This window comes from Mesocricetus auratus, unplaced genomic scaffold, assembly GCF_017639785.1.
Source record: "Mesocricetus auratus isolate SY011 unplaced genomic scaffold, BCM_Maur_2.0 Super-Scaffold_100004, whole genome shotgun sequence".
Taxonomy (NCBI): Eukaryota; Metazoa; Chordata; class Mammalia; order Rodentia; family Cricetidae; genus Mesocricetus; species Mesocricetus auratus.
The window spans coordinates 117,246,384-117,316,128 of record NW_024429189.1 but is presented as its reverse complement, the minus strand read 5'-3'; the positions used below and the strand labels follow the sequence as shown (position 1 = coordinate 117,316,128).

Below are 69,745 nucleotides of genomic sequence, written 5' to 3'. Positions count from 1 at the left end.
ATGCATAGTGAATTCAAGACCAACCTGACATTTGGGACAGAGAGATAGGCATATTTCTGTGAGTTTGGGGCCAGTCTGGTCTATATAGTGAGTTCCAGGCCAGCCAGAGCTACATAGTGAGATCCCGTCTTAGGAAACCAGTAATAGTGACATATATAGCACAGACTGGGCTAAGCTCTGTCCTCAGTAGACTACAGATTTTTGTCCTTCTGTACATCTGAAGGAGATCTCCATGTTCACAGACCATGGAACATAAGACTGAACAGCTGGCAGGCTTGGAACTTGAATGACAACAATGCAAGTCCAGAGTGCCCCATGCCTCTGGCACCTCTGGTACAGAAGCTAGGCAACCTGCAGGGGGGGCATTCTCTCAAACAGCACCCCTGCTCAGGACCGCAGACAGACACAGCATGCTTGTCTGTTTAGATGAACAGCATCCCCAGCCCTGACACATGCTCACAGATCCTGAGGGTCACCACGGAATGGTATGCATTGTTGGAGGTGAACTCCCAGACACGCAAGTTCTGATGTAAATCAAGCATGCATTCAGTGAGCGTGCCACATCCCAGGATGCTTCTTGATGCACACTCACCCGCAACCCAAGTGCGAGGTGAGGTCTGAGACTCACTGACATACTCAATGCACATTTAGTCTTTGCTACCACGGTTTTTTTTTTTTTCTAGCAGCTAAATGCATTGAGCACTTACTGTGTGCAGTGGAGTGACTTGGCTGACGCCACCCCATCTGCAAACGGTGGTGACTGGAGCGCTGGTCCCATCAGCCGTGGTGTCCCCACTGCCTCACAGGTGTACCTGAGTGCACGGTTCCCATGCTGACATCCCCTGTGACCTTGAGTGTGTCACATCCTCCTGTGAGCCTGTGTTCACAGGTGCGCTCCACGGTCACGAGTGGTGATAGGACCAGTAGCTGCTTCCTTCCGTGTCTCAGGCAGGGTTGTTGTCACCAGGGTTGGCAGCTTCCTATCCCAGCCTCACCAAAGCCAAGCTCTGGGCACCAGGCCATCAGGGACCTGGTGAGGGAAGAACTCAGAGGATTTCATAAGCATCCAATCTGGGACATGTGCTTAGGGCAGAGAGAAAAACAGGATGTCCTTGGGGTGTACACCTGGGCAGGGGCCAGACCTGAGCTGGTTTGGCAGGGGAGGAGCTGCCAGACTTGGCATCTGGTTGTGCACACTAAGCAGGTGTGTGAGTTTGAGTGGAGGGAGGGCGTACAGGGAGGGAGCACTTCACTGGTCCCAGGAGGCCAGCTAGTGAAGGAGAGCCAGTGGGAGGGGCAGAGGAAAGGACAGGGGGAAGCATGAATTCTTTTTTCACACTTTTGTTGTTGTAAGAGCTGAGGTTTCCTTATGTCGCCCAGGCTGCCCTGGAGCTCTTGGCGATCATTCTGCCTCGTCTTCTCAAATGCTGGGATTATAGGTACAAGAGTAGCCACACTAGGTAACATTTCAGAAATTGTAAGTGACCAAGTATGATGACTCACACCTTTAATCCCAGCATTCCAGAAGTGGAGTCAGGCAGAACTCTATGAGTTCAAATCCAGTCTGGTCTACACAGTGAGTTCCAGGCCAGAGGTGGGGGTAGCTATTTTAGGTGGCTCAGAATGGGCTCTGTGGGTACTACTTGACCTGACCCTGCCACAGCCTGGGAACTAAGAGGCCTCCGGGAATATGGAATGACCCAATCCCTGTGAACATGAGTGTGACTTATGTGAAAGGTCAGGAGGTGGGTATGTGTGTGCTCACATGCCGTGTGCGTGCACAGCCAGCTGTATGCCACAGCATGTATCCCAAGAGCATAGCCTGGGCATCTCCCTCCCAGGCCTCCATCTCTGCTCCTGTCCTGCACCTATTGGGTCTGCCCCAAATTAGGTCTAGCACCTATGCAAAGCTTCTTCCAACTACAGGACAAAGGCCTCCTCAGCATACAGTCTTGGTGGGGGAAACAGTTTGGAGAAAACCACCCAGCTCAGACATCGATGACTGTGTCAATATGGATTTCTTCACCAGGAGACTCAGACACAGGAGAAACACAGGAAGCCAAGCTACGGCTCTGGCCTGTGTACATGGATTGTTCCTAGGTGCATCCCCCAAATTCTAAGCACTGACAAAGTCTTCAGTGCTCAGATGTGCAAATGCAGATCAGTCATTCAGTCCACAGACACTGTGCTAGGTGCTTTCACTTGTTTGCACAGACTCTAATGTAACCCAGGCTGGCCTCACTGTGTAACCAAGGATAACCTTAAACTCCTCACCCTCCTGCCTCTACCTCCCAAGTCCTGGGATCACAGGCTCATGATGTCACTCCTTGATGTGGGTTGGTAGTTTTGGAAGCACAATGACCAACATGATAGTCTTAGGTTTGTCACTCTCTGAGCCCCAGTTTCTAATCTAAGATTCTTATCTTTACTTATGTGTATTTCCTTTATGGATATGCTTGAGCATGTGGTTACCCACGAAGGCTAGAAGAGAACATTGGATCCCCCAGAGCTGGCGTTATAAGCAGCTGGGCTATCTGATGATATGGATGCTGGGATCCAAGCTCTGGAAGAACAACAGATGTTTATTATCACCAAACCATCTCTCCTGTCCCCAGCTCCCCAAAAGTTGAAGCGTAACACCCACTTCCAGGCCTAAGATCATGTTAGTGGTATTTGAAGGTGGGATCTTTGTGTTATGAGGATTCTGCCCTCCTGAATAAATCCATCCTTCCATACACTGGGCGGAGGTTGGGCTTACAGCAGAGTGGCTTTGTTTAAAAGGTATCTCACTATCTCACGTTGCTGTGGATGCCCTCTCCATGTTGGAACAAAAAAAGTTATGTTCCTATCCCAAAGCCACACAGCACAGTGCAATGCCATGCCCTGGGACTTCACAGGCTCCAAGCCTAAACCACACAATGATCTACTCATTACAAACCACTGTCTGTATTGTTCAGTTATAGCCGCAGAAAACAGCCTGAGCCCTCTTTCTGGCTATTGTGCCTGCTGCGGCAGCCTGCTACACTTATACCCGCTGCTTCTCCAACATCCCCGGGAGCCACACCATATCCATACTTCTCCGAGTTGCCAGGTGAGGTTGTTCCCTCCAGACAGATAGCAGTGACAGCCACTGGAGCTTACAGGGTGACAAGCAACAATTCGGAGTTACAGGAGAAGACTCAGGATCCACCAGGCACTCCATCCAACTCCATCTTCTAAACCTTCAGGTCCTGGACCTGTGCGAGGCATAAGCGGGTCTTAGAGATTAGTAGGATGGGCAGGCAACACTCAACACCTAAAAAGAGCAGGTCAAACCATGAGAAATCTCTCTGAGTGAGAAACGGGGAGGGTGGGGAAGGCGTATACTTTGAATGTGAGTCCTGGAAGAGGTATAGAAAGATAGGACCACAAGGCAAAGGCTCTAAGGCCCGGAGAGCTTGGCAGGTTCAAGGGTGAGAACAAATGATGTGAAGTCAGAGTCCAGAGAGGAGGGTAGGTGTGGAAGGTGACTCAGCAAGGGTCAGCCCCTTTATCAGAGTCCCAGCTGCATAGGCAGGAGTCCTGACACTTGCAGTTGCCATGGAGTTATCCATTCCTGCCAGACAAACCAATATCCACATATTGGTTCTGCTCATTGAAAGGTTCAGGCATTCCTCTGGCCTGCCCTGTTACCTGGCAGGATGCACTCAGGCAACACTCTGGCCAGCCCAGAGTTCCGTGAGAACCAGGCAGGTGCAAAGGACCCCTTTAAAGGACTGACCCCTGCCCGTTTACGCTCTCTTGCTCTTACTCTCTCTCTTGCTCTTACTCTCTTTCCCTCTTACACTCTTACTCTCATCTTACTCTGTCTCTCTCTGTCTCATATCCTATCTCTCTCTCTGCTCTGCACTAACCCCACTGCCCCTCCCTGTCCACCAATAAACTCCACGTGGGATCGTTGAGTCGCGGTTTGTGTCTCCTTACTGGATAAACCTAAACATTTTAACAACACTCATTGCTCCACAACTAAGGGTAGGACGGACTGCCTCAGAGTCTTTTATCTTCTAACGGAAGGACTGGGTATCTCCCTAGCCCAGACTTCTGGAATTCCAGGGCCAAAGAAATGTTAAATGACAGGAAGAGGGAGTGGCTTCCTATGGAGGGGAAGGAGCTTTGTTCGCCTTGTGTGACAATGTGGAGGAAGATGGAGGCTGTGCAGAGGAAGCAGCAGGGTCTCTCTGCAGAGGAAGCGGCAGGGTCTCTCTGCTGGCCACAGCCCCTTCCTAGCGATGCCTCCTTCCAACAAGTGTGCTCCAGTCACCAACACGGGTCCCGGCACGTCTGCCCTCAGTAGAATACAGAGAGATTCCCCACCCACCACAAGCAGAGAAAGCTCTAGGAAACCTTCACCTGGACACCTACTTCTGTTTTTTCCAAGTTGGCAAAAATGGGAAGTTTGTAGAACTGCCTGTGCTGTGGAAATTGTGAGGGAACAGGTAGAGGTGGCCGGGGACAAGCTCTATAGGATTATTGTGAAAGTACAAATACACTTTTGACTTAGAGATTCTGAGTGTAAGTAATTGGCTCCAAGAGTTTTTTGCATAGCACCTGGTGAACACCCGCCTTGCCTATAAGGCAGAAGCTTGGAAATCCTGAATGGCTGTCACAGAGGGGAGGGCAAATGTCTGCATCCCTGCTGTGGGGCTGTAACTTGCAAGGAGTCACAGGAAGGGCCTTCTGGACAGAGAACCAATCCTCTTCGAGACATCTGGTTAAACCAGAAGGAACGGGGGGCCTGGTGCAGCACACCTAGCAGCTGAGAGGCTGTTCAAGGATGGCATTGGCTACACCCTGAATTCAAGACCAGCCTGGGCAACATGTGACACTGTCTCAAAAACCCTAAAAAAGAAGCTGAAGAGATGGCTCACTGGTTAAGAAGACCCAGGTTCAATTCACAGCACACATATGGCAACCCACTGTAGATGGAATTTTCTGTCCCGCCCGGTCCCGCATAAACACACAGAGGCTTATATTAATTATAAACTGTTTGGCCAGTGGCTCAGACTTCTTATTGTCTAGCGCTCTCTTAATTATTTGCCCATTTCTATTAATCTATGTATTTCCACCTGGTCTTGGCTTACAGAGAATGACTGGGTATCCTATCTTCCTCGGCAGCTACATGGCATCTCCCTGACCCTGCCTACTACCTTTTTCTATCCCTGTTTGGATTTCCCACCTGACTAAACCCTGCCTGTCCATAGACTGAAACAGCTTTATTCATCCACCAATAAGAGAAACATAAATACACAGCATACAAAAGGACATCCCCATCATCTCACAATTATATATAACTCCAGTTCCAGGGGATGGGATGTTCTCGTCCTTTTCTGGCCTCCCTGGGCCCCAGGCATGCAAGCAGCCAGCAGAGAGAACTTGGTGCTTACTCTGCACAGAATTCTTCCTCAACACAAATCCATGGACTCTCACATCTCTATGTTGTCACCCATTCCCCATACATGGCTCCTTCCCCTCCATAGGAAGCCTCTCCCTCTGACATACATGTAGGCAAAGTAACACATAACACACACATACTCTCTCTCTCTCTCTCTCTCTCTCTCTCTCTCTCTCTCTCTCTCCCCCCCGAAAAAGAGAAAGAAGGAAAGAAAGAAGTCATGTAAAGGACAGTAGCATGTGCCCATATGTGTAAAAATATAAAACAAACAGAATTTATGCCAGGGTGGTAGTGCATGGCTTTAATGCCAGCTCTCAGGTGACAGAAGCAGGTGGAGCTCTGTGAGTTTAAGGCCAGTCTGGTCTGTATAGTGAGACCCTGCCTAAGATAACTGATACAAAGAAAAACAGAACAGAATTTATGTCATGAAAGAAACAGAAAGATGGTTTGCCTCCAGAAAAAGAAGTAGTAGAGCTAGGGACAGGAATGAGAGGGAGATCTTACAAGTCTTAATCTTAGAATCTTAACCAAATGACAAAATTAAAATAATAATTAATATAATACTAATACTACTATAATAAACGCTTTTGAAATCTGTACTCTTGAAAGTGTCATGAAAGTGTCTTGAAAGAAACCCCACTGGTTTCTTGCCCCAACTAAACTGTGTTCCCACAGGCAGAACATCCTGGAAAAGAAAAACCGAGGTCAGCCGGACATTGGTGGCACACGCCTTTAATCCCAGCACTCAGTGGATCTCTGTGAGTTCAAGGCCAGCCTGGTCTACAGAGTGAGTTCCAGGACAGCCTCCAAAACAATACAGAGAAACCCTGCCTCAAAAAAACAAAAAACAAAAAAAGAAAGAAAGAAAAACCAAGATTCGAGTTCAGATGTAGTCAAGTCCAGATGTAGGTCCTGACTCGATCGCTGACCTACAGTGATACCTCCAGATAACTCCCTCACTCATATGCTAGGACAGCCTCTCCTTCAGGATCTCTCAACTCTACTAAGCTTCCAGAAGGTGGGGACCTGTCTTCTTGCCTCTCCCAATCTTTTTTTTTTTCCGAGACAGGGTTTCTCTGTATTGTTTAGGAGGCTGTACTGGAACTCACTCTGTAGACCAGGCTGGCCTCTAACTCACAGAGATCTGCCTGCCTCTGCCTCCCAAGTGCTGGGACTAAAGGCGTTCACCACCAACACCTGTCTGCCCCTCCCAATCTTAAATACATATGTATCTATAAGAGTTCGTGTGTGTGTGTGTGTGTGTGTGTGTGCATGAGTGTGTGAGTGCACGTGTGTGAGTTCATGAGTGTGTGAGTGCAGGTGTGGTTGGACATACTTACACATGAATGTGGAGACCAGAGGACAACTTTGAAGTGTTTATTTAAATTGTTCTACTATTAATAAAAACCTGAAAGTCCAATATCAGGGTAAAAACCTGATAGATTAAGGAAGTGGCAGAGAGTCTGGGTGGTGGTACCTCACACCTTTAATCCAGCACTCGGGAGGCAGAGGCAGGCGGATCTCTGTGAGTTCTAGGTCAGCCTGATCTACAAAGCAAGTTCCAGGACAGCCTCCAAAGCTACAGAGAAGCCTTGTCTCAAAAAAAAAAAAAAAAAAAAAAAAAGAAAGAAAGAAAAGCAGTGAAGGAATGACCAGCTGACCCTCTCTCCCTACTTCCCAGATCAAAGAGTGAATGTGAATTCCAAGTCCCTCCCTTCTCTTTCCGCAAGCACATGCCATCACATCCATCATTTTTATGTGCATTCTGGGGCTTGAACTCAGCTCCTCATGCTCATGAGGCAAGAAACTTACCAACTAAGCCATCTTCCAGCTCTCTTCTTGGCCTTAAAAAAAAGTTATTTTTCTAAGTCCTGTGTATGTGTGTCTATGTGTGGGCTTCACACGTGAGTATGGGTGCCTACAGATTCCTGGGGCATCAAATCTCCTGGAGCTGGGGCTTTAGGCAATTATAAAATGCCCAACATGGGTTCTAGAAACTCCTCTGCAAGAGTATGGAACATTCTTGACTTCTGGCTGAATCATCTCTCCAGCCCTCTTCTTGCCCTTTAATTCACTCACTGTAATTAGACTGAGCACTTACTGATTCCCAGACTTGGTTCCTCTACTTCATGCTCCCACATCAGCTCCTGCCTCCCATGTGCTGGGATTAAAGGACTGGTTTAAAGACTATAATCTTAAAAATTACCCATCTACAATTCACCTGCAAATCTATTTAGACACCTCCCCACTATTCACTTGTCCACCTACTGTTCATTGTGTACCTGTCTAGCCATCTTTTCCTCCTCTGCAAGCCAAGAAGTCTGTCATAAGCTCCAGTAGCACTAACTCCTATGCCAGGCACTGGAATAGGATACGGACAGCAAGATAGTAATTGGTACCAGAAGTGGGGTTGCTGCTATGATAAATCTGACCATATGGTTCTTGGGTCTTTGACGTCAAATGCTCTACCCCAGAGCTATGCCCCCACCTGGTTCTTGGGTCTTTGAAACTGGTTTGTGGAAGGACTGTTGAAGAGTTAGGTACTTCATCACAAGCCCCAGGTGCCAGTCATGGAGTTTCAGGATTTGGTGGTTTCCCTGCTGTTTTGGTCTGATTATTCCTTGCTATGCCGTGATCTTCATTTCAGGGTAAGAAAGTTTACCTTGTGGTATTGTATTGTGGAAATGTCTAACTTGTTTTTTATGTTTTAGGAACTCACAGGTGAGAAACTTTGGACTTTGAAAGTAGTAAAATTATTAAAGACTTCAGGAACTTTTAAAGTTGAATTGAAGGCATTTTGTATTATAATAAGGCTGTGAACCTATAAGGAGAAAGGAAGGAAAGTTACAGCTTTAAAGAGATGCTTTTGGGTGTCAAGTTGACAAGACGTGAACTTGTGATAGTTAATCTTGATTGTAATTTGGCCATATCTGAAATCAAGCAATATATAAGTCACTCGGCACATCTGTGAAAGGACTTTCGTGATCAGGTTATTTGAAGCAAGGAGGTTTATCCTAAATTTGATGAGTAACTTCTTGTAAGAACCACATAAAAGCCGGGCGTTGGTGGCGCACGCCTTTAATCCCAGCACTCGGGAGGCAGAGGCAGGCGGATCTCTGTGAGTTCGAGGCCAGCCTGGTCTACAAAGTGAGTTCCAGGACAGCCTCCAAAACAATGCAGAGAAACCCTGTCTCGAAAAACCAAAAAAAAAAAAAAAAAAAAAAAAAAAAAAGAACCACAAAAAAAGAGGCTCTAAGGGGAAAAAAAAAAACCCTGCTTTTTGTTTCACTGCCTTCATGTCTTGCTGATGAGTTCATCTACTCTGTTGTGCTATTACTGCTGCCACCACTTGCTGACACATTCTTTCACTAATATCACAACCCAGCCTTTTCCGGCTTCCAGTGTAGACTGAATACCAAAGACTGCCCAGGAGTTCTCTGGGTATTTGGCTACAGATTAGGATCACTGAAACATCAAGACTCATGGACCGAGCTGCTCCAGGGTTCTCAACCTCTCCATTGTAAGAACAGCCATTCTTGGACTGCCCAGACCATATTTGTAAGCCAATCTAACACATCTGCTTTTAAATATATATTCATCCTGCCAGTGTTCTTCTTCTAGAGATCCTAACTAATCAACTGCTTTTGACATAGCTACCACCCCTGTTCTTTTTCTCTCTTCTCTGGCGGCCATGCTCCTCACTCTCTTGGTTCCCTCCTTCCCAGCTCACTCTGCTTCTCTTCGGTCCTTCCAGGCAAGGCAAGAAGTCCCATAGCCCAAATCTCACCAGGTCTCACAGCTGTGACTTTCACCCCGGACCTCCAGCAAAGACATCCTGAACTCCAGGCCATTCATTGATCCAACCAGACAGCGCTGGCTTCCCCCAAACAGCTTGCTCCAGCTCATCAAATGGCAGAGCTCTTGTCTTTGTCCAGGCCAGGAAACTGGGAGGTCTCCTTGGCACCTCCTTTTCTCTCTCACCCCAGGTTTAAAACAGCAGCAGGACCTGTAATCAATCCCACTGCTCAGAGGCTCCTTGGCAGAGCACACACTTGCCATGCACAAGACACTGCAGTCAGTCTCGAAGCACAATAAATAAATAAACAAACAAATAAATAAATAAAATGAAAATAAAGTTGCCGCCCTCTTGGCTCCAGCTTTCAACACAGCAGACCTTCACACCCAGTGCTTGGGAACGAACCAAAGGCAGAAAGCTCTCTGCGAGTTCCAGATCAGGCAGGCCTCCATAGTGAGCATTGCATAATGAAACCCTGTCTCAAAAAAACAAAGGAACAAAACATATGACCCCTAACTTATGATGATTTGACTTGCACAGTGGACAAGAAAAGGACACATATTGAAAGGGACATGAATTCAGCGGAAACTATACTCAGAATTTGGAATTTTAATTTTTTCCCCTGAGGTAGTAAAATGTTGGTCAGCAGCAAAAAACACAAACAAACAAACAACAACAACAAAAAACCAACAACAACAACAAAAAAAGCACAGCTCCAGTAAACCTCATGATTATGATAGCAAACCAGCCACACAACTCGTGGGGGGTGGGGAGGGAGGGAGCAAGCTAGCATGTTCCTTAGTCATGTTGAGGGAAGTTAAATTTTATTTATGTATTTGTGTGTGTGTGTGTGTGTGTGTGTGTGTGTGTGATGTGTCTGTGGGGTGCATGTTCCATGGTGCGTGTGGAGGTCAGAGAACGGCTTTGAGGTGTTAGCCCTCTCTTCCCCCTTTACATGGGTCCGGGGGGTTAGCCTCAGGTCATCAGGCTTGCTTTGTTGGGTGCAAGCACTTTCATCCTGAGCCATCTCACAGAGCCTATTAATGATCTTTTGGAGAAGTAACCCCATCTAAATGGAGTGTCCCTGTGTCCCCAGAGTCCAATCTTACCTCAGTACACACACCTTTGGTTATCACAGACTGCTTCCTCTGTTGTTGCCCTTACTTTCCTGTGGTCTGTTCCAAGCACCGCTCATTCCAGGAGTCCACTTTATTTATTTAGCTTAAATTGTTTTAAACATTTATTCCGTTTTATCTTATGCATAGGGGTGTTTTTTGCCTGCATCTGTGGATGTGCACCCCATGTAAGCTGGTGCCCTCAGAGACCAGAAGAGGCTGTGAGACGCCCTGGAGCTGGAGTTACTGATGGCTATGATCAAACACCGGTCCTCTGTGAGAGAAACAAGTGCTCTTGGGCCATCTCTCTCGTCTCCAGGAGCCCACTTTAAAAGTCAGACCACTTTCTTTCCTTACTTAAACCCTTCCAAGACTCCCAAAAATTCCCCAGAGTCCTCCTTGCCCCGTGCCAACAGCCCAAGGTGTCTTTGCCGCAGCTGTCCCAGCCTGCGTGGCTGCCTTCCAGGAGGTCTCCTGGTGTCCAGTCCCTACCCTCTCTTCACTACGTCTTCTATTCCCTTTCCCTCCAGCACCTGTCATGACAAGAAGCACACAGTTTTTATCTGTTATTCTCTTTGCAACCTCCCAAGCCTTTAGAACAGAGCCTAGCAACTGGCGGTGTTCAACAAATGTTTGTCTAACGAATGAATAAATGTTTATAAACTGGCCAGTTTATAAAAATTGTTATTATGGACTGGAGAGATGGTTCAGAGGTTAAGAGCGCTGACTGCTCTTCTAGAGGTCCTGAGTTCAATTCCCAGAACCACATGGTGGCTCTCAACCATCTGTAATGAGATCTGGTGTCCTCTTCTGGCCTGTGGACATACATGCAGACAGAACACTGTATACATGTATACATAATAAATAAATCTTGAAAAAAATTGTCATTACATCTTGGAATTTGCAGGCTAATGGACAGAACTAGAAAAAATAATCCTGAGTGAGGTAACACAAACCCAGAAAGACAAATATAGTATGTGCTCACTCAAAAGTGTATACCACACACAAAGCAAAAGATACCCAGCCTAAAATCCACAACGCTAGAGAAGCTAGACCCCTTTTCCAACAACAGATGAAAGCATATGCAGAAATCCACAACAAACCATTGGGCTAAGCTCCTGGAGTACAATCGAAGTGCGGGAGGAGCGATAATATGAACAAAGGAGTCAAGACCATGATGGGGAAACCCATACAATCAGCTGACCCGAGCTAGTGAGAGATCATTGACTCAGGTCTGACAAACGGGGAACCTGCATAAGACAGATCTAGACTTCCTGAATACAGGTGACAATGGTACAGCTGGGGCGGTATATGAGGTCACTGGCAGTGGGTCCGAGATCTAACTCTAATGCACAAACTGACTTTGTGGAATCCGTTCTATATGGAGAGATACCTTGTTCCGCCTAAGGGCGGGGGATAGGATGGGATGGGATGAGACAGGGGGAGGGCCTTGGTTCTGTCTCAACAAGATGATGGGACAGACTTAGTAGACTTCCTAAGGGAGGCGGAGAGAATTGGAGGAGAGGAGGTCTGGGAATGTAAAAAAAAATTAATGAATGAAAATAAACAAATAAATTTTAAAAAGTGTCATTATGGGGCTGGAGAGATGGCTCAGAGGCAAAGAGCATCAGCTGTTCTTCAGAGAACCCAGATTCAATTCTCAGCACCCACATGTCAGTTCACAACTGTCTGTAAGTCCAGTTCCATGGGATCTGGCACCTCACACAGACATACATGCAGGAAAAACACCAATGCATAAAAAATAAATTTTAATTAAAAAAAAGCATCGTTATGCAAAAGACCAGGAGGCTTTGGGGCTCCAGGAGAGGACACAGTGGATGAGTAACAGGAAGTGACTATACATAGGCAGGTACACAGAGGTGAACGGGTCTGCAAGGGAAGGGAATCCTTATTTTTTAAACTTTAGGACAAGTAACTAGCCACAGTGATGCATCTCTGATCCAAGAACTCAGGAGGCAGAGGCAGGAGGATCTCTGTTAGTTCAAGGACATCCCAGTCTACAGAGTGAGCTCCTGACTCAAAACAAACAAACGAAACAATGGCAATAACCACAAACTCACGAAAAACCCTTCCAGTTGGCTGCACTGTGAAGCTTTAGATTAGGACTCGCCACACTCACCCCTAGCCCAGAGCTCCAGATAGCACTTCCTGAACCGACTCAGCACCTGCCCAGTCATCCCATGGTCTCTGCCCGATTCCCTGCCTCACCGTGCCACTTAGGCTTGTTAGTCAGGAGCAGGCCGTGTGTCCAGTGCATGAGCTGGCCTGCACCATGGAGAGAAGACCGGCACATAGCAGGGCAGGGAGCAAGTGCCAACCTCTTGATGCTCATTCCTATGCCCTCTCGTCTGTGAGTCGGGTTTGTTTGGGGTCCAGTCTATGACCAGAGTCAAGGATTAGGGCTCAATCAATGTGCAAGACACTGGCCTCGTTCCCTTTCCCTTGAAAAAGGGTGGAGTGGATTCTGGCTTTCCTGAGGAGTATCTCGCAAGCACCAGGAAGCCCAGGTCACCTTAGCACCTGCCCCAAACCCAGCCATCCATCATTTCTGAAGGCCTAGACCTCCCTTGATTACTCTCTGAAGGGCAACTTGTCTTGGTGTCTACCAAGGGAGTTTACAGTTCTCACTGGGGTCCAAGGGCAGCAGGGTGGGATAGAGAAGGGCTGTGTCTATCCAGGAGTGTTTTGTGCAAGGCTTTCTGATGCAACTGGCTGAACACTAGTTCCCCCTCCCCCAGCTTTTCTCAGAAAGGGAAGGGCTGGGCAGTGGCCAGGACCCAGCACACAGAATCCCTTTGCTTTTCTGGCCTCCCATAGCCTCCAGACAGGAAGATAGGCTGAACAGGGGTCAGATGACTCAGCAGTGTGTTCAGTCCTAGGAGAGGCAAGCGTGCTTGTGGCTGTGGGAATTTGGAGATCCCAATGTGCCCCTTCCTCAAATACACACACACACATACAGAACCATAATTATAAGTAATAGTACCATAATTATAATAGTGTGGCTGGGCCTAGGGAGGGATTGGTAGTAGCTCCAGGTCACCCAAAGCCAGACAAAATCAGTCAGGACCAGCTCTTCCCTGCAGTCTTCTAGGTCCTTCTCCAGGAAGAAGAGCAAAGCCCTTCTTCCTTCACTCTTGCTGAGGGACGAGGGCTTCCCCTGGAATCTTGGCTCCGCCTCACTAGGCTCCTGAAATGGAAGGCACTTGTGGTTTTGGGACACACTGTCCTGGATTCAGACTCATCTACTTCTTATGTCCTTCCTGCTCTCTCATACCAGTTTGCTCCCAGGACGACGGGGTGGTGGTGAGGGTAACATAAGGAAGTAGAGGAAGGGACCAGAGAGGCGTGCCCATGCCCCCCTCATCACTCCATGTGGTCATTGGGTCACTCACTGTTGGTCTGGTCCTTGTCCTCTCCTGGATACAGCCTGTCCAGGCTGTGAGTGATGGGAGATCTGTGGGAAAGACACAGGAGACTCCCGAGAAAGGGAGAAGATCTACTAAAATGAGCAAGGCAACCAGGAGCTGGTGGCGCACGCCTTTAATCCCAGCACTCGGGAGGCAGAGGCAGGAGGATCTCTGGGAGTTCGAGGCCAGCCTGGTCTACAAAACGAGTTCCAGGACAGCCTCCAAAACAATACAGAGAAACCCTGTCTCAAAAAAACAAAACAAAAAACAAACAAACAAATGAGCAAGGCATGGTGGCACACGCCTTTAATCCCACACCCTGGAGGCAGAGGCTGGGGATCTTTCTGAGTTCAAGGTCAGCCTGGTCTACAGATCAAGTTCCAGGATGGCCAACACTATGTAGAGAATCTGTCTCAAAAGACCTAAACAACAACAACAACAACAACAATAATAATAATAGTAAATGTCCATTTTAAGCTAGGCTTGGTACACATGTCTATAACCCTAACTACTCCAGAAGCTGATGCAGAAGAATAGCACATTCAAGGTTGACTTTGTCTATACAGTTGAGCTAGAGGCCAGCGTATGACAATTCAGTGAGGTGGTAGCTCGTATTTTTTTTTTAATATAGGAAAAGGCATGAAGTTCACTGGCAGGATCTTGCCTAGATGCAGCCTCCTGTGGTTAGGGAAGAGCCCTTGTGTGGGGCTCAGTGATTGACCCCCTGTCTAACATGCAAAAGGCCTCAGCTTGACCTCCAGCACTACAGAAAACAAAACAAACAAAACCCCCAATACTGATGGAGAAAGAGGTCACCATAAAATTAAACACCAGCAGAACAAAACAAGATTATGCAATCCTAGTTCAATCCAGCTCTGACTGAAGCCTCAGAGTCACCAAGTTTGCTCTCCAGTTCTTCAGAGAGAAGTGTGAAACATAGAGAAACTCTGAAGTAAGACTTCCTCCCCAAGGCGCTTGGGGAGAGTCTCACATGGGAGGAGATACCATGCCTCTACAGTGAGTCAGTTTTCCCACACTGTGGTGCTGTGCCAGCACGCGACGGAGAATACACTGACCTATTCCAACCTTCTCTTCCAATTTTTATTTTTTCAGTAAACTCATTAATTTTCTTGTATGTTATATGTTTATAGATGTCTTCTCTGTGCGTATATGTGTGTGGGGATTTGCTACAGTTTGCTGAGGAAGTCCAATGACAGTTTTCTTTTTTCTTCATGTGCGTTTTGAGGATCCGACTCACATTGTCAGCCTTGGTGACAGGCACCTTTTTACGCGCTAAGCTATCTTGTCAGCCCACATTTGTTTTGTTTGTCGAGATAAGGACTCACTTGATAACCTAGGCAGAATTTATGTCAATCCTCCTGTCTCAGTTTCCTAAGGCCTGGGATTACAGGTAGGGGCCACCATACCTGGCTGAATCCTTTGGATTCAAAAGAACTGTAAAACACACACTGGAGAGCTGGGGGTGGTGCCATATGCTTGTAATCTCAGCTCCGGAGAGTTAGACACCAGCCTGGTTATACAATGAGACCTTTGAATCAGGCCAGATGTGGTGGCATGCACCTGCGATCTCAGCATGTAAGAATACGCAGGAGGAGCAATGGTGGCATGCACCTGTGCTCTCAGCATGTAAGAATACACAGGAGGAGCAATGGTGGCATGCGCCTGTGCTCTCAGCATGTAAGAATATGCAGGAAGAGCAAGAGGTCCAGGCCAGTTCTGGCAGCACTGTGAATCTGAAGCCTGCATAGGCTACATAAGATCCCGTCTCAAAAAATGGAAAAAAGAACAATGGAAGCTGGCTTAGTGCTTACTTAGCATGCCTGGTCCCTAGCACCACAGCGAGTTGACATATGACACTTGTCATCAGAGCATTGGAGGCAGAGGCAGGAGGATCAGAAATCCAAGGTCAACTTCTGCTATATAACTCTGGTTCAACGAAACAACAACAAAACCCAAACCATACAAAATATAAAACAAAAGCAAAAGACAGATTCTGAGAGAGTTTAATGCTACTGCCAATTTTGTTGATTATTTGCTGACATAACATGTTCAGGCTATACTAAACATGATAGGTGAATAAAGTGAATTTCTTTTTAATCCCAACACTCAGGAGGCAGAGGTAGGCAGATCTCTAGGAGTTCAAGGCCAGCCTGGTCTACAGAGTGAGTTCCACAACAGGCTCAAAAGCTACACAAAGAAACCCTAACTTGAAAAAAAAAACATACAAAGAAAACAACCCAACAACTAAAGCTAAAAAAAAGTTTAGGCTGGGCGTTGGTGGCACACGCCTTTAATCCCAGCACTTGGGAGGCAGAGGCAGGTGGATCTCTGTGTGTTTGAGACCAGCTTTGTCTACAAGAGCTAGTTCCAGGACAGTCTCCAAAGCCTGTCTCAGAAAAAAAAAGTTTAAAGTTTTTTGAGACAGTGTCTATGTTGCCTCAAACTTGCAATATAGCAGAAGATGACTTTAAACTATTGTTGTACTGCTGGGATTATCCTGGCAATTACCACATGTGTTTTCTTTGTTTGATTTTGTTTTTCTGAGAGAGGGTTTCACTGTGTAGCCTTAACAGTCCTGGAACTCACTCTGTAGACCAGGCTGGCCTTGAACTCAGAGACCCACCTGCCTCTGCCTCCTAAGTGCTGGGACTAAAGGTGTATACCACCATCACCCAGCACTATGATGTACTTTAAATTACTGCGGTTATTATTTTTACTTCTTTTTTTATTTATAAGATCTGTGAGCCCGAGTGGTCAGTGTAGTTACCTTGAGTCCACAGATTTGAACGAGGGCTGGCTACAGCCAGCGTGCAGTGAGCAGCAGCAAGCGTACCTAGCTCAGGCCAGCTGCTGGGTGGGTGCACAGAGAACAACCATACCCCCCCCCATCTCTCACAGCACTGGGGGCTTCCACCTGTCATTTATCCCTCCCCAGCTGCGGGGTGGGCAGAATCGAATTAGATCCCAGAATTCTCTGCCGTCTGTGGATTTGGAAGAGGGGACACAAGAGAGCTATTCCCAGGCTTCCTGGCCCTGCCTCCCTCTAGCTCTTTCTGGAGGAATTTTTTCCTCTTTTTTCTTTTTTTTTTTTTTTATGGGTGAACTCAAGTATAAGTTAGCATAAGTTAGCATGACGGGAGCGCTGGGCCTTTGGGGCTTTGCCAGGGCAGCGGAGTGGGGGCACCATGTCTAGTTTCAGCTGTGGCTGGAATCTTGTTATAAGCATCCACCTTCAGGGTTCAGTGGCAACATCCTATTTACTGAGTGCCTTCGTGTCCACACACTACATTTTGTTTTGCTGTTGTCCATTTTGTAATTTTTTTTTTTTTTGGTTTTTCGAGACAGGGTTTCTCTGTGGCTTTTGGAGGCTGTCCTGGAACTCCCCTTGGTAGTCCAAGCTGGTCTCGAACTCACAGAGATCTGCCTGCCTCTGCCTCCCGAGTGCTGGGATTAAAGGCGTGCGCCACCAACGCCCGGCTTTTTTTTTTTCATTTTGTAATTTTATTTTTATTATTTTGCGTGTTTTGCCTGCATGCATGTCTGTGTGAGGGTGCTGGACCTTCTGGAACTAGAGTTACAGACAGGTGTGAGCTGCCATGTGGGTGCTGGGAATTGAACCCGGAAGAGCAGCCAGTGCTCTTAACCTGTGAGCCATTTCCCCAGCCCCAATTTGTTGTTGTTATTTTTCGTGACAGGGTTTCTCTGTGTAGTCCGGACTGTCCTGGAACTCAGTCTGTAGACCAGGCTGGCCTCCAACTCACAGAGATCTGCCTGCCTCTGTCTCCTGAGTGCTGGGATTAGTACAACAGGCTAACTGCTCTACTTTTTGTTTGTTGTTATAGGGGATTGAACTCACTGTCTAGTGCATGCTAGGCAAATGTTTTGTGGCTGAGCTACAGCCCTCCTCTCTTCCTCCATTTCCGCCCTTACATTTATTTTAGCTTGATAAGGCGGCCTTTAGTCCTAGTACTGGGGACAGAGGCAGGTGCATTTCTGTGAGTTCGAGATCAGCCTGGTCTACAGAGTGAATTCCCCTAGCAAGCTAGAACTACAGCGTTAAACAGACCATCCTCCTGCCTCAGGCTTTCGAGTAACTGAGGTTCTAGGTATGATCTAAGAGTTTTGCATCCACGAACTTACTACTGCTCACAGCAACTGTATGAAATAAGCGCCCTTCCAAATCCTTTTTTTTTTTAAACGGAGAAGGGAACTGACGCTGTGTTTTCTTTGGTTGTTTTTGACTTTGTTACAGAGCAGGGCCTTAAGCGTGTTAAGCAAGTGCTCCCACAGAGTCACACCCCCAGCCAGGGCTTTTCTGAGCTGCAGAGCAGAGCGGGGTGCGCACTTGATAGGGTTTTTTTGGAAGGGAGGTTCCCAGGATTCAGAACGTGGGGCTTCTTGCCCAGGTCAAAGTAGGGGCTTAGCCGGGTGGCGCGCGCGATTTTTAAAGAGCCTCCGTTTGCTCTTTTTTTCAGTAGGATCTCATTTCCATTTCATATATGGGGAAATAGGTGTAAAAAACTACGGCAAGGAGAGTTGGTGGTTCCGGGTACTACTTCAGGGGTCTAAGCGGGGTGGGGTGGGGTGGAGGGGCGAGTGGCCCCGAAGGCACAGGCGGAGCTACAGGGGCGGGTCGTGGATGGTGCAATCCAGTGTCGCAGGGCGTCAGCCGGAGATTAGCTCAGGTTTACATCAGCCAGGCGGGGATGGGAGCCTGGGTCTCCATGCCGCCGCACTTTAGCCGCGGAAGCCGCTACTGCTGAATACGCGGAGGCTGAGGTCTGGCAAAACGTGCCGGACCGGAGACCCCAAAATCATCTGGGTGAAGCGGACTGCGGTGCACGTGCGCAGGCGGCTCTGAGACCCGTGAGGAACGCTAGGACAAGGTACCTGGTGGGGAGCTGCAAATGAGGGGGCTGCTTCCCCGAGTCTGCAAAGGGTATTGGAAGTCCCGACATATTTATGAATAGTGCATAGTCTCTCCTGACTCTCTCTCGTTCTCTCTCTCTCTCTCTGTCTCTCTCTCTCTGTCTCTCTCTCTCTCTCTCTGTTTCTCTCTCGTTCTCTCTTTCTCTCTCGTTCTCTCTCTCGTTCTCTCTCTCTCGTTCTCTCTCGCTCTCTCTCTCTCGCTCTCTCTCTCGCTCTCTCGCTCTCTGACTCCGACGTCTGGGAGCGCCCTGGGACTGAGCTGTTGCAGTCAGTTCATTATGCAGCCCAGGCCGGCCAGCACCTCCTGCCTCTACCTCCCCGATGCTGACAGTCATGGGTGTGTCCGTATGCCCAGCTTTCCTTATTTTATTATTATGAAGCCTTGCATTCATCGCGGGTTCCTTCCTTCTCCAGCTGTCCTTGCATTTAAGAGCGCCATGCCTAGGGAGCTTCGGAAAACCCATTGTGATGTCCAGAGGGTCCTAGCAGGAAAGACAGGGGCTATCAAACAGTCTTTCTTACCTTCTCTCTAGATGCGAGCCACCCCTCTGGCTGCTTCTGCTGGTGTCCCCTGCCGGAAGAAACCGTTGGGGTTCGATGACAGTACTGACGCTGAATGTACAGTCCTAAAACGAGCGAGAGGACCCGAGCCAGGGCTACCCCCCTGCCTGCTGTCCCTGAGTCCACCTCCTGCCTCAGACTTGTCACCTGCTGTGGCCTCTGCAACCCGACTGGGACCCTATGTCCTCATGGAACAAGAGCAAGGCAGCCACACTTACCGTGCCCTGCACTGCCCCACAGGCACAGAGTACACCTGCAAGGTATGGCCTATGGGCTTTCCCCTCTAACATCCCAGGACCCTGCAAAAGGAACGGGACCCAGAGGATCGCAGGGTTCTGGCTTTACAGATTATCACTGGACTCAACTGACAAAACTTCATAGAGCATCATACATGCAGTGCACCCGCTATGGCCAAAAACCAGACCCAAGCAGGGTGTGGTGGCACATGCCTGTAATCCCAGCGCACTGGAGAGGTTGAGACAGGAAGATTGCCTCAAGTTTCAGGCAAACCTGGGGTACATACTGAGAGTGTGTTTCAAAACTGAAACGGGCTTACGCAGTGCTCCTATCAAACTGACATTCTAGAGAGAGGCATGGAGAGATGATAAAAAAGTGATTGTGGGGCTGGGGAGACAGCTCAGTTGGTGAGCCTCCGAATCCACGTGGGGGGGGCTAGAGAGGGAGGAGAGGGAGGGGAGAGAGAGCACCCTTGTAATCCAGCACTGAGAAAGTGAAGACAGGCAGACCTCCAGAGCTCACTGGTCAACCAGCTAGCCTATTCAGTGAGTCAGTTCCGAGGTCAGTGAGAGACTCTATCTCAGGTAGAGAGGAGAGAGAATGAATAAAACGGCTAGAGACATGGTTCTGTGGTTTAGAGTGTTTGTAACTTGCAGAGACCCAAATTCTGTTCCTAGTATCCACTTGAGGCAAGTCATTACCACTACCTACACAACTCCAGGGAAATCCTGGCCTCCTCAGACACCTGCACTCATGTGCACACATACATACACAGACAGATCACACACACACACACACACACACACACACACACACACACACACACACATGATTGAAAATAAATTTCAAGAAAAAGACTGCATGGCACCTGAGGAAGGACAATAGAAGTTTTCCTCTGGCTTCCACAGGCAGAAGAGAACAGGCAATGATGAGCATCATGGGAATAAAGCTGGTGCCGTGGGGAGCAAGAAACTAAGACAGAAGGGGGCGGGCCGGGCGTTGGTGGCGCACGCCTTTAATCCCAGCACTTGGGAGGCAGAGGCAGGCGGATCTCTGTGAGTTCGAGGCCAGCCTGGTCTACAAGATCAAGTTCCAGGACAGCCTCCAAAGCCACAGAGAAACCCTGTCTCGCAAAACCAAAAGAGAGAGGGGGGGGCAGACATGTAGGAATGCAGGGGGACATGAGGGAGTCTATGACAAAGGACAGTGCATGTCAAAGGTTGCAGGAGGCATGGGAGAAGGGCCAACTGTGGTGACACACCTGTAATCACAACACTTGAGAGCAAGAGGCAAGTGTATCTTTTTGAGTTGGAGGCCAGCCTAGTCTACATAGTGAGTTCCAGGACAACCAGGGAGAGAGATGTCTCAAAAAGCTTTCCCCTCCCTAAGAAAATAAAGAGGTACAAAGATAATATTAGGCAGGGCCAGGCTTTGGGAGAGAAAGAAAAAGTAGTACGTGCATTTATTTCCTCCATGTTACCCTAGCTTTTTTAAAAATTATTTTTATTATTTTATGTGTATGGGTATTTTGCTTGTGTGTATGTCTGGATCCCCTGGAACTGGGGTTAAGAGACAGTTGTGAGCCGGGTACTAGTGGCACACTCAGGAGGCAGAGGCAGGCAGACTTCAATGAATTCAAGGCCAGCTTGGACTGTTACACAGAGAAACCCTGTCTCAAAAAAAAAAAAAAGTTGTGAGCCACCATGTGGGTGCTGGGAATCAAACCCGGGTCCTCTAGAAGAGCAATCAGTACTCTTGACTCATCTCTCCAGCTTTTTTTTTTTTTTTTTTTGGTTTTATGAGACAGGGTTTCTCTGTATTGTTTCGGAGGCTATCGGTCCAGCCCGGCCTCGAACTCACAGAGATCCGCCTGCCTCTGCCTCCCGAGTGCTGGGATTAAAGGCATGCGCCACCAACACCCGGTCTCCAGCCTTTTTTTAATGATCACATGCTTTACAATTTTCATAGAATAAATGTATTACAGTCAAAAAGTAACAAAGTGGTATATCAGCTCTGCAATAGCCAGCTTCTCACAGGTTCTACTGTGGCTTCGCACAAGTCACCTCCCTTTCCCTGAACTTCAGTTTCATTCTCCATAATACCGAGCCCACCTTCCAGGTGTGTGCTTAATGTTCACAAACTCTGAGCACACTTCCCAAATGCACTCAACTTGGGAAGTTTTTCCCATGGCTGTATTTGGACTATTCAGGTCCCTTCTCCTGAGTCCTGTGGGGGCCACACTTTGGCCACAATCTCACTGTGTAATTCTGGCTAGCCTGGAACTTTGTAGATCAGGCTGGCCTGAAACTCACAGAGACTTACCTGGTTCTGCCTCCCAAGTGCTGGGATTAAAGGTGTGTGCCACCATGGCAGGCTGGAACTTTCTAAAATAAGTACTCCCTTCCAAAATACTAGCTCATACTTGCCTAGCAAAGATTGGCCCTGGGTTTGATTTCCAAGACTGAGAAATAGAGTGTTCTGGATTCTAGCATCTTCCTTTGGAAGATGTGGTCTATGTCTTCCTTTGGAAGATGTGGTCTATGTCTTTCTTTGGAAGATGTGGTCTATGTCTTTCTTTGGAAGATGTGGTCTATGTCTTCCTTTGGAAGATGTGGTCTATGGGCTTGTTTGTGCTGCACTGGGGACACCACGTGACCAGGGCAGTGCTGAGTCCTATCAGCTGACAGGGGCTGCAGGCAGCTTACTGAGCGGGCTGTGAGGGGGCCTTTGGTGGTGGTCTGCCCCCCCCCCCCCGGAGTGTTTTTCTATTTGGTTTACACCCTAGTTTCAGTTCCCTGAGGCATAAGGTCACACAGAGTGGCAGTTTAGAGCACAGAGATGTGTGCGCCAATTCTAGTCCCAAATGTGCTACTTTCTGGCCTTGGGGCCCCAGTGTGGCCTGCGGAGAGTAGGTTGATGTCAGGCTATGAGTGACTTGCTAATCAAGGCCCCCTGTGTGTGTAGCTCACAGTGTGTGTAATGGCTGCCTGTCCCCCTTTGCTAGGCCAGCCTGGCTTCCCAGGTCCCTTAGCTGTGCTTACCCCTGGTTCTGTCCCCAGGTGTACCCGGCCTGCGAGGCTCAGGAGGTGCTGGCACCCTATGCCCGGCTGCCTGCCCATCAGCACGTGGCCCGTCCTGCAGACGTCCTGCTGGGCTCTCAGTTCCTCTACACCTTCTTCTCCAAGACCCATGGGGACTTGCACAGCCTGGTGCGCAGCCGTCGTGGAATCCCTGAGCCCGAGGCTATTGTGCTTTTCCGGCAGATGGCTGCTATGGTGGCACACTGCCACCAACATGGGCTTGTCTTGCGTGACCTCAAGCTGCGTCGCTTTGTCTTCAGCAACTGTGAGAGGTAAGTGTGGCCCCAGAGGTACATTTGAGAAGTGGGCCATGGCGGGAAGCCGAGGTCCATGAGCACAGAGTAACAGGCAGGAAGAGCTAAGGTGTAGCACAGTGGTAAACACGAGCTTAGCATGTGCAAGGCTCTGGATTCCATCCTAGGCAACAAAAACTAGCCAGGAAAGGAAATCCCCAGCACTGAGTAACAGTGACCTGTGCTGTGGGGTCTGTAACCATAATGCTGGGTGTGAGGAGAGGGGCAGAGACAGAGAGATCCCCAGAGATCTCTGGCCCGCTAGTCTATCCAATTGGTGAGTTCCCAGTTTAATGAAAGACTCTGTCTCAAGTTAAGGAAGGAATAAAGGAATAGCTGGGGGTACTAGCGCACACCTTTAAATCCTGGTAGAGGCAGACACAGGTGGATCTCGGTGAGCTGGAGGCCAGCCTAGCATACATATAGTGAGTTCCAGGCCAGTCATGGCTATGTAGTGAGATCCTGTCCCACATGCACACTCGAACACACACACACACACAGTGTGTATTGGGGGTGGGGCTGGAGGGATGACTCAACAGTTAAAGTGCTTTTGCTCATGCAGAGGACCCAGGTTCAGTTCCCAGCACCCACATGGTCCTAGAAACCATCTGTAATTCCAAGTCCAGGGGATCTGACAACCTCCTCTGGCCATCGTGGGCCCTGCAAGCTCGTGGTCCCAAGCCATACACACACAGGCAAAATACCCACTCGGAATAAAAACAATACTTTTTTATTTAATACTTTAAAAATAATCTTTTTTAAAAAAGAAAGAAGCTGGGCAGTGGTGGTACACACCTTTAATCCCAGAACTTGGGAGTCAGAGGCAGAAGAGTCTGTGAGTTTGAGGCCAGCTTGGTCTGCAGAGTGAATTCCAGGACAGCTAGGACTGTTGCACAGATAAACCCTGTCTCAAATACACACAAACACACAAAATGACCCAGCAAAGCCAAACCAAACAAAAAAAATTACTAAGACATTGTGGCTCAGAATGATGGCCCACTGCTATAAACCCAGCATTCAGGAGGTTGACACAGGATAGTTAGAAGCTAACCAGGACAATGTAGTGAAATCTTAGCTCCAAAAAATACCGTCCCCTCAAAGAAAACCCTGATTAAAAAACCAAGACAGGGACTGGAGAGATGGTTTAGTGCCTGTTATTCCAGAGGACCTGAGTAAGATCTGATCTTTCTGTCTGTGACCCAGGACGAAGCTGGTGCTGGAGAACCTGGAGGATGCCTGTGTGATAACTGGACCAGACGACTCTCTGTGGGACAAGCATGCATGCCCTGCCTACGTGGGACCAGAGATACTTAGCTCCCGGCCATCCTACTCTGGCAAAGCAGCTGATGTCTGGAGCCTGGGCGTGGCGCTGTTCACTATGTTGGCTGGTCACTACCCGTTCCAGGACTCTGAGCCAGCTTTGCTCTTTGGCAAGATCCGTAGAGGGACCTTTGCCCTGCCTGAGGGCCTATCGGCCCCAGCCCGATGCCTGATCCGCTGTCTCCTTCGCAAGGAACCTACACAGCGGCTGGTGGCCCCGGGCATCCTTCTGCATCCCTGGTTGAGGGAGGACCACAGCCTTGTCTCCCTGTCACAGTCTGGCCACTGGGAGACTGACCAGGTGGTCCCAGATGGACCAGGGCTGGAGGAGCCTGAGGAAGGGGAGCTGGGGCTGTATGGCTAGAGCCACCCTACTGGCCCCTTAGCTGCAAGATGTGAATTGAGTACCTGTCTCCAAGCTTTCTCCTGACTCTTTGGGTCAAGCTAACCCTTAAGTGCCTTTCAGGAGGAAGAAACAGTCAAAGTGCCTCATGCATTCCGTGCTCTCTCACAGGCATTGTGGGGTGGTGCTACCTGGGTGCCAAGCCCTGTTCTAGGTACTCAGAACAGCAAAGAGCTGGGCTGGAGTGGGGGATATCTTGCTGACTGAGTTGCCAGTGTCATATACTCCCTGACCAGCATCTGCCCTTGGTACATTTCGTACCAGGGTTGGCCTTCCCTGGACTGGGGCTAGGTTTCTGTTCACAGGACAGTCCTCTTCCTGGTGCCCTGGACGCCTTGTATCTTGCACTTTAAACAAAGAGAGCATGTCTGTGCCAAAGACCAAAGGCCTCGCTCACCTGGTGCCTCAGGACCACAAGTCAGGCCAGGCTGGAATCGAGCGACACCTGTACCCGCCCTCCAGGCAGGAAAATCTGCTTGAAGGCTTGGCCCAAAAGTCAAACCAAAAGGATGAGACTCCATCAAAGAAGCAAGCATCCATCTCAGGGAAATGAGGATCCAGGTCCCTTCACCCTGGTGGCCTCTAACTGGAGCTCCACGGTTGGAGAGGAAAGGACAAGATAGGGATCGTGGTTCTACTGCCATACAGAAAGTCTCAGGCCCTGTTCTGGGGACTCTTAGTACCCAGGCCCATTGTCAGTATACCGACTTTTTTTTTTTTTTTTTTTTTTTTTTTTTTCGAGACAAGGTTTCTCTGTAGCTTTGGAGGCTGTCCTGGAACTCACTCTGTAGACCAGGCTGGCCTCGAACTCACAAAGATCCACCTGCCTCTGCCTCCCGAGTGCTGGGATTAAAGGCGTGCGCCACCAACGCCCGGCTCAGTATACCGACTTTTGTCCAGTTGATAGGTATTTTCACCATGTGCCTAATAAAAGCGAACTGTGAATTAGTTCTGCATGCCAGAGTTCTACCTTCTACCGTCCATTGTGATTTTCCCTGCCTTCAACACTTGTCCCAACACGAAAGCCAGATACATCTCAACCCCAACCAAGTGGTTTGTGATAACATTCCCCCACTGGTCTTCCTGTCCATGCCATTTCTTCTAGAGGCCTCCGGTCTCATGTGGGAGCTTTCCAAGCTGAGGGTGGGTGTGGCTCAGATGTTAGCGAACATCTAGTACACTCAGGGGTGTGGGTTACATCCTCAGTCCAAGGGGAGGAGTCAGCTTAAACAGGAGGTAACATTTTGCATAAAGATGGGTCAGTGAACAGGGCGGTTTTAGGGCAGGTCAACCTGGCTCTCCAAGACGTTGGCAGGATGTCTGCTTTCTTCAGTCCTTTTGTCCTTGGCTGTTTTCCATGGAGGCAGCTGGCACATGTGTCACACAAAGAAAAGTGTCATTGTAGTTAAGAACTCAGGACTTGAGGGCTGGAGAGATGGCTCAGGGGTTAAGAACACTGCCTGTTCTTCCAGAGGTCCTGAGTTCAATTCCCAGAACCACATGGTGGCTCACAACCATCTGTTATGAGATCTGGTACCTTCTTCTGGCATGCAGACATACATGCAGGCAGAACAACTGTATATGTAATAAATAAAATCTTAAAAAAAAAAAAGAACTCAGTACTTGAGAGTCAGGCTTCCCCAAATCCAGAACATACTAGCAGTTGGGTTCTCAACAAATTTCTTAGGCAATGTATACCTCAGGCTCTTCATCTGGGAAGGCAGAGAACAGTGTGTGTGTGTGTGTGTGTGTGTGTGTGTGTGCATGGGTATGCGGGTATGCCTATACATGCAGAGGCTGGCAGTAGATAATTTGAATCATAGTTTTTGTTTGTTTTGCTTTTCAAGATAAGGTTTCTTTATGTAGCTCTGGCCATCCTGGAGTTCTGTCTGTAGACCAGGATGGCCTTGAACTCAGAGATCCACCTGTCTCTGCCTCCCAAGTGTTGCTGGGGTTAAAGGTGTGCACCACCATAGCCTGACTGAGTAGGGTCTCTCAAGTAAACCTTGATCTCCTTGAAATAGCTAGTCTTGTCAGCCAGCTTGCTCTGGGGATCCTGTCTCTATCTTCCAAGGCACTTGTGTGGGTTCTGGGGATCTGCATGAGGGCTGTCACATGTCACATGTGTATAAAATCCTTAAGCTCTGAGTCATCTTCCCAGCACCAATAAAGTATTCAGAACAAGCAGGAACCTGGCATCATCTGTCAAGAAGCATACGCTGTTTACACAGCTCTTTCTTAAGAAGCTTCCAGAAAGTGTGTCTAATTGTTCCCCACACAGACTGATTGGTCCTATGGCTTCTCCCTGGCAATAGCCTGAAGAAAGTATGTGAGCACCAAATGATTCTGCAGCCAACATCTTATACAGGCTCTGAGCATCTTTCACAGGCTCAGCCACCACGTCTTGTGGTGGCCTTGTGGTTCAAAACGTAAGGAAGTCTGATGCCCATGCTGTGCATGTCACATAACTTAGTGTGAACGGCAGAAAAATGGATTTGTTATTGATGGGAGGGGCAAAAATATGTGTGGATAATAATAAAATATATTTATATAAACACACACACATATGTGTGTGTGAGCCACATGTGATATTATATGATTATAATTCCAACAGAGAGAGGCAGGAGGATTGCTATGACTTTGAGGCTAACTGAACTACATAGTGTGTTCCAGGCCAGGTAAGGCTGCATAGTAAAACCCTGTCTTTCTTTAAGATTTACTGTAACATGATTAATGGAAGACCCAGAGACTGATATTGTAGTTCAAGCTTCAAGCTGAAGATCAGAAAAGTAAAGCAACCAGCCACAAGCTCTTGCCTCTAGCTCAGGCTGAAAGGCAATCCTGGCTCCACCAAACCTCGGACTGAAATCCTAGACTGTTATGCAATCCTCAACAGGGCTGGAGAATCCTGAGACTTCAATGCCTTCCTATCTTCAGTATGTTTGGAGAATGAATGCCAGCTCTGAGACCTTGCTTATTTTTATTTGTGTATGTGCTTTTTTATTTTTACGTGTGTGTGTGTGTGTGTGTGTGTGTGTAGGTATGTAGGGACCCATGGAGGCCAGAGAAGGAATAGGATCCCTTGGAATTGGAATCACAAACAATTGTGAGTTGCCTAATGTGGGTGCCTGGAACAGAATTCTTTTTCTATAAGCTCTCTTAACTACTGAGACTCGGTCTTTAAAAAAAATAACATGGGAACTAAAGGAGGAAAAAAGAAAGGAGGAATGGAAGGAAAGACATATATATGTATTAGTTTGGGGATATAGCTTGGCAATAAGTGCTCGCTTACCCAGCATTCACGAGGCTCTGAGTTTGCTTCTGCCTCCCTCTCCTGGGGCACCTGCACTGGGGATAGCCAGCTGCCATTTGATGAAGGCAAGTAATTGGCCCTGTGGAGAGATCTATGTGCACACAGGCTCATGAGGAAGGAGGTTTGCCTGCAAACTAGCCTGTAGCCCCAATCAAATCTCAGCCCAAGATCAAGCCAGAACCACCCAAGAAGTGGTTCTCTGTTCCTGACTCCCAGAATTATTTATTGTGGGGTGTTTGTTTGAGACAGTGTCAAAATAAGTTGCTCAAATTGGCTCTAAGTCTGTGGTCTTCTTGCCTCCACCTCCAGAGTCCTGGGATCACAATTGTGTGCCACCATATTCTGTCTACTATATTTGGTTTTCCAAGACAGGGTTTCTCTGTGTAGCAGCTCTGGCTGTCCTGGAACTTGCTTTGTAGACAAGGCTGTCCTAGAAATTACAGAGATCCACCTGCATCTGCTTCCTGAGTGCTGGGATTAAAGGTGTGTGCCATCACTCAAGGTCTTGTCTACTGTTTTTTTAAGCTAACTTTGGGGTAATATAATGTGACACATATCAGTGACTGGTAATTTATATAGATCCTTACAATAGCTGGAGAGAAGAGAGCTGCCATGACATCAATGTACCGAGACCCAGAGGTAGGGAGTCTCTTGTTTGGGGTTACACAGACATGGAACTGTCTCCCTGATTGGGAATTTGGGTTTCAGTCTACCCACTGACATCATAGGCATCTAAAGTGAATGCCAGCTTTCCCCTTAAGGAGAGAAGTCTAAGCCCCCCCCCCAAAATGAGAATTGCAACTGCCCTTCCCCCAACTAATTTTTGCAGATATCAGGGTTGATGGGGACACCACTATACAAAAATCTACATGGTCTACAGTAGAAAAATAAGGCAACTGGGATTCAGACCCTCAGACACAGATACTCAGAGCTCACCTGTCATTTGGCACGGAAACAAAAAATGTTATTGTATGTAAATGGATACATAGTAAGCTAGGAACTATTGCAAAACTAAAAGGAAATTTCCCTGAGTGGCAATGTTATGAAGATAATCCACAGATATTTTAGAATAAAAACACACAATTAATTTCAAATGCTGCACACTTATAATGGGAGCACTTGGAAGCAGAGGTAGGGGTTACTGCAAGTTTGAGGCCCATCTAGTCTATATGTTAGTTTCAGTCCAACCAAAGCTGTATTCCAAAATTAAAAAGCAAAACAAACAAACAAACAAAAATCAAAGTCCAAATGATGAGTTAAACAGCAGATTAAATGTGACTAAAGAGGGAGTTAGTCCAGGCATTGATGGCACACGCCTTTAATCCCAGCACTTGGGAGGCAGAGGCAGGCGGATCTCTGGGAGTTCGAGGCTGGTCTGTCTACAGCATGAGTTCCAGGGCAGCCTCTAAAACAATACAGAGAAACCCTGTCTTGAAAAACCAAAAAAAAAAAAAAAAAAAAAAAAAAAAAGAGGTAGAAATCAAATATCACAAATTCAAGAATATTTCATAAGTACATCAGAGTCAAATGTAAAAGAAAAAGATTTAAAATATTCTTAAAAGTACTCAGAGGAAAAGAAGCAGAGATTATTAAAAAAAAAAAAGCTGTGGTGGGCTCCTCTATCCCAGCACGGGTAGGCAGAAGTGGGAGGAGTACACAGGTTTTTTCTTTTCTTTTTTCTTCTGTGTTTCGAGATTTTTTTTTTGAGATAGGGTTTCTTGTGTAACAGCCCTAGCTGTCCCGGAACTCGCTCTGTAGACCAGGCTGGTCTCAAACTCACAGAGATCTGCCTGTCTCTGCCTCTAGAGTGCTGGGATTAAAGACATGCGCTACCATGGCCTAGCAATTACACAAGTTTGAGGCCAGCCTGGTCTACAAAGCCTATTCCAAACTGTCCAGGTCTGCACAGGTAAGACCCTATCTCAGAAACAAAGCAATCTGAGTATGATATTTGTGCCTAGAATCTTAGGATTAGGAGAGGTATAAACAAAAAATTTCTGTCAAAACCCAAGAATATTTACTAGAAGGTCCTAGGTGGAAATTCTTTCCTTTCCTCCTTCCTTCCTTCCTCCCTTCCTTCCTTCTTTCTTTCCCCCTTCTCTCCTCCTCTGCTCTCTCTCCAGAGTATTCTGCCTCCTCCTCCCAAGTGCTGAAATTTACAAACTTTCCCTGTTGGGGATGGAAAATTCTAAAACAGAAGCTTTCAAACTTGGCCAACTAATTTATTCCAGGATTCGAGAGCTAGCACTCCGGTGAGCAGTGAGCCAAGCGGAGGGAGACAATGGGAAATCCAGGCAAAAATCCAGGGGCCAATGGAAAAGTGTTCATACATATGTTTTCCGTGTGTGTGTGTGTGTGTGTGTGTGTGTGTGTGTGTGTGTGTGTGTGTGTGTGTGCGCGCGCGCGCACGCGCGCGCGCCCCTGCCCATATTCCTGTGGGGACACCATCCATCTTGTTGAGACAGGGTCTCCACTGGTTAGGCTACCCTAGCTGGCTAGGGAGGGAACCCCAGGGATTTTCCTGTCTGCCTTTTCAGAAGTGGGATTACAAGCTCCCACTACTATGCCCAATTTTTTTTTGTTTGTTTGTTTCTTTTTGTTTTTTCGAGACAGGGTTTCTCTGTGGCTTTGGAGGCTGTCCTGGAACTCACTCTGTAGACCAGGCTGGCCTCGAACTCACAGAGATCTGCCTCCCAAGTGCTGGGATTAAAGGCGTGCGCCACCAACGCTCGGCCTATGCCCAGTTTTTTAGGGGACACCGAGTATTGAACTCAAGTCCTAAGGCTTGCACTTCAAGCAAGCATATAACCCACTGGACTGTCTCCCCTACTCCATTATCTATATTTTAACAGGATCTCCTAGGGCATCTGAGGGAAAACAGACAGACAAGGAGCTGGCAGGATGAGATCTGGTCACAGGAGAGGGTGAGTTTGTTATCCGTTCTGCAGGTGGGGCCCACTGTATTTGCTAATATATGGGATGAAAAGTGGGAGAAAATGTAAAATAAGTGGAGGCTGAAAAGATTTCCCAGCCTTTGCTAGGCGAATACAAGAGACAAATCTCCAGGCTGCCAAGGTGAGTTCTCGAGACTGCCACGTTTGGATTCAAACCCCAGCAGTGTGGCTTGGGGCAAGTCATAAACATTCAAACCGTCTGTTTCCTCAACTGAAAACGGGGACAGAAACCTGGCTACCCACTGGTGTGTTTGAGATTTTGTGAGCCTGCACACTGTGCACAAGTGGACGCGGCGCCAGTAAGAACAGCTCCTACAGAATGGGCGTGGAGAACTGGGGGCACGGAGGAGCCCACCAGCTGAACCTCCAAGCCACGCCCTTCGCCCTCCAGACCCCGCCCTCCAGATACCCCCTCCCAGCGCTAGGCCCTGGCTGGAGTCCATGGACTGCCAAGGGGCGATCGTGAGCACCCGGGTCTAGTGTCCCTAGTCTGCGGGACCATGTGGTGGAGAGTAAGTGCCAGGGACAGTCTAGACGCCCGCCCCAGAAGGTGAGCCTGCAGAGTCTCGGATGAGGGGCAGTTTTTCTTTCGGCCTGCTGCACTTCCGGGGCTGTCACTTTCACTTTCTCTTCCGGGGATGCAGCCCTTTCTGTCTTCCGGGTAGCGCGAGCTGCGGGGCTGGGGTTCCGGACGCTTGGGCGCCCGCGCCGGCTGGGCTCCCTCTGTCCGCCGCTTTTGGGTCGTAGCGACCCATCGCCCACTGTGGACTTGGCTCGGGGCCTCCTTCGCTTTCTGTGTCCCTCGCGGGCCCCACCGGTTCCCAATGCCGGGCCTTGGGCCCTGGGCAGTGTAATGCTGCCCGAGTGTGGCCCGGGACACCGCTTGGACCACGCGCGAGACCGCCTAGGGCTGATTCGCTGCTGTCCTCCCGTCCTCTCCCAGGTCATCCCGAAGGTAGTATTTCCCGGGAGCAGCAGCCCTTTCTGAGGGGATGGGCGCAGCCAGGCCAGATGGACGAGAAGACCAAGAAAGGTGGGCACCCGCTGGAGCTGGTGGAAATGGGCCCTGGGCTGGGGCTGTGCCGGGGAGACTCTGTGGACACAGAACACCAAACCTGGAGAACTTCTGGTTGTCAGGAAAGCAGATTTCAGTTAACCAGAGTAAGGCAGGCAGGGGACACTATGTGCCTCTATCCCTTGCCCTTCCACCCAGATTTGGGGGAAACACCGATAGTGTTAACTGTCTGTTTGCTGAAACCCTGCCCTCCTAATAAAACCAAGGCTGGCTCTGGGCCACCTTTAGTGACCTCTCCCGTTTGCTTGCATTCGTGTCCTCCTGCCTCCTCTGTTCTGCCCCCTATTGGGGATTGAGTCTGGGGCTTCATGCACGCTAGGCAAGTGCTCTACCACAGAGATATGCCTCCAGTCCTTGGCTTTTCTGTTCTGATCCAACCACTTCTTGCCCAAGACCTTTGCCCATTCTCTGGACTCTTCAAACAGTCTTCCTTATTGGATACTGGAAGGCCAGCAACCCCTCATTCAGGCCTCAGTTAAAAAATGAAAGTAAAGGCTGGAGAGATGACTTGGTAGATAAACACCCTTGCTGTGCAAGCCTGCTGACCCGCGTTTACCTCCAGATCCAACGGTGGGAGAGAGAGAGCTGTCTCCTGAAAGTTCTCTGGCTCCTACACATCTAACCTCCTTACCTTACCTCCTAGAGGGTCCCCCTGACCTCCTTCCTCAATTATTGCTAGAATGGACCACAGCCTGATTATCTTGTCAAATTTTAAAATAGAGGTTTATGGGGAGAAGAACCTATTCGTCTTAACCACTGTTAGATTTCACTTTCTGGGCTAATAGCTGGCATACAGTGGAGTTCAAGAAATGCTTGTCAGATAAACGAATGGAAGTATGGGGGACTTTGTGAGGGGAAAAGGGCACCCCATGAGTCCAGGGTGCAGGGGAATGAAGACTGAAAAAGCACTCCCTCCTCCCCCCAAAACGACTTAAAATGGCGGAAGATGACTTGATAGGGAGACAGGACAGAGAATGTGTCAAGGGTCACCTCCCCAGGTAAACTGGTGCTAACCTGCTTTCTGTGCTGATTTTCAGCAGAGGAGATGGCCCTACGCCTCGCCCGGGCAGTGGCCGGTGGAGATGAACAGGCCGCTGTGAAGTATGCCACCTGGCTGGCAGAGCAGAGGGTGCCCCTCAGAGTGCAAGTAAAGCCTGAGGTGTCCCCAGCACAGGACATCAGGTGAGTGTGACCCCCATTAAAGGGGATGGAGGCCTCCCGAGCCTCCTTTCCGATGATCTCCCCTGCAGTGCTGGGATCAAACCCAGGACCTCACTGGCAGGTTTCCACATAGGAGGCTGAGCTATGGGGTAGACTGCTTCCTGTGCTGGTGGGGGTGTGTTGGCGGGCTCATTGTTTTCTTTTTTAAGGAAACCTTGCACAATAGGTGTCATCCTTGCCCCAGGATCATGTAGATCTTCCCTGTACCATTCCAATTTTAGTGTCTGTGCTGCCAAAGCCCGCACAGGGTTCATTGTCTTAGATGTGTAGGAGCCAGAGAACTTTCAGGAGACAGCTCTCTCTTTCCCACCGTTGGATCTGGAGGTAAACTCGGGTCAGCAGGCTTGCACAGCAAGGGTGTTTATCTACCAAGTCATCTCTCCAATCTTTACTTTCTTTTTTTTTTTTTTTTTTGGTTTTACGAGACAAGGTTTCTTTGTATTGTTTTGGAGGCTGTCGGTCAAGCCTGGCCTTGAACTCACAGAGATCCGCCTGCCTCTGCCTCCCGAGTGCTGGGATTAAAGGTGTGCGCCACTACCGCCCGGCTACTTTCATTTTTTAAATTTACTTTTTGTTTTAGAAACCAAGTCTTACTCTGTAGTCCAAGTTAGCCTATAAATCACTGTGTAGCCCAGGCTAGCCTTCAACTCAAGACAGTTTTGTCTTCAGAGTCTTAGCCTTACAGGTGTATAGTACCAGACCTGGTAAGATAGTAACTTTTAGATTTTGTTACTACAAGCCTTCCATAATTTACACCTCTTTGGTTCTGAACCTGTCTTGCCCCTAGAGCTGTGGTTCTCAACCTTCTTAATGCTCTGACCCTTTAATACAGTAGTGTTATGTAGTGACCTCCAACCATAAAATTATTTTTGTTGCTACTTTATAACTAATTTTGCTACTGTTATGAATCAATGTAAATATCTGTGTTTTCTTATGGTCTTGGGTGGCCCTATCCCCCAAGGGGTCCTGACCCACAGATTGAGAGCTGCTGCATGGGATTCATAGTATTGTAGTTATCGAATGGTTCACTGTGCAATGGATATTGCAGTTTAAAGCATGTATACCTCTGTTTGTTTTTGTTTTTCAAGATAGAGTTTCTCTGTGTAGCCCTGGCTGTTCTGCCTCTGCCTCCTGAGGCCTGGCATTAGAGGCATGCGCCACCACACCCGCAGCCACAACTGGCAGCATGTGTACTTTTATGTTTTCAAATTCCTAGAATAATTTGAAGTTTAAGAATCTGGTCTGGGGGCTGGAGAGACGACTCAGTGGTTAAGAGCACTGACCGTTCTTCCAGAGGTCCTGAGTTCAATTCCCAGCAACCACATGATGGCTCACAACCACCTTGAATGAGATCTGGTGCCCTCTGCTGGCATGCAGACATTAGACTGTATACACAATAAATAAATAAAAAATATTAAAAAAAAAAAGAATCTGGTCTGAGCTGGGTGGTGGTGGTGCATGTCTTTAATCCTAACACTTAGGAGGCTAACCTGGTCTACAGAACAAGTTCCAGGACAGCCAGGACTACACAAGGAACATGTGGCCTCCATGGTGGAGTGATTCCCTGGGGTATGTGAGGCACTAGTTCAGACATCATTTGGAGTGATGCAGTTTGGATTTAAGTCACCATGACGGCTATGGCTCCTGCAGCACGGCTGCCACAGTGTGTTTCTGTCTGGAAAAGGATGTGGCAGGGACTGCCTCAGGCTGACGGAAAGTATTAAGTGGGTTAAACGATTTAGTGCCACTAGTATCCAGGGGTGTCTTCAACACCAGATGCTGCTCATTTGGCAGAAGAGAGGAACCAGGGCAGACTGTAATCCCAACACTGAGTGAGGGAAGGGGGAGGATCAGGAGGTCAGGGGCATTGTCAGCTTCATCGGGAGTTTAAGGCCAGCCTGATCTATGTGGGACCCTGTTTAAAACAAAAACAAAAGAAACCAAACCAGAAGAATCTTCCTTTCCTCCACAAAAAATTTTTACCAGGCTTGGTGACAGCTTCTTGGGAACTGAAACAGAGAGGTGGTAAGTTCAAGGCTTGCCTTGGCAATTTACAGAGCCTGTCTCAAAATAAAAATAAAGGACTGGGACACTTATGGAGGTTGGGGATCCAGAGAGACTGCCCGGGAAGGCTGTCCCTGCAGGTTGTTCTGGTTATCTTTCTATGGATGTGATAAACATTGACCAAAAGCAATTGGGGAAGAACGGGGGATTCTGGTTTATACATCCCAGGTATATGTAGTCCATCACTGAGGGAAGTAAGATCAGGAAGTCAGGATCCTGGAGGCAGGTCCTGAAGCAGAGACCATGGAGGAGAGCTGCTTACTGGCTTGCTCCCTGTTGCTCGGATTGCTTCTTAATACAACCAAGGACCACCTGCCCAGAGATGGCACCTCCCAGAGGTGGCACTGCACTGCCCACAGTCGGGCTGGAGAGTTGTCTCAGCAGTTAAGAGGCTGTTCTTGGGGAAGAGCTAGGCTTGGTTCTCAGCACCCACATGGTGGCTCACTACTCTTTGTAACTCTAGTTCCAGGGGATCTGACATCCTCTTCTGACTTGCACAGATACCAGGCACACAAGTGATAAGCATATGTACATACAGGCAAACCCTCATACACATGTCATATATACACGATGGCAGACATTCATACACATGAAATAAGTCTTTAAAATTAATTTTTAAAAAGGAAAGAAAATACCTCAAAGGCTTGCTTATAGATCAGTTTGATGGAGGCTTTTTTTCAATTAATGCCTTCTCTTCTAACTTGTATACGTTGACAAAAAACTAAGGAGCACATAGCACCTGCACATGTGCAGGCATGAACATTCCCATGCTGGTAGCCCAAGTCCGTGCCTACCCTTCTCTCCCACAGACTGTGTGTGAGCGTGGAGGATGCCTACATGCACACCGTCACCATTTGGCTTACAGTGCGTCCTGATATGACAGTGGCCTCCCTCAAGGACATGGTGAGTGAGGGGGGAGGCAGGTGGGCTCCTCTCGGGCTTGTGTTTCCTCTCTGCTCTTCCCATCCTCTCTGTGTCCCTCCCATCCTATGTTTTCTGTTTCTGGTCAAACACCTGCTAGAAACAACTTGAGGGGAGGTTTGTTTTGGCTCACAGTTCAGAGGACACAGTGCATCATGGGAAGGGGTGGTGCTTGAGAGACTCCATCGAGGGGACAGGAGGTTACAACTGTGACTTCCTTTCTTCTGCTCTCCTTTAAACTTTTTTAGAGCTTTTTTTTTTTTTTTTTTTTTTTTTTGAGACAGGGTTTCTCTGTGGCTTTGGAGGCTGTCCTGGAACTAGCTCTTGGTCTGGAACTCACAGAGATCCTCCTGCCTCTGCCTCCCGAGTGCTGGGATTAAAGGCGTGCGCCACCAACGCCCGGCCTAGAGCTATTTATTTTACTTTGTGTGTGAATGTTTGCCTGATGGGTGTATTGTATCATGTGTGTGCCTGTTGGGTCCTGTGGAACTGGGGTTATGGATGATTATGAGCCACCATGTGAGTGCTGTTAATTGAGCCAGGTCCTCTGTAAGAGCGACACATTTTCTTAACCATTAGCCATCCCTCCAGCCCTCCTGTCTCCTTTTGTAAATAGAGGGTTTGAATCTGTAATCTTGGGTGGTTTGGAACTCACTTTGCAGACCAGGCTGGTCTCAAACTTACAGAGATCCGTGTGCCCCTGCCTCCTGAGTGCTGGGATCAAAGGTGTGCACCTGCCACCATGCCTGGCCTCAGTGTGGCTTTTCATATGACCAGGGAGCAAAGAAGGAGGGTGAAAGCAGGGTAGGCTCTAGCCCTCAAAGCCAGCCTCCAGTGGTCCACCTACGTCAGCCAGGACTTCCAGAGTTTCAATAAACATCACTCCCGGCTTGAATCAAGTGTTCAATGTGAGTGTGGCAGTAGATATTTTACTTTCAAACTATAACTGTCCCTCTTCCCCAGGTATTTCTAGATTATGGCTTTCCACCCAGCCTGCAGCAATGGGTGGTTGGACAGAGACTGGCACGAGACCAGGAGACCCTGCATTCGCATGGTATTCGACAGAATGGAGACAGCGCCTACCTCTACCTGCTGTCTGCCTGCAACACCTCACTCAACCCTCAGGAGCTGCAGCGGCAGCGCCAGCTTCGGATGTTGGAAGGTGAAGGTCTCTCTGTCAGGGATGTACTGAAGGGCCCTGTACATGGAAGGACAGACGGGGGAGGGAGGTTTTTGAAGAACTCTTGAGCAGGTCTGGCACGAGGAGAGAGACTGTTTAGTCCTGGCCTGGCGTTTGCTAGCTATATGACCTTGCGCATGCTCATTCTGTCTCTGTCTCTCAGTGTCTCTATTTGTTTGTTGGTAACGTAACTAGGATTTAGTAAGGTTGCTTTTGCTGCAGTATTTCAGACCTGTAGAAAGGTTCACAGTTGTACAGAGAAACATCTTCTTCCTTTAGCTTTACCCTGATTGCAGAATCTTAGGGAATGAGATCTTCTTCCCCTGAATACTTGAGCAGTTTTTTAAAAAGAGAAAGGCCATTTTTCAGGTGCTGGAGAGATGGCTCAGAGATTAAGAACACTGACTGCTCTTCCAGAGGTCCTGAGTTCAATTCCCAGCAACCACATGGTGGCTCACAACCATCCATGATGAGATCTGGTGCCCTTTTCTGGCCTGCAGACATACATGGAGGCAGATGTTGTATTCATAATAAATAAATCTTTTTTTTTTAAAGGCCATTTTTTTTCTGAACAACTCTCTGGTGCAGGAAATAAACTTCTATGTAGTACAGTTTTTTTTTTCTTTTGAGACAGGGTTTCTTTGTTTAGTCCTGGGTGTCCTGAAACTCTAACCCTCCCAAGTGCTGGGACTAAAGGCGTGCACTACCACTGCCCAGGTTTTTTAATTTTTAAATTGCATCCTTTAATCCCAGCACTTGAGAGGCAGAGAGGCTAACCTGGTCTACAGAGTGAGTTCCAGAACAGCCAAAACTATATGAGAAATCCTGTCTTAAAAAAACAAACAACCCCCAGCATAGTAATTTACAAGTTACATTTATTTATGTGTGTAGCTGTACACATGCGCACATGTGGAGGAAAGAGGACAGCTTTGGGAGTCAGCGTCTTTCCACTGTGTGGCCAAGGCCTTACACTCAGGTCATCAGCCTGGTGGCAAGCACCTTTGCCCACTGCAGCCTGTGTGGCTTGACACTGAGACAGCGCAGCCACTCGCATTTGGGTTTTGTCAGACACCCAGCCATTGTCCATGGTGGCAAAAGACATAGCGTTCAGCTGTCATATGTCGGTTCCTCCCAGCCCTGACCCTCTTGGGTCCCTGGTTACCCTCCTGACTGAAGATGGTCAGGCCTTTTTCTTGGTGAACATTTCAGCATGATGGAGTCAGGGTTAGGCATCTCCTCCTCTCAAAACAGATAGGGGTCATGAAGGTACAGTTATGGTTGAGGTAAAGCCATGGCCTTGGGGTATCCTGGATGTCCACCTTTAGGCAGAGGCTAGAAACACTGCAGGGTCAGGGGATGCCTCAAAGTGGGGTGTGCTGGGATGGTGCAGCATGTGGATACCTGGGCAGCCTAAATCCACACACACTCTTTCTGCAGATTTGGGCTTCAAGGACCTTACCCTGCAGCCACGGGGCCCCCTGGAGCCTGTCCTTCCCAAGCCCAGGGCCCACCAGGAGCCGGGGCAGCCAGAAGCAGCACCAGAGTCGCCACCGGTAAGTGCCTTACTTCGTGTGTGCCCTGTCTTCTCTGTTCAACCCAGCCGAGCTCACACCCCCTCTGCATCCAGGTGGGCTGGCAGTGCCCTGGCTGCACTTTCATCAACAAACCCACACGGCCTGGCTGTGAGATGTGCTGTCGTGCAAGGCCAGAGACCTACCAGATACCTGCCTCGTACCAGCCCGATGAGGAAGAGCGAGCACGCCTGGCCGGTGAGGAGGAGGCGCTGCGCCAGTACCAGCAGGTGGGCATACAGGTCCAGGGACAGAGGCCTGCAGGCTGGTTAGAAAGGCCCCAGCCAGCAAGGGAACCACCTGCTTACTGCTGGGCCCCGCTACTGTACTTCCGCTCCCTTCATGAGCATACTGCTAACATAGCCTTGCTCTTGACTGCGAGCTGCCGCTCTGAGCCAGGCCTGTGGCTGAGACTCACTTCCGGGTATGATGCACAGCCAGGCTCCTCACTTGTTCTGCACCCTCACTTTGACACCCACCTCCCATGTCTACAAGCATCCCTACCCTAGCTGTGCTATGCTACTCTACACCTCAGCCCAGACCTCAGCCCCTGGCCTGTAACTCCATCTTGGCTCCTGCTATTCCTCCTCTTCCCCCTTCCTCTCTCATGGACTGCCTTCCTGTGCTCCCTGGGAGTGAGTCTGTCCTCTCATTTCCCTAGAGTAGTCAGTTCCCACCAAAAACACTGATCCCACAGATACCCAACTCTGGTGCTCCCCACTCCAAGAGCCTGCTCCTACCCCACCAGCATTCCCCGTAGACTCAGCACAGCCTAACCAGCCTTGACCATGACCCCATGCCCAGCCAAGCCTTATCTGCAGCTTGGCTCTGCCTCGAGCTTGGACCCTCCACTCCCTCGTGTACCCTGAGCCTTTCTTTCTCTATCGCCCTGGACCCCTCACCTAGCTTCTTACTGTGCTGTAGCCCCTCCCTGGCTGTCTTCGCCTGCCCATATTTCCAGCCCACTACTGCCTTGCTGCCCCCCATACTACCCCAGCCTTGTCCCACTTCCTATCTGAACAACTGAGACCCTGACCCACCTGGTGGCCCTGCCCTGCCCGTGTGCCCAGCGGAAGCAGCAGCAGCAGGAGGGGAACTACCTGCAGCACGTGCAGCTGGAGCAGAGGAGCCTGGTGCTGAACACCGAGCCCGCTGAGTGCCCTGTGTGCTACTCAGCGCTGGCGCCCGGCGAGGCCGTGGTGCTGCGTGAGTGTCTGCACACCTTCTGCAGGTGCGGCCCAACTCCCACTAGTAACAGTGCTTATCAAAGCCACAGTCAAGTGTGCAGTCTTGTTCTCTAGCTCATTGGAGTCCCACAAAACACCATTTATGCAAGAGGTGTTGTGGCTCATGCCTGGAATACCAGTACTTGGGAAGTAGAGGCAAGAGGATAAGATGTTCAAGACTAGCTTTGGCTGTGTAGTGAGTTCAGTGCCAGTCAGGGCTATATGAGACTTTGTCTCAAAAATCCAAAGAAAAAGGAATGGTAGACAGAATCCAGGCATCCATGTTGTAAAGGCTATACAACTTGCAAGAAGCTCAGAAATGAGACAAGCCTTCTGACTCCAGAGCCACTGTCCTTCCTCACTACCTGTTACTGCCTGGGCATATGAAAGACATTATGGCCAAGCTCTGACAGCACAGCAATCCGTCCTTAGTGTGTGCATTTCTCTTGGGTCTCCTGTGCAGCCCTTCTCCCCTTGAGCTGGGAAAAGTATGTTCATTCACATAGTGGACCCTGGTGGAGTGCTCCCTTCTAGTGGGGAGTCTACGTTAATGTATACAATGCTGCATGCCAAGTAACTAGGTTGTGTGGCTTGCTTGGGTTACGGGGGTCAGGGCTGGCAGCCCCTAAGGAAGAGCGTGCTGGAGCAGAGGCTGGAAAGTTGTCTGTCTGAAAAGATCAGGGAACAGAGGGATGGTGGGGTGGGATAGTTGTGCCTGTGCGGTGACAAAAGCAGAACAGCCCTGGTCCTCTTTGGGTGGTACTACTGCAGTGCTCAGAGTGGGCATTTGCACCAGCAAGAGAGACAGGGACCAAGGAGGTGGCTACTGCAGTCACTGGGCAGGGATGCAGTGCCCTGGACCAGAGAGTGGCAGGGATGGTGGACAGAAGTGGGGCCTTGGGCACGTGTTGAAGAGAGGAACGGGAAGAGCGAGCCCTGGGGTCAGACCCTGCCATCTGAGGGCTAGAGACCCTGTGGAGGTAGAAATGAGCCTAACCACCACCCTCCCCTCTCCAGGGAGTGCCTGCAGGGCACCATCCGAAACAGCCAGGAGGCGGAGGTATCCTGCCCCTTCATTGACAGCACCTACTCGTGCCCTGGCAAGCTGCTGGAGAGGGAGATCCGGGCGGTAAGACCATGGGAGGGAAGGAATTTTGAGTTCTGGGGGCTGGCCCTGAGTTAACAGCACCTGCATCCCCCAGCAGACATTTCCAAAGAGTGCCTGGGGCCCAAGCAGGGCAGCACTGGAGGGAATAGATGAAACCTCAGACACCCAGCCTCTGCTCTGCTCTCAGCCAGCACCCAGGGTGGCGTCTGCTAGTGTGTTCATGCTTGTACAGCTGCTGTGTCAGCTGCTTTTGCCTTGTAACCAGTCACTCCAGACCTGGTGCCTTAGAACATTATGGTTTGTGAATTGCAAAGTAGTATTTCCACATGGGTGGGGCTGGGGTTTCTGTGCTTTAGGTTTGGCTCCTGGCTTGTCTGCTGTGGTGAGTATGAGATGGTTCGTGATGGCCTTGCCTGGGATAACTACTTCAGACCCTCCATAAGAAGGCTATCCAGGCCTGTCCCCTGGCAGTGGTTAGTGAGGTTTCAGTGTTCCAAGCGCAACTCTAATTGAGTAGAGACTGCTTTGTTGTAATTCTGTTAAACATTGCAAATGACATGCTCAGGCCCATACTCCCTATGGGACCGACATGAACCATGGTCTGAAATTCTGTGGAAATATGGCCCTTCAAGGGCCAAAATGGGAGCATAATTGACATTACAGTTCACCCTGTTAGCCCAGCACTGCTGAGACAGCAGGACAAAGAGCTTCAGGCCAGTCTTAGCTATGCAAGGCTGTCTTACAAAATTAAGGGCTAGTGGGTTGAGCACTTGCCTAGCAAGCACAGCTCCTCGGTTTGACCATAGACAGGAAAGCAGGCTCATAATGGCCAGCGTCCAGATGGGTGACCCCAGGCATGCACAGATGCATCTTCCTTTCCCTCACTCCTGCCCCCTCTGACCATGTTTCTCCTGAAGTCCCCCAAAACTTTACCAAATGTTTCTCAAGCCCAAGGAGCTCTCTCTCTCTGCCCCCCTCTCTCTCTCTCACACACACACACACACACACACACACTTTTAGTTACGTTTATTTGTGTAACTAAATGAGTGTGCAACACACAGCATGTGTATGAAGCTCAGAGGACAGCTGGTCAGAATCAATTTGTCTTTACAACCACATGGATCTCAGATATCAAACTCAGGTTGGCAGGTTTGTGCTATTTCTTTGGCCCCAGGCAGTATTTTTGAGTAGACATCATTCGCTGAAATTCACGCATGACAGAATACAGCCTTGCAGGTATGCAGGTATGTGCGTTTTGACAAGTCACTTTTATTACCGCCCAGCTCAGATGCAGAACAAAGGCCTGACTGCCCCTTACTGACTCGCGTGTTTGCCACTGCTTCTTCAAGGCACGATTCTGCTCTCTGCAGTTTAGCCTTCCCTGCTAGGAAGTACAGCTAACACTGCTTGGGGACTGTTTCTTGTGAAGCAGACTTATGGGGCGTAGAGGGCACCGGAACATGGTCAAGTCTGGGATGTAGCCACATGATTTTCAGAGTGCAGTGTACCTGAATCCAGATTTGTCTTTGAGACCAGGTCTTTTTTTTTTTTTTTTTTTTTTTTTTTTTTTTTGAGACAGGGTTTCTTTGTATTGTCTTGGAAGCTGTCCTGGAACTCGCTTTGTAGACCAGGCTTGGCCTCGAACTCACAGAGATCCACCTGCCTCTGCCTCCCGAGTGCTGGGATTAAAGGCGTGCGCCACCAACGCCCAGCAAGACCAGGTCTTGCTATGTGGTACAGGATGGCCTTGAATTCTCAGTGATCCTTCTGCCTTAGCCTTCAAAGTACTGGGATTTAATGGCTTGTGCCACTGTATTTGTTCCAGGATAGGAATTTAACCTTTTTGTCCCCTATCACATGTGTCATTTTTTTTCTCATAAAATTGGCTCTGTTGGCTGTTTGTCCTCAATTAAAGTCCTTAGGTACACAGTTCTGAAGCATTACCCACTGACCCTTAGCTCTGTAGCCATCATGACCCTCCACTGTCATGGACTCCAACTCCCTGCCTACACAGCCTCCCAGGTGCTGGGGTAATAGGCTTTGTGTCATGACTGTCTAAATGGAGGACTCTGAAGAACAGAGCTTGAGCCATATAGCTCATGTAATGCCAGCTCTTGGGAAGTAGAGACACCAGGAATTGAAACCCTATCCCCCAAAACAAACAAAGGCTCCGGAGTGGGCTGAGGTACTGGGTTTCCTGGGAACGTTTGATAGGAGAGGGGCATCTGCTGGGTGCTCTGAACTCCAACAACAAATGCATGTGTGTACAGCTCCTGTCCCCCGAGGACTACCAACGCTTCCTGGACCTGGGTGTGTCTATAGCAGAGAACCGCAGCACCTTGAGCTACCACTGCAAGACACCCGACTGCAGGGGTTGGTGCTTCTTTGAGGATGATGTCAACGAGTTCACCTGTCCTGTGTGCTCCCGGGTCAACTGTCTGCTCTGCAAGGTGGGATGGGGCCCATGTGGTCTCACTGCCTTCATCTAGCTGGGGCTTGCTGTGATTGGCTATGACAACTGCAGAGGCTGCAGCCCATCATAGGGGAGAGCCGTTTTAGGGTTACAGTGCCCATCAGCACCTAAAGCAAATAGGATTTATAGTAGGTCCCTATTGATGGCCCTGGCTGCACCTCCCTGAACCCCATCTTCTATAAGATGGCTTCTGTAAAACGGGTCGTTTCCTTAGTGAGGGCTTTCACTGGTGACCTCATAGGCACTCAGTGCCAGTGAGGGGCCTCTTCTGCTCCTCACAGCTTAAGCCTTTGGGGAAATGTCTAACTCAGACCCCCTTGCCTTGCAGGCCATCCATGAGCACATGAATTGCAGGGAATATCAGGATGACTTGGCCCTTCGGGCTCAGAATGATGTGGCTGCCCGACAGACAACGGAGATGCTGAGGGTAAGGCAGGGTCTTAGCAAGGGCCTGGGGGCTTATGGCTTCTTGGGACCCACTAAGTTCACATGCTTTTGGAAGCTTACCCAGTCTCCCTTCTGGTTGCACCCCCATTTCAAGGTGTGTCTTCCAATAGGGTGTCAGGTGTGGAGCTACAGGAAGAGTCTGGGTTGGGGAGCCCTCAGCAGCCATGTCAGGCTCTGAGGGAAAGTACACCACAGAGGGCAAGCCCAGGGCTTCAGAAGCTACCTTTCTCAGGTGATGCTGCAGCAGGGCGAGGCCATGCACTGCCCGCAGTGCCAGATAGTGGTCCAGAAGAAGGACGGCTGTGACTGGATCCGCTGCACTGTCTGCCACACTGAGATCTGCTGGGTCACCAAGGGTCCACGCTGGGGCCCTGGGGTGAGTCTTCAGGGTACTGAAGAGTTGAGGGTGGTGTAGTTCTGGAATGGGGCTCAAAACTTCAGCCATCAACTGAGTCTAGCTACCATGTACACCTTAAGGAGAAGGATTGTTATTTTTACTTTATTAGTTAATTTTGAGGCAGGGTTTCATTATGTAGCCCTGGCTGACCTGGAAACTTACTATGTAGACCCAGCTGTCCTCTGACTTAAGAGATCACACTGCCTCTGCCTCCCAAGTGCTAGGATTAAATGTGTGTGCCACCAAGTCTGGCCTAATTTATGTTTTATTATCTGTGTATATGTATGGGGGGGAGGGAGGGAAGAGAGGGAGGGCGGGAGGGAGGGAGGGAGAGAGAGAGAGAGAGAGAGAGAGAGAGAGAGAGAGAGAGAGAGAGAGAGAGAGAGAGAGAGAGAGAGAGAGAGATATCTGCTATGGTGTTCATGTGGAGGTCAGAGGATAGCTGAGTGGAGTTAATGTTAATCCTCTCCTTCCATCTTTTTGTGTCAGCGGTCTTGTGTGACAAGACCTTTCATTGTTGAGCTATCTCATCAGCTCAGGGGATCATTTTCTTTTTCTTTTTTTTTTTTTTTGTTGTTTTTTTTCAAGACAGGGTTTCTCTGTGTAGCCCTGGCTGTCCTGGAACTCACTCTGTGGACCAGGCTGGCCTCCAACTCACAGAGATCACCTGTCTCTGCCTCCTGAGTGCTGGGATTAAAGGCGTGCGCCACCACTGCCCTTTTTTCCAGCAGATTTTCTTTTATTCCTTAGACTGTTTTTTACTCTGTAGCCTGGGCTGTCTTGGAATTTGTGGCAATCCTCCTTCTTCAGCCTTCTGAGTGCTGGGGATAATAGCACGTGTCACCTTGCTGGGCTTGAGGGTTAAGAATTTTTACATCTTAAAAGTGTCTTTTAAGTTATCAAAAGGCCACAGTAAATAGTCCTGGAGTCTGCCCACCCCAGGCTTTTGCTTCTTGCCTGCGGCTATGCTCATGTAGAGGGCTCACCTGGCTTCAGACCTGGTGTGTGCAGCAAGGCTTACCTGCTGCTCTGCTTTCGGGGACAGCACGTCAGGGTCAATCTGGAGTTGGGAGGGGGATTGCAAGTCCCTCCCTCTGGCACATACTTGCCATCTCTCAGTTTCAGACTCCTCCACAAAATGGAGACAGTGTCAGGGCCTAAATCAAGTACAAGAGAAGTACTCGGTGGGTGCCTATTCCAGATTGAGTGCCCTGTATTAGAGGTGGGTTGCTGGAGTCAAGAGCTGGCATCACTACTGGTGGACTTAGAGATAGGTGGTACAGAGGGAAATGTACTGCTTCCCTCTGCCCAGGTGCTGAGCCACCTGCAGCTGCAGCCCCTTCCATATGCAGCCCAGAGAGAAGACCATGGAGTTGAGGGTGCTGGAGGAGTTGAAGATGGAGTTGAAAGGCTTCCATGGTTGCCTCCTTCAGGTTGCTGAGGCTGTTCTTTGCAGGAGGACTTTTGGCAGTCACTCTCCACCTTCAAATGAACTCTGCCTTGGACTGATGGAGTAACTTGGGGACAGCCTGTTTTTACCACCCTGATACCATCTTTTCTCTATCCTTTAGGGCCCAGGTGACACCAGTGGGGGCTGCCGCTGCCGGGTCAATGGGATTCCTTGCCATCCTAGCTGTCAGAACTGCCACTGAGTTGAAGATGGTGGCCCTCAACATTGACTCAGACCCACATCTGTAGCAGCTAAACAGCAGGACTAGGCCAGGGGGTTTAACTCTGGTTTGGCCACTGTACCTTTAAGCTTGGCCAGGGAGAAGGCCCTGAGTTGTGCTGCCAGCCTGCTTGCTGTATTACAGGAGCCCCAGCTGAGCTGGTGCCATGTCAATCCCACTGCCAATGTTGCTCCACGGGGTTGCTGACCAGACCTTATGGCCCTGAGCTATATATCCTACCCTTACTAGCCACCAGCCTTAGTTAAACACAGCCTTGACCTAAGGCCTGGCTGACTAGTGCTCTGAGCCTCCGAGTGATTGTTCCCCTTCAGCATGCTCCCCGAGGACCTCATCCTCATGCTCTGCCTTGCTGCCTTTCTGGGCACTTTTGCTGCTGTTGCTGTTGAGGGCCTGGCACCTCTCAGGGCTGTGGTGGACCCAGCGCTGGTAGGTCAGAAAGCAAAGCCCATGGGGTCAGCTCTGCATCCCCCTTTGAATAAGTGAATTAAAGTTGTTTTCCAAGAAGGGAGGTGTGTTGTGCTTGGGGGAGCAAACGTCCTAGGTTAAATGCTTTCCAGGCAGGATGGTGAGCTCTGGAGAGCTTAGAATAGCACCTAGAGGGGATCTGTTGGCTCTGGCAGTTGGGGAAAATCAGGCTAGCTCAGCTCTGGCACCACCATGCCTAATTCCTGGGACAAGCATTGCTAGGGCCAATATTAGCGCAGACTGGTGAAATTTACAGGGAAGGGGTTGAAGGCTGGAGGGATGCTGGGAAGGGAGGCCATGGCAGCAGCTAGAGACTGGAGGAAAGGCTTGGCTATTCTCTGGGCATGTAAGATGAGGAGCAGAGCAGTTTCAGGAACTGCTGCAACTCATTAGGGAGGTGGTCCATTCGCTTTAACAGCCAAGCAAGAGGTAAGGCCTTGCTGTTCTAGTACTCTCCCTCCACTCTGTGACCCAGCCAGTCCCTTCTGAGAGTTGAGTGTTGCTGTCTTTCCACAATATGATCCTTTAATGGTAAGCATAGCACTTGTGGTCAAAGTCTCACCCTAGCTGCTAGGGCATGTAGCTTTTCCAGGGTGAATGTTTTCCAGCTGCTGGAATGTGGAGCCCTGGATGGACCTAGAGCTTTGAGTGGGAGCAAAACAGGAAGCCAGAGAATGAGGATTTGATTTGGAGATAGGTCTATGTAGCCTAGGTTGTCCTTGAACTCATAGCAATCTTTTTTCTGCCTTGGCCTCCAGAATGTTGGATTACAGGCATGTACCAGTCGTTTTACATGTGCCCTTCCTTCATTAACCAATTACCAATCCCACTTATCCTTTGTGTTCAGTCCTGAAGTCTGAGGCTGACTTAGGTCATCTGCTACTCGACTGCTCTTTAGCCATCTGCTATAAGATACCAGAGGCTGGGCCCTGTCCCTATTAACTCTTTGAGGCTTGCAGTTGACCTTATCAGAGGACATCCCAGGGTGGCGGCCTATTGAGGTAGAGCAAGGATCAACAAAGAATGCCTCTACCTGGCACTTGACTCCACACTCTTGGCTGGCTCTTTTGCAGGCAGAGGTAGAAAAGCAGGGACCGAGCTACTGTGTACTTTTACTGCTCAGTGGGACAGCTTAGAGGATAGACCAGTGGTTCTCAGCCTTCCTAATGCTTTGACCATTTAATACAGTTCCTATGTTGTGGAAACCCTCAAAGTTATTTTAATTGCTACTTCAGAACTGTAATTTCACTAGTTATGAATCATAATGTAACTATTTTGCAGATAGAGGTTTGCTGAAGGGGTCACAACTCACAGATTGAGAACAGCTAGGCTAGATGCTGAGTGAGGCAACTCTCAGATGTTCCTCAGTAAACAGACACTGGAGTGTCCCTTCCACAACAGGCTGTTATGTTCTGTATCCAAGCACTGCCCTTCTGAGTTAAAGGCCTGCAAAGCAAAAAATAAAGGCCAGAGCACATCCTGCACCTGTCACCCAGCTGTGATGGTGCCCACAGCAGCTGCAGTATAAGGCCATGCTTCCTGTATGACTGGTACTTAGAAAACATGCAGAGAGCATGTACTGCTCTTCCAAGAGGACCCAAGTTCAGTTTCCAGCACCTGTGTCAGGTGGCTTACAGTCACTGTCATTCCGGCTGGTAATACCTTCTGGCCTCTGAGGACACCTGCAATCATATGCACACATAATTGAAAACAAAATATTTAAAAACATCAAAACACTTTTGCCAAAAATCCTTACTCGTGCCCACAAAGGGATTAAAGATTGGAAGCCTGGAATTTCAGCCTTGATTTTGGGTCAGTCTCCTGCTTGTCTCTGCTTAGGCATGTTACATGAGTGTCTGCTCACCTAACCTAGCTCATCCCAAGAGGCCCTTGTCATAACCATGTCCTAAATAAGCCTTGAAGACCTGTCCCTCCAAGAATGAGAGCACTGCCCATGGATAGCAGGCTGCACCTCCCAGAAGTTATCACTGAGGAGGTGGCACTGACCCTTTCAGGTGGTAGTGGGAAGGCCCAGACTGTCCTGGACTTGAGTTAGTGGCCAAGTCATACCCTCAACAGAACTGTGGCATTGACATCTTTTCCCAATTCTTTCTCACACCAATGCCCCAGAGGTGACTTGAGGTCACTGGACCTTTGTTCCATGTGCTAATTAAACTGTTTCTCTGGTCTAAGTTGGGTATCAAGATAGGAAGTAGCTTGCCTAGCCCTTGCTAGAACCAGGACTTTTACCCTTAACTGATTACGCCTGTATATGAAACAAAAACTGGAAAGGCTGTGTGCTGACAGTCCAGACTGACAAGTCTAGTCTACAGACCACAGGCCCAGGCCCCAACTGGGCCCAGGTCCATTACCAGGCAGCAGTAGAGGTACAAGGACAAGTGATTAGGAACCACATAAGGGTGTTTATTTCATCCAGGGCTCTGTACAAAACATGTACACATATCTTTACAGAATAAGTAAATACCTGAAGGTAATTGACAACGCTTTCTTCTCAGTGACAGGGGAGTCCTGGTATGGGCACACACCACTCTCTTCAGCTCAGCACAAGCCAGTGCCACCTGCTTGTTTGGATGCAGAATTGTGGCTTGGACCCTGGGCCCATGCCCCTCCCCTCAGCCAGCACACTTCCTACAGCTCTTCAAGTATGCTTACTAGAGGCACAGATGCCAAGCTCCTGTGGTAGACTAACAGTATTTGTCACCTTATCACTCTGGATCCTGGAAAATCCTCCTTTGTCCTTAACTCTAATCCCTATGAATCACTCACTCCAGGCAGGGCTCCTGTGTGGAGAATGACTTAACCACTCCAGCTTGATTTGGTTAAAGTGCTTTGTGTAATTTAGCCTGGACACCTTCTATGTGTTCTGGCTTGTGGCTGCCCAGCACGCAGAGTGCCCCACTGTTGCAGTGGACACAGGGACACATTGGATCTGGATATGGGAGGACTGGAGAAGAGTGCCCAGGAAAGGTCAGGAAATGGAAGCATGCAGATGCTTCCCGCTACACACTCTTTAAATTAAGCAGCAAAAGGCACTTTTGTTTTCAAGCCAGAGTTTCTACAAAACAAACCTGGCTTTGTTTTTAACAAAGCCGTCCTAGGAAGACCGAGTGATCCCATGGATCCCATGTACCCCTCCTGGAGGAGCCCAGGGGTAAGTGGGGCTGGTAGTGTGGGATTCCTGCCAAAACCTGTCTGCATGCTGGCAAGTTTCCAAGGATATTCCCAGTCTGAGACCAGCAGTTGAGATAAGACAGCCAGGCCACGGTGGGTGACTAGTGGAAAATAAGGAAGTGGCACTGTGGGGCATGGGGCTGTTCACAAAGTAACTTTGGCTAAACTGAGCAGGGAATATATCTCAGGTGCAATCCTGTCATCCCAGATAATTGGGAGCCAAGGCAGGAGGATCAAAAGTTCAAGGCCAGCCTGGGTAATTTAGGTAGACCCTGTCTCAAAAATAAAAACTACTAAAAAGTTTGGTACTACTCAGTGGTAGAACACTTGCTTCACATGTACAAGGCCCTGGGTTCTATTCTCCTCCAAAAAAGGAAACAACTGTCAGGCCAATACAAGCTCATCACTGATGGCTTCTCCCATGAAGGAGCGGGGAGAGGAGGCTGGAGAGACGGCTCAACAGTTGAGAGCGCTTCCTGCTTGAGCTTTAGTAGAGGCCCAGCACCCACACCAGGCTCCATAAATCTCAAGTCCACTTCTGGCCTCTGTGGACACCTGCATACATATACAAGTTATTTTTCTTAAGTGAGAATACTCGCTATGTTTGGTGTAATATACAATCATAAAAATAGTATTAAAAATGTCTATAGGTAATGTCATGTGGCTTGTAGAGAAAGAATAGGGAGACACAGGCAACACTATCCAGGGGGTTAACATTCCTCTGCAAGTGATCTCTAGGCTGGGATCATAACATTTAACTAGATCCCAGCTCATGCCTGTCTCTGACCAACTGGCTCCCAGGTTACAGTCCTCCCCACTTGCTTTATCCCAAGGATGGCAGCTCCTGCCTGCTTTGTCTAGGATATGCAGGGCACGTGGTGCTGTAAGCAGACCATCTTTGGCCCAACTTTCTCCTAGGCAGTGAACTGTGTAGCCGGGTGCACCAGAGCCACTTGCAACAGTTGAGGAGCAGAGAGCACTCAGGGCCACTAAGCCCAGTGTCAGGCAGTGTTACCATCAGCCACAAAGCCTAAAGACAAGCTCAAGGGTGGTAGAATGGAACACCCCTGACAGAAACCCTTTAATTCCAGCAAGTCCACCCTCTAGTGCCTTTCTGGAAATGGGGAGAGCTTGGTGCACTGGGTAAGGAAGTGGCTCCTTGGGCTCAGTTTAGGGGAACAGCTGCAGCTGGAACTTAGGGGCCCACTCCAGGGCACTCTTCACCACTGCTAGTGCCGCTGCCCCAAGTGCCACCGTTAGACCCATCACTGCCAGCTTCACAAAGCGGTTGGTCCTCGGTTTGGTCAGGACATCTTTTGTTCGAGCCTCAGGCCGCAGAAGTCCCCGAAACCGCTGCCGCAGCACCATGTCTGGCCTCTGCTGGGCTGATGCCAGCTCAAAGTCTTTGAAAGTAGAGGCTGCCGTTCTGTGGATGGGAGCAGAAGGTAGCACAGAGGGGCAGAAGACACTGAGAGGTCTGCCGAAGAGCAGACTCCTCTGGACAAAGACCCGTGTTGCCTGTAGTCCAGAATCTGCTCCAGTGTAGACCTCTGTCAGCACCTGGTCCCACACCCCCTGCTGGCTTCCGCTGCCCCAGCTGTCTGGCCTGTAGTCCAGAATCTGCTCCAGTGTAGACCTCTGTCAGCACCTGGTCCCACACCCCCTGCTGGCTTCCGCTGCCCCAGCTGCAGCAGTGCCTACCTAGCCCACCTCACCTTTCAGCCTCTTGCTGTGCAGCTGCCTCCCTTGCAAGTTCAGAAGGGGGAAACTGAACAAAGAGGTCTCCTGCTCGGCTGATGAGCGTCTCATAGGGCAGGTCCTGAGGGATCTGGGACAATAGGTGGTGGACAGAGGCCATGTCACAGTCACAGTCCAGGACTTCCTGCTCCCGATACAGCACAATCTGGCAAAGGCAGGCTTTGAATCAGACACCAGAAGCACAGGATCTGGTCCCTTGCCTTTCTTTACACATAGACCTAACTTTTAGTAACAAACAGTGCTCAGCCCAAAGGTTTGACAAATGCTATATCCACTCCAACTATAACGTGAAAGACTGACCAATTCTAGCAAGTCCTCTTCTAGAACATCCATCTGCTCAAGAGTCACCCTAAGCCTTGAGACAAACTGACATCTTTTGAGAAAGAAGAACAGGGCTACAGGAGAATCTGAGGAGCCTCAGAACAGCCTGACAGCCATCTTGCCTCCTTTAGGCATCCTCCTGACAAGAGTGCTCATGTACACATGGCTGACAGCCACTCTGCACTCCACTCAACCCTCTTGGTAACGAGCCTGCCACTTCCACAAGCCACTCCCCTTTCAAACCTAATACCATGCCTCTGCCTTCCTGAAGCCTGGCACCGGCAGGCAGACTTAACTGTCACCTGTGCCTACCATGATGTCTATTAACTAAAAAGTTCCAAAAGGTGTCAGCAGGGTCACTGACAGTCGCACGGCACTCTAGTACTTTGAAGGGTCAGGCGTTGTAAAGTGAGAATAGCTGCTTAACTAACATTTCCTAACACTTCTCAGACTGTGGAGTGGGCCACCAGCTGGGGAGCTACTGTCCCCTTTAAGAACACTGACCAGGCTGGGTGGGTGACAGTGAACCTAGTCACTATCTCCCAGTGTGTACCTACCACAGCTGCAAAGTAAATGGGCATGAGTGGATGGCAGGCCAGGAAGAAGTCGTATAACCGCACAACGTGCCTGAAGTCCGACAGGACGTGCCCAAACCATGTGATAAGCCAGCTGAGGGCAAAGATGGTCCCCACCTCAGCACTAGGAGCAAAGGAAATTCAGATGTTAGGTACCACCCAGCTCATCCCTTCCCTTTCTCTGAGCTGTCTTTGTTCTTAATAGCTGATGAGGAAGACATATATGGGAAATATACTTCTTGAAAAATAATGCCATGTAGGAACCCAGCATCGTTTTCTTTTTCTCCATCCATCCATCCACCCACCCATCCATATCATCTTCTATCTATGTTTGTTTGAGACAGGGTTTCTCTGTGGAACCCTGGCTGTCCTAGGAGCTCAATAGACCAGGCAGACCTCAAACTCAAGAGATACACCTGTGTGTCACCCCCCACCTTATGCTGGGATTAAAGGTGTTAGTAACCACATTAGCATCTTCTTAAAAAAACACAACATCTTAGGTCTAGAGAGATGGCCCAGTGGTTAAGAGAAAGAAGAACAGGGCTACAGGAGAATCTGAGGAGCCTCAGAACAGCCTGACAGCCATCTTGTATGGTGTCTGTGTGTTACTATGTACATGTGCATGTAGTTGCCCATGGAAGCCAGAAGGTGGTGTTGGATTCCCTGGAGCTGGAGTTACAGGCAGTTATGAGCCACCTAATGTGGGTGTTGGGAACTGCATGCTGGTCCTCTTCAAGAACAACAAGGGCTCTTGACCACTGAACTGTCTCTTTAGCCCCTGGCTTTGAACTCTTTGATCCTTCTGTCTCTACCTTCCTAGTGCTGCACTACAGGCATGTGACTCCACAAGTCGCATTTGCCTTACTCTTGTGAGAATTCATGACATACCCACCAGATGTAAGCCCCTCAAGCCATGAGCTGTCATCCCTACATGACCCAAAAGCAGAGTATCCACTAAGTTCTCCAAGACTGGGGACAGGCCTGAATTATTCAGACCTCTAATGGACAGAAAGAAGCTTGAAGAATTTAACACTAGCCATTAATATGATGATGCATTAAGTTAGATTTATGAAGAAACAAAAAGTCAAAAGAGCATGGTGCTGGGCTGCTATGTGTGTCTAGTATATACACAAATATAGACTCACCTTTGCATGAAGTCATGAAGTTCTGGATTCACTTGGTCAATGATGGGCATCAGATAATTTAGGATGTGCTTGGTGTTGTCCATTGTGGGATCCATGAAATCCCTATGGGAAGATAATCCAGTCAATGCACTTGTACATGTCCAATATGCCGATTAGGGATGGTGAATGGACTGGGCTCGAACTATTCAGACACCTGACTATCCTGAGGAGGCCAGGGGAGTGACACTCATCCTGGCATGAAACCAGATGCACAGGTACCTGAGGTGATGCGTAGACAATTTTTCTACCAAGGATGTTGCCAGTCTCTCGCCCACCACCAGCAGAAAAGTGACCACAATGTCATGGTAGCCCTGGTAGTAGTGGAGCTGAGGGTTGCGATCCAAGATGAGGAGAATAATGTCGATTAGTTCTTCCTGAAGCCCTTCTCTCTGCTCATCTGGCATGCCTGGGGAGAGGAGATGCATCTGAATTGGCAAGGGACCTAGTGACAGATTAGGCCAGCAATGATTTTCAGAGAAAAGTGTCCAGTAAGAAACAATGAATTACAAACAAGTTGGCAATCCCTTGAAAAATCTACATATTACTGATGGCACCTGACACAGGAAAAGCCACACAGTAGGGGGCCTGGCAAAATCGCCTAACTAAAACCTTACAGTCAACATGGCCAATCACTGGGAAAGAGTGCACATGCCAGCCAGGCGGTGGTGGCATATGCCTTTAATCCCAGCACTCAGGAGGCAGAGGCAGGCGGATCTCTGTGAGTTCAAGGCCAGCCTGGTCTACAAGAGCTAGTTGCAGGACAGCCTCCGAAGCCACAGAGAAACCCTGTCTTGAAAAACCAAAAAGAAAAGGAAAAAAAAAAAAAAAGAGTGCACATGCCTCTAAGATGTCATGCTGCCATGAACTCTGCATTTCAGTGGCTCTCCTGTCACCAGTATCATAGACATGACCTTGAACCTCACAAGGAAACACCAGACAAAGCAGAAAGTGACAAAGTAACTGGCCTGCCATGCACACAAAGCAGCTGTTGACATTAAAGGAGGCTCAAAAGAGGACTCGAGCAGCAAATCCATGAATCTGTACTTCCTTTTGTGATAAAAATAAATGGTGAAAGATGAACTATTCTGTGGATTAGATATTTTGGACAAAAGGGAACTATGATGGCTGCTTACCTTAAATGGTTCAGAAACAAAATTACGTGTGTATGTATCAAAAGGAACAGGTAATGTGACTATAAGATCAGCAGAAAAGTATCTTTGCCCTACTTCTTGGAATGAAATTATATAAGGAATTATATGAACATTAAAACTGTTGTATTCTTCTCCTCTACAAAGCCAATGTTCTAAGATGATCTCAGTTTCCAGCTGCAACTGGAAGCAGAGGCACCAGGTCAAGGCACCTCTAGGTATAAGGCCAGTAAGCTACAACCTGTGGTTCTTTGGTGCGTTTATTTTGACAAAGAATCATGAACCTGTTCTTCCTATAGTCAGAGCTCAAAGGGGATTAGGCCATGAGCAGTCCATGTAACAAGATCAGGACAACCAAAGTCATTAAGGCTAGCACTCCAGGATCTGAAAATGACCTTGAACCTCAAGGCTTTGTTATAAGGGAGTTAAAAACCACAGCAGCAAAGAAACCAAAGCTGCTGTTAGTTGGAAGGCTGTCACAATCTGTTCCAATTTCTCTACTAAAAAAAAAAAATCAACCAAGAAAATTGCAACTTTTGTTATTGTGTGAACTGGAAAAAATGGTTACTGAGAAACAGGTCATCTTTGCTGCTCAGCAGAGTCCTGCCTTACTCAGTTTGAAAAAGCCACATGAAAAATAAAGGAATGCGTCGAGTGTTGGTGGCACACGCCTTTAATCCCAGCACTCGGGAGGCAGAGGCAGGCAGATCTCTGTGAGTTCGAGGACAGCCTGGTCTACAGAGTGAGTTCCAGGACAGCCTCCAAAACAATACAGAGAAACCCTGTCTTGCAAACCTCCGCACCCCACCCCCCACGCAAAAAAAAAAAGGAATGCACCCAGGAGCTGCACAGTGACCAACATAGACATGTGGCCCTGTGGAAAACTGACAGGAGAGGGTGGGCAGCCTGCCACAGGATGGTGCACAGCAGGTCAGTGTAAACTGGTGGAAGGCTGAACTGCCTGGTGTGTGTGAGAGCCCACGGGCAATGCAATGAATTTTGAGTTCCAAGAATGAGTTGTAAATGGAAATAACTGAGGTCATCACTTAGGGAGGTGGAGGATATCAAGTCTTGATCTCATGATATATTTTAGAAGAATGTCACCAAGCACAGCCTTCTTATATTCTTAGCTTAGCTTTCTGTTACAAGCAGGATTCGTGAGCAAAAACAACAAGGTAAGGGCCCACATTAAACTGCACTATAAAGGTTCAAGTTAGAGCATAGTAATTCCATCTTCTCAAAAGAAGTATACTGTAAAGATAAATGAAGAAGACAGGAACTAAGTGACACCATGAAAGCAATGAGCAAGTACTACAGCCTGATTGAATCTCTGTTTATGATTGGTCAGGCTAGTTCAGAAGACATGAATGGAAAGGGTTTAAAATGTCAAGGAGGATCAAGTGTCCAAGAAGATCATCACAGACTGGTGACATAAAGACAATGAGTAAAGGATGCAGAGGATAATAGGGAGACACCTGCCCTATATTGCCTCAACTGGACCAGCAGGGTAGGAAAAAGAGGACTGGGACACAGGATATGTTTTATCATAACCACGCTGCTGGCTACCAGCCTTGTGGGAGCCTCATGAGCCTCCCAGGAAGAAAAGATCCAAGTAGGGCAGAAGCCCTGTAATACATGTGTCTCAACCAGAGCTTGCGTCAGTCAAGTGTGGCAAGAGAGTTAGAGGCACCTGTATCTCTTCAAAAGTCAAGGTAAAGTTACACGGGAAGAAAGCTAGATTATACAGATGAGGTTTGGCGCATAGTTCCCTCCATTATGAAAATACAAAGCTAGGTCATTTTCTTGTCTTGGAAAACAGGAGGCAATTTCAGGAATATACTATATGAACATGCAAGGAAAGACTCCCTCCATCACAAGGGACCCAGGAACCATACATATGAGGTAACACTCACCAAATGAAGACATTAATAGTTCCCATTAGAGTATAATTCCGAACCAACCTGCTCTCTCAAGCCAGACCCCTTGCCCTACAAAGCTTCTCCAGGGCACAAAGGCAGACAAGGTCGCAAGAGCTGCTTCTCTTACTCGACGCCTCTGAGTCACAAGGGATCCACAGTGAGGGCACCCGTTCAAGTGCCTGAGAGCAGGGTTCTGCATGTGTGTCTCTGGTTGCTGGGAAGGCAACACCCTAACCCTGGCAAGCATCAACACAAAAAGATAAATGCAAAGGGAAAGAAAGCCTCACTCCAGATGCGGCAAGTTGGGCAATCTGCTCACCAGGAGGGAAGCGCCGAAGAGACCGCCTGACATCCAGTAGCACTTGCTGGTAATCCTTGCTCAACTGTCGAAGGTCCTTCCCTATCAGAGGAAGAAGAACGTGGTATTACTGCAAAGAGGCCTGGGAAACCAGAGAAGGAGTACATTCTTCTGGGGCTTTCAGTACAGTTCAGTGGTAGAGAGCTAACCTAGCAAGCTTTAGACGCACCATCACAAAGCAAACAGTAAGAGAAACTACTTCCTAGAATGACAGTGGGGGCCTAGAGGACACACAGAGCAGCCTTTTCCTCAAAAAGACACGATTTAAGATATAACACCCAATCTAAGCATCAGGTACTGGCTCACACTTGTTTTGTGTGTGTGTGTGTGTGTTTTGTTTTATGTGCCTTGGTTTTTTGTCTGCATTTATGTCTGCATGAAGGTGTAGGATTCCCTGGAACTGGAGACACACACAGTTGTGAACCGCCATGTGAGTGCTGGTAATTGAACCTGGGTCCTCTGGAAGAGTAGTCAGTGTTCTTAACCACTGAGCCATCTCTCCAGCTGTCTCACACTTGTACTCCCCATCTCTGGGAGACTGTGGCAGGATGACTGCCTCAGGTTTGAAGTCAACCTAGGCTATCCAGCAAGACCCCATCCAAAATAAAAATCTGAAAAGAATGAAAAACAAAAAAAGGATGGGGAATGCTAAAAGGGAGGCGGCCAGGGACACAGCTTAATGTAGAATACTTGCCTAGCACATGCAAGGCCCTGAATTTGATGCCCACTGCCACTAAAAACAAAACAACCAGTAAAGACACATTTAACAAATAATCCCTAGCTTAGTTCTGAACACAAGTGTTTCAAGTCTGATGAGCACAGAAGAGGGAAAAGACTGTCCTGAGCAATATGAAGGATGGGAGGGGGCAATAAGGTCAAGAGGTCTAGGCTACTGTGGACTGCCACTGTCCTCATGGGTAAAGTGAGGCTGTTCCTGTCCATGTATACCTCTCAGGTTACCACAAGGACTGACTAGCATTAGGAAGGTGGCACAGTAAGTGCGCAGCATTAGAGCACTGTAACTCGACATACAGAGCCTTGAGCATCTGAAGACATGTGCATGGAAATGGCTCTGGAGGGAAACAGGAATGCTAACAAACAACTCATATTCAAGCATCAAACTGAACTTTGAAAGGGTGTGTGTGTGTGTGTGTGTGTGTGTGTGTGTGTATTTCCTTTTGGATGGGTGATGGTGACATATGCCTTTACTCCCAGCACTCAAGTGGCAAAGGCAGATAGATCTCTGTGAGTTCAAGACAGCCTGGTCTACAGAGTGAGTTCCAGGACAGCCAAGGCTATGCAGTAAAACCCTGACCCACAAAACAAACAAACAAACAGGATTTATTTTTATTTTAAGTGTGTATGGGGAGGGTTGCCGATACATATGTCTGTACACTGGACATATGCAATACCCAAAAAGGTCAGAAGAGGGTGTTAGAGACCCTGGAACCGGACAGCTGTTGTTGTTAGTGCCGGGCGTTGGTGGAGCACGCCTTTAATCCCAGCACTCGGGAGGCAGAGGCAGGCGGATCTCTGTGAGTTCGAGGCCAGCCTGGTCTACAAAGTGAGTTCCAGGACAGCCTCCAAAGCCACAGAGAAACCCTGTCTCGAAAAACCAAAAAAAAAAAAAAAAAAAAAAGACAGTTGTTAGTTGCTCTGTGAGTGCTGAGAATCAAGCCTGAATCCCCTGGAAAAGCAACTAGTGCTCTTAAACATTGAGCATCTCTCCAGCCCTGACCTTGAACTCATTCACTTTTTTATTTTTATTTTAATTTTTTTTGAGAGAGAGGATTTCTGTTTAGCCCTGACTGGTCTCAACTCACCTGTCTCTGTCTCTTGGGTGCTGAGATTAAAAGTGTGACTTTGAACTCTTGATTCTCCTGCTGCTACCACCCAGCACTAGGATTACAGGCATGTGCCAGCACAGCTAGTTTTATATAGTACTATGATTGAACTTTGTGAAAGCTAGGTGAATGCTCTTATTGACTGAGCTAGAGAGATGGTTTACAGATATATACATATATTTCCCTCACAATCCACACAGAAAGCTATCTGAGGAGCCTGTGCATGACTTACACACACACACACACACACACACACACACACACACACACACACACACACACTTCATCTTATTTTCAGAAAGGAGCAGTTTAGAATGACAATCCAGGACAAAGTACCTGACTGCACTTCTAACATAAAACCCACAGCTCCCAGGCAGCCAGTTTCAAACATCTGTAACAAGTGGCAACCCAGCATCCACTTGGCAACACATCATCAAACTTTTTAGCATGACTCATTTTAATCATGTCCAGTATGTGGCATACACCAGAACTCCAAGATTTGCCAAATGAACTAGAGAAGCCCCAGAACAGCCAGCAAGCACACAGAGGTGGCAGGGTAGGCACGGGCTATAGTACTTGTTCTCAAGTGCTTTCTTGGGACTCTCTTCATTGCATGGTTTACAAATTTATTAAGTAACAGTTCTAGCAGAATTAAAGAATTCTGGAACTACAAGGAATCTCAGCATTCCTGTAGTTCCCCGAGGCCAGAAAGGGGCATCAAGTCTCTTGGAACTGGAGTTACAGAAGGTTGTGAGTCACTATATTTGTGATGGCAACTGAACCCAGGTTCTCTGTAAATGCAACAAGTGTTCTTAACTGCTGGGCCATCTTTCCAGCCCCCTAAGATAGGCATTTTTAATAAACTCTAGCCAGACAATGTTTCAATTCCTGATCGAAACTCCCCACCCCAGGCTTTTGCTTCCTTACGTGACATAGGCGGTGGCTCACTGGTGTTGACATTGAGGAGCTTGGGCCACACTTGGCACCTGATCTCATCCGTCAGGAGACCTCCCTCACTGATCGCCATTCGCCGCAGGGCAGCCACATCAGTGGGATCACTGTTCAGAGCCTGGTGTATCTCTGCCACCTTCTTTTTCCTTTTGGCATTAAAGTCTGGGGAAACAAACAGGTAAATGGTGTGCATGCAGAGGGTGAAGAGCACACTTGGCATGTGCCGTTTTCTGCTTCAGAGTCCCCGGCCTAACTCAGTTTGAGGTGAATCAGGACCTTCTTCATGCTTGCGCCTTACACAACCCACACATTTATCACACAGTGTGGAAAACACTATGGCCATACCCCATATAAGTAACAAGGAATTATAGCTTTAGGAAGTATTCAGTAAGTACCAGTGGATCTAGCAGCTGCTATCAATGTTTTCCTGTTCAAACTTCACAGAACAGAGATATCTCAATACAAGTGTTTTTCTTGAGGTGGGGAGTACAGTGGTAGAGGTCCTGCACAGCATACTAGACATCCTGGATTCAACCCCTAGCACTGAAAAAAAAAAAAAACTACATTTTAACAAAACTATATACAAGTCTCCAGCCACAGGCTAACAGAACTAGTAAAAAGTTAGAATAGAAAATGTCAAAGCTAGAAAGCCAAATGTCAAAGGAGTGTGGGTTTCTAGTGTGTCTGGTAGTTTAAGAAGCTGTAACATTGTACGAAAGTCAACAGTTTCCCAAAAGTCACATTCAGGGCTGGAGAGATGGCTCCTCAGTTAAAAGTGTACAGTGCATTCCAGAGGGTCTAACTCAGTTCCTAGTACCACATCAGGCAGCTCACAACTACCCGTAACTCCAGTTCCTAGGGAATCCAACATCCTTTTCTAGTCTCTGCAGGTACCAGATACACATACATGAAGATAAGCACTCATACACATAAAATAAAAAATAAAAAAAAAATTAAAGTCACACTCATCTTTGGCAATCAAAGTGGTATGTTATTATTATTTTCTCTATATATTTATGTTTTGCCTGCATGTCTGTGTGAGTACCTCAAAGCCTGGGGCCAATGGAGTCAGAAAAAGAAGTTTCAGATTCCCTCAACTACTGTTAAGGATGGTTGTGAGCAGCCACATGTATGCTGGGAACTGAATTCAGGCCCTCTGCATGAGTAGTAAGTGCTCTTAACTCCTGTGCAATCTTCCTAGCCCCTGTCTTTTGTCCTCCATGTATCCAAGAATAACCATGATCCTCCTCTCCTGCCTCTGCCTCCCAAGTGCTGCAACAGGAGCCTGTGTTGTCATGCTTGACTATGCAATGCAGGGGATTGAACCCAGGGCTTCCTAGCACCCTACCAACTGATCTACATCCCAGCCACAAAGCACCTCACATTCATATACAAGAGTCTGTTATTTACAGTCAGCTTATAACGTTGAAATGTTCTTCTTAGAAGCTAGGTATAATGGAGTATGCCTTTATTCCCAGCACTTAGGAGGTAGACTCAGCAGTATTCTAAGTTCAAAGCCAGCCTTAGCTATAAGATCCTATTTCAAAAAACAAACAAAAATGAGTTTTTATCTGGTAGAAGAGGGGGGGTGGGGTTCAAGACAGGATTTCTCTGTAAAGCCCTGGCTGTCCTGGAACTCACTTTATAGGACCAGGCTGGCCTTGAGCTCATAGAGATCTGTCTGCCTCTGCCTCAAAAATTAGCTTTTTAGAAAGCAGGGATGAGCCAGCGCTGGTGGCGCATGCCTTTAATCCCAGCACTCGGGAGGCAGAGGCAGGCGGATCTCTGTGAGTTTGAGCCAGCCTGGTCTACAGAGCGAGTTCTCGGGCAGCCTCCAAAACAATACAGAGAAACCCTGTCTCAAAAAACCAAAAAAAGAAAAAAAAGCAGGGATACGTATCTGAGTATCTGAGACTGTTATCTGTCTTAGTTCTTCTATTTCAATAGTACAAAGCCTTTTGGTTTTCAACATCTACTTTTATGAACTATAGATGACACTTGTTAGATTTTTAGGTTACCTTCACCACTGAGAAAATAAAGCACAAGAATTTCAACACAAAAGCACCAAATGTCACAAGGCAGTACACTATAACTGTCAAGAAAACCTGTATGTAGATAGTAAGGCCAAGAGTGCAAAGAAACTACAGTAGGTCCAGTAAACCTATACATACATACACACATCTATAAAACAGATACTAGATAGTAGGGTTAAAGTAAGGGACACCACCAGAAGAAACTACAGTAGGTCCAGTAAACCTACACATACATATACACATCTATAAAACAGATACTAGATACTAGGGTTAAAGTAAGGAATACCACCAGAAGAAACTACAGTAGGTCCAGTAAACCTACACATACACACACACATCTATAAAACAGATACTAGATACTAGGGTTAAAGTAAGTGGACACCACCAGAGGAAGGTGGTCAGACTTAAGTGACAATATCACACAGTATTTTAGATTCTGGAAGAGGTACTGAACAGATGACCTCCATAATGTCCCATTCTGAGACAACAGTCTACAACTGTGTTCATGACAAAGGTGACATTACTAACACAAACTGGAATTAAGAGTCCTGGTTACCTTCCTGAATGAGCTACAACACATGAACCACACAAACAGAGCTTTGGAGTCACATGCAATTGGAGGTCAGACAGGAAGATAACAGTGATTTCTGACCTAGGTAAACCTGCTCTCTTGCTAGACTGTTGCTATTGTCCCTAGTGACACAAGAGAGTGTTCCTGATATAAGTCTAGCCTCTGAGCATAACTTCTCAAGAGTAAAGTCACACTGTTCTCTTCACTCTCCAGACTGGCCCATGCTGGGTGTTAAATTAAATGGCTCCTTTACCTAGAAATAAAAAAAAGTCAAGCTCTTCTCTCAGGAAAGGACCTCAGCCAAGTGTTTCTGAGCTACGTGAGCTCTTTCCTCCCTGTGCCTCCTGCTGGCTCCCATTCACTAGGAGGCCCATCTAACGGGTTGTATGAGTACTGAGGTGAGGGATGAACTTCACTAGGAGGCCATTCTAACGGGTTGTATGAAGCACTGAGGTGAGGGATGAGCAATGGCTCTTTTACAGTTCCCGAGAAGCTCACAGCAGGAAGGGCACAGTTATTACACAGGGTATGAGAGTCCTGAAAGGTGGCAGAGGACAGAGTATTTCTACGGTAATAAGGAAAGGCTTTCCCAGGATTGATTCTGAACCCTCTGAAAACTGCCACACAGAAGAGTGTGTCAAAGGCAGAGTATTCCTGGCACAGGAAAGTATGTAAGCAAAGACATGTCATGTAAGCAAAACACTAACGCCAAGAAACAGGCCCAGGGAGAGAACAGAAGGAAGTTACGACTGGAGTAGGGGAGCCAAAACTCTTGGGATTCTCTCAGTAGGCAGTCTGGGCTTTCTCGGCAAGGCTACATCCTTCGAAGACAAGGTTGTATGCTTTCCAAGAGGATCAAGAAGGGTAAGCAATGTTTTTTTGTTGTTTTTTAAATTTTTTCATGCAGTGCTGAGAATGAACTCAGGGCTTATGCATATTTCACAAGTATCCCCACCGACCATGGGAGCAACTCATGCTGTGTCCTCAGCAGCACAGATTGAGGAGGAAACTGAGCAGGAACTGAATTAGTTTCCAACTCTGAGTACAATACAAGCGCCATGTAAACTTTGGCAGTAAGTACCCTTGCACATTCCACACACCACAGGGAAGAGCATTCAGGTGGCAGTCCCAAAGTCACTTCCAACTTTTGCTGACCTGTCACCAAGAGTATGGAAAAAACTTGTTTCTGCTCATTCCCAGCAAGCTATTCAGTAATACAGGGAAAGAACATAGCTTGCAATCTTCTGGATTCCCATGAGGTTTAGACAAAGACACAGCCATGAGTTAACTAATTCTGGACCAAACCACAGCTCCATTACTTAATTCTCCCTGATACTTTCAGCTTTTTGTTGTTTTTGTTTTTTAAGACAGGGTCTCTCTTTGTAGTCTTGGATGTTCTGGAACTTGCTCTGTAGACCAGACTGGCCTGGAACTCAAGAGTTCTGACTGCCTCTGCCTTCTGAGTGCTGGGGTTAAAGGTGTGCACACTGAACCTGGTTAACCCTTGACTTTGACTATGTGGAACTCAAAAAGTTCATGTACAGTAGAATAAATTATTGAACTTATTAGTTTCTGCTCGCCTGGAAAAAACTGCCCCATAGTAAGTAGCATTACTTTTTCCCACACTATTGTGTGGCTCACTGCAAAATTTTAAACAGCTTTGCAGATTTTCTGGCTTTCCTTACAACTCTGGGTGCTTCCCTAAGGAGGGTACTCAAGTGTGGATTTGGAGTGCTGTTTGGCCACTAGGATACTGCCTTCCTTAACCTTAACCTCCCAGTAGGAAACGTTGGCAAAACCAGAGATAGCTCAGTGGGAAAAGGTGCTTGCATACAAGCCAGATGACTATCTCCAGATCTCACAAGGTGGCAGGAGAACTGACCCGTGGGAGTTATCCTCTGACCTCCACACGTACTCAGTAGTCATGAGCTAAAAGCTTAGTGGCAGATGAGGAAGTCTTTCCTGCATATGCCACCCCTACACATACTTCCCTGAGTCTAATGTGTAGCATATCATTGTAATACAGAAAAAGAAAACAACTCAGAGAACTCAAGTGAGCTAGAGCTGTAGAAACTCTACAGTGAGGCCAACGGCTAGCCTACAGAATAGAGCATCAGGGTCACCAATGAACAACTAATTCACAAATATCCTATTTATCCTACAAAGAGAAAAGTCATAGTTACCCCTTCTTTAATCAAAGATTGAAACACATGTCTGCTATCTGCTTTATTTTTATTTTTTTTCCCCCCGAGACAGGGTTTCTCTGTCGCTTTGGAGGCTGTCCTCGAATTCACTCAGTAGACCAGGGTGGCCTCGAACTCACAGAGATCCACCTGACTCTGCCTCCTGAGTGCCTGGATTAAAGGCGTGCGCCACCAGTGCCGGCTCATCCCTGCTTTATTTTAAGGTAAACTCAAGTAACGATTTATGTTTCACTTAGAGGAGTGGTGCATCATATACTCCAAAGATGAGAGCTTCCAAATTCCTTTGTGGAAGAGGACTTGGCTATCATCACCATGATAAAACAAAATGGTTGCTGTTTTTTGTTTTGTTTTGCTTTGTTTTTATAAAACATTAAAACTCGTATAAATAAACCCTAGATATGATAATGGCACTACTTCTTGGCCTGCTCTCCAATGATTTTTTTTTTCATGGCACTGGGGCTAGAGCCTAGGGCTTTGTACGTGGCAGATAAGTATGTGCTAGTACTAAGCTAAACCCCTATCCCTAACATGCTTATTTTAATAAGGGCCACCCAAGCAGATCTTTTTTCTTTTTCCTTCCTGGTACTGGAGAAAGAACCATGAGCTTCACGTACTATAGGCAAGTAATCGCCTACTGATCGATAGCCCTAGCCTCTACCCACTTCATCTCATTTCTGAGTCAGGGTCTCAATCTGTAGCTTAGCTGACTGAGAACTCTCTATGTAGATTAGGCTGGCACCAAACTCAGAGACCTGCCTACCTCTGCCTCCTGAGTACTGGGATTCAAAGTGTGGACTACTATGCTGAGGCAGTGCTAACATTCTATAGGAATACTATTCTGGTTTGGGGAAATATTAGTGTTTTGAAATCCAATTTTAACTTCTGTTTAAAGAAAGATTGTAAAGCTTTTGGAGGACAGTTTGGTCTACATAGGGAGCTTCAGGCCAGTCAAGGCTGAGACCCTGTTTCCCAAATCTAACCAAACAAAACTGTTAGCAATGTGCTGGGTTCCACAGCACATATACTGGAACAACACAGACTAGAAAAATAGTAGCACTGACAGGTGTGGCAGTTCATGCCTGTACCTAACACCACGGAGGTAGAGGGAGAAGATACAGAAGAGGCTATCCTCTGCTACAAAGAGTTCAAGGCCAGTGTGGACCAGATCTCAAAAGAAACATTAAAAATAAACAAATAAATAGCCAGGCAGCCTGGACGGTGGTGTCTAACATCTCTAGTTCTAGCAGAGGCAGGCTGGTCTCTGAGTTGGAGGCCAGCCTGGTTTACACAGTGAGTTCCAGGACAGCCAGAGCCACACAGTGAGACCCTGTCTTGAAAAACATACCCCGCTAACAAAACAAAAAAGGAAAGGGAAAAATGTTTGAGCAGCAAGTCTGTATAAGACATAAGACAGTGAACCACGAAAATCTTATATTCATGGTAAAAGTCCTGTTAAAAGAAAATAAACCAAGTGCCCTTTTTCTTTGATAGTACTAATTCATCTCTATAAAATGTAATCAAACGGGCCAAGCAGTGGTGGCTCACGCCTTTAATCCCAGCACTCGGGAGGCAGAGGTAGACGGCCTGGTCTACAAAAGCTAGTTCCAAGACAACCTCCAAAGCTACAGAGAAACCCTGTCTCAAAACCACTCCCCACCCCACAAAAAAAACGTAACCCAACTAGAAGGAATTCATTTAAGTACTAACTTAAAGACAGATTGAAGCAGGAAGATGGTAAGTTCAAGGGTAAAGTAACTGTAAAGGGCCCTAGCCATGTAGCTCGGGGTCCCTGGTCCAGCATCCAGCACTTCCTACCCTCTTCAAAGAAAGAATACTGTACTGAATAGAGATAAATAGAGCACACCAATCTGGCCATAAAGCCCTAAAAGGAGGGTGTTAGTATTCAGGCATCTGTACTGGCCTGTCCTTGGGTTCTGACAGGATATGCTCTCAGCTGCAGTCACTAGGAGCACCACCTATGCATATTCACTGTTCCCCTTTAAAAAGGGCCCTGCCCACCTCGCATCCTTTCCCCCCTCCCCCTCCTGCTCTCTCGCTGTTCTCCTTCCATCTGTCTGTTCCTCTGTGTGTGTGTGTCTGTATGTCTGTCTCTGTCTCTCTGCACCCTTCTTTCCTCTCTTATGCTGCTCTTGTCTTCAGAGGCCAGTCTCTCCTCTTCCCTTTCCCCTTTTTATGATCCCTTTCCCTAATAAAAACCCCTCTGCTTGAACCCTGTAGCATGTCGTCTTTCTCGAGCGCGCCGCTTTTCTTAAATTACAGCAATTAGTAATTTGGTCACCAATATATTTAAAACCAATCTAAACTAAGAAAGATCCTCTGAATTCCCTTTCCATCCAGACAAGCTGGAGGGTCCGAAGTTTTGCAACCAAGACATAGCTGTACTGCAACAAGTCACACGACCCATGTCACAGGGACACTGGCTATTGTGCCATAATGACAGATGTCACACCGACAAATACCAAAGAGCCTAGGAAAGTAGCTCATAGACAGAGCCTAAGTTGAGGCCAGTTATCAGATGAGAAAAAGAGGATTAACAGAAAATGAGCCCGGAGAAACAAGACCTGAACTCTGGGAGCAACATCCAAACAAGCGGGTGAGATAATAGGGTCAGTTCTAATATGCACACCACCTGTCAGGGGGCGGAAGTGGAACAGAGCCTTTGGATTAGCTCACCTGGTACCGGAATCCTCACCAACAAGTAGCCACCATATAGGAAATGTATTCCAGAACACGTGCACAACAAAACCAAGATTTCACAGAAATGGTTTAGACGGAAAAGAGTATAGAAAACATCACTGCTTTGTGCACAACCGAACACTAACATAGGTGGCCCAAGGAAGGACCAGAAAGTAGCTGATCTGAGAGTGAGTGTGGGGTGGAGAGCTCACCGACTGGAGTTTCTGGAATTGGACAGTGGCGACTTTGCACGAGTTTGTGTGGGTGCGCGTGAAGAGGGGAATTTTAGGGTCACGAGTGCAGAGTGCGGGCCGGAGCTCCGGCAGCCACCTAGCAAAGGCGGCCGGCTCTGCGGACGTGGCGGGCGGCGGCCAGGGCGAGGCCCGGTTCCTCCTCATCCGTCGCCGCCCCCCTCAGGCCCCAGCCACTGCGCGGCCCTCGCTGGTCGCCCTAGCCCGCTGCTCTCCGTACCTGCCTTCCCCGAGCCGCGGTTCCAGCGGCCCGCGGAGCCGTCGCCCTGTGTGGGCCGGAGGGCCATCCCCGGGGGCCCGGGCCCCAGCCCGAGCCCCGGCTGGCGGCGGAGCCTGAGGCGCGGCTCCCACCGCGGATGTAACCCCAGTGCGGCCGGGGCAGGCTGGTCTCTGTCGGCCTGCAACGCGCAGGCGCGCAGACAGACACGCCCCACGTGACCCACGTCTGTGTGAGGGCGGGGCTGGGGCGCGCGCATGCGGCTTGACAATGGAAAAACTCAGGTGCGGAGGCTGGGCTTTGAGAACTTTGTTGTACGTGTTGGATCACATTTTGTCGCTGCTTTTGTTTTTATTGTCTGTGAAATAATTGTGAAAATAAAATACCGAACTCACGAGGCTGGACACTGCCAAGCCCGAAGGTTTTGGTCAGACTTTCGCTTACCAAGGGCTTACCTCCTGTCATAACCCGGTTTCCCGAGTTTAGCAGGGTCGCTGTGTGCAGTTCCGCCGGCTGTTCTTGCACAATGCTGGGGTAGGGCCACCATTTGTGCAGATGGTTATGGAGCTCTGCGCCCTGGCTGAGCTGAGCTGTGCAAAGCAGTGATTCTTTGATCAAAATACGAAACGGATCAGGCCTCTGAGCTCCTCCTTACCTACGGTGTTTCTAACTGGACACACACTCAAACCCAAGCTCAGCGACACCCGAGAGTCACCTCTCAGATAGGTCATCCCCAGAGACTGCCTCATCTCCCAGATCTGTAGTGAGGATGCTCCCATTAGTCTAGTCGTTCGATGAGCTTCTCCAGTCTCACTCCTACTATCTCTGCCTCCTCCCCTCTCCCCAGTTAGGGCCATCCTCAGACATTGCTGCACCATCTAGATATCCAGTAAAGATGCTCCAATGTATTTAGTTGTTTGACGAGCTGCTCCTCTAGTCTCACAGTAACTATTTTTCTTCTTTATAAGTATTGGCCCCTCCTGGTTCCATATCCTCTCAAGCCCAGATTCCAAGGTTCACACCTTTACTCTGAAAGACCCTCCTTTCTCCTTCCTTCCTTTTACTCCCCCCCCCATGATACCTGGGGAATTTTCATGAGCAAGAGATCACTCTGAAGTTATTTTGATTTTTTAAATTAATACTTAATAAACACAGAAATGCCCAATTTTAATTCTTAGTTTCTTTCTTTTTTTTGAAACAAGGTTTCTCTGTGGCATTAGAGGCTGTCCTGGAACTAGCTCTTGTAGACCAGGCTGTTCTCTAACTCATAGAGATCCGCCTGCCTCTGCCTCCCGAGTGCTGGGATTAATTCTTAATTTCGACTGAAATTTAATAATTTTTTAAAAATGTCATTCCTAATCTCACAGGTTATAACAATCATTTCCCTGATTCCATTGATAAACTCAATTAAAATTATGTGAACATTTGAAACATCATTTGTAAATGAACAATTCCTCTTTCTAGCCTGTGGTCTAGCATGTGAGACCCAGACTGAGTTTAATAGTGTTCTACCGATGAAAAAACTTTTGTTAAGTGTCCTGATTTTTTTTAAAGATTTATTTATTATGTATACAGTGTTCTGTCTGCAGGCCAGAAAAGGGCACCAGATCTCATTATAGATGATTGTGAGCTACCATGTGTTTGCTGGGAATTGAACTCAGGACCCCAGGAAGAACAGTCAGTGTTCTTAACCTCTAAGCCATCTCTCCAGCCCCCAAGTGTCCTGATTTTCTAACAATGCCTTTCAAGCCTGTTGTTGTTTCTTTGTTGCTTGTTTTGTGTTTTTTAAATTGTATTTTTAT

The 69,745-nt window shown here is 48.1% G+C and overlaps 3 protein-coding genes across 7 annotated transcripts; 2 read left to right on the top strand and 1 right to left on the bottom strand.

Annotated features, from left to right (window-relative positions):
* The first annotated feature begins 18,101 nt into the window (after positions 1-18,101).
* Trib3 (tribbles pseudokinase 3) lies at positions 18,102-25,336 on the top strand. Its single transcript, XM_040746491.1, has 4 exons — positions 18,102-18,677; positions 19,254-19,541; positions 22,578-22,870; positions 24,095-25,336. Exons 2-4 carry the CDS (start codon positions 19,254-19,256, stop codon positions 24,573-24,575), a joined length of 1,062 nt encoding a protein of 353 aa, XP_040602425.1. The 5' UTR covers positions 18,102-18,677; the 3' UTR covers positions 24,576-25,336.
* A 6,234-nt stretch (positions 25,337-31,570) lies between these two features.
* Rbck1 (RANBP2-type and C3HC4-type zinc finger containing 1) lies at positions 31,571-46,759 on the top strand. 4 transcript variants are annotated; one of them, XM_040746485.1, is made up of 12 exons: positions 31,571-31,914; positions 32,994-33,138; positions 36,051-36,144; positions 37,126-37,324; positions 38,780-38,895; positions 38,970-39,143; positions 39,984-40,144; positions 41,157-41,268; positions 43,518-43,697; positions 44,049-44,147; positions 44,400-44,543; positions 46,136-46,759. In XM_040746485.1, exons 1-12 carry the CDS (start codon positions 31,893-31,895, stop codon positions 46,214-46,216), a joined length of 1,527 nt encoding a protein of 508 aa, XP_040602419.1. In that variant the 5' UTR covers positions 31,571-31,892; the 3' UTR covers positions 46,217-46,759. The 4 variants fall into 4 exon arrangements, with proteins under 4 accessions (XP_040602419.1, XP_040602421.1, XP_040602420.1 ...); XM_040746487.1 differs by having other exon boundaries at positions 31,707-31,836; XM_040746486.1 differs by having other exon boundaries at positions 31,831-31,914; positions 32,997-33,138.
* A 2,364-nt stretch (positions 46,760-49,123) lies between these two features.
* On the bottom strand, positions 49,124-68,133 carry Tbc1d20 (TBC1 domain family member 20). Of its 2 annotated transcripts, XM_005086049.4 has the most exons (8): positions 67,947-68,133; positions 59,947-60,132; positions 57,137-57,217; positions 53,970-54,156; positions 53,712-53,813; positions 52,549-52,690; positions 51,628-51,815; positions 49,124-51,338 (listed from the first exon to the last, which is right to left on the bottom strand). In XM_005086049.4, the coding sequence occupies exons 1-8, from the start codon at positions 68,011-68,013 to the stop codon at positions 51,083-51,085; spliced, it is 1,209 nt and encodes a 402-aa protein (XP_005086106.1). In that variant the 5' UTR covers positions 68,014-68,133; the 3' UTR covers positions 49,124-51,082. The 2 variants fall into 2 exon arrangements, with proteins under 2 accessions (XP_005086106.1, XP_040602423.1); XM_040746489.1 differs by lacking the exon at positions 57,137-57,217.
* Between the last annotated feature and the right edge of the window lie 1,612 nt (positions 68,134-69,745).

Excerpts from the sequence above, each read along its gene's own strand:
- Tbc1d20 (XM_005086049.4), bottom strand. The coding sequence starts at position 68,013 with ATGGCCCTCCGGCCCACACAGGGCGACGGCTCCGCGGGCCGCTGGAAC. Across the intron at positions 54,157-57,136 it reads TCTTCGGCGCTTCCCTCCTG|GCATGCCAGATGAGCAGAGA; the intron begins GTGAGCAGATTG and ends TCCTCTCCCCAG. Across the intron at positions 52,691-53,711 it reads CTTCATGACTTCATGCAAAG|TGCTGAGGTGGGGACCATCT; the intron begins GTGAGTCTATAT and ends CTTTGCTCCTAG.
- Trib3 (XM_040746491.1), top strand. The coding sequence starts at position 19,254 with ATGCGAGCCACCCCTCTGGCTGCTTCTGCTGGTGTCCCCTGCCGGAAG. Across the intron at positions 19,542-22,577 it reads GCACAGAGTACACCTGCAAG|GTGTACCCGGCCTGCGAGGC; the intron begins GTATGGCCTATG and ends TTCTGTCCCCAG. Across the intron at positions 22,871-24,094 it reads GTCTTCAGCAACTGTGAGAG|GACGAAGCTGGTGCTGGAGA; the intron begins GTAAGTGTGGCC and ends TCTGTGACCCAG.
- Rbck1 (XM_040746485.1), top strand. The coding sequence starts at position 31,893 with ATGGACGAGAAGACCAAGAAAG. Across the intron at positions 40,145-41,156 it reads TGTCTGCACACCTTCTGCAG|GGAGTGCCTGCAGGGCACCA; the intron begins GTGCGGCCCAAC and ends TCCCCTCTCCAG. Across the intron at positions 41,269-43,517 it reads TGGAGAGGGAGATCCGGGCG|CTCCTGTCCCCCGAGGACTA; the intron begins GTAAGACCATGG and ends ATGTGTGTACAG.